Source organism: Plecotus auritus, assembly GCF_963455305.1.
Source record: "Plecotus auritus genome assembly, chromosome: 7".
NCBI lineage: Eukaryota > Metazoa > Chordata > Mammalia > Chiroptera > Vespertilionidae > Plecotus > Plecotus auritus.
In genome coordinates this window covers 43,198,292-43,259,239 of record NC_137774.1, presented here as the reverse complement: position 1 = coordinate 43,259,239, position 60,948 = coordinate 43,198,292, and the positions used below count along the sequence as shown (strand labels likewise).

At 45.0% G+C, this 60,948-nt stretch overlaps 2 protein-coding genes and 1 pseudogene across 3 annotated transcripts; all 3 read right to left on the bottom strand.

The window, feature by feature from the left end:
* Nucleotides 1–15,785: 15,785 nt before the first annotated feature.
* LOC308252585 (proline-, glutamic acid- and leucine-rich protein 1-like) lies at nt 15,786–29,588 on the bottom strand (the record flags this gene model as incomplete). The annotated part of the gene is given in 15 exon segments (XM_080677369.1): nt 15,786–15,878; nt 16,054–16,515; nt 16,519–17,244; nt 17,248–17,499; nt 24,860–25,066; nt 25,449–25,504; nt 26,168–26,327; nt 26,479–26,626; nt 26,734–26,850; nt 26,931–27,019; nt 27,461–27,548; nt 27,693–27,822; nt 28,004–28,154; nt 28,653–28,712; nt 29,478–29,588. Coding segments are annotated over 15 exon segments (2,850 nt in total).
* Nucleotides 29,589–35,542: 5,954 nt separating this feature from the next.
* On the bottom strand, nt 35,543–45,275 carry LOC308253516 (polyunsaturated fatty acid lipoxygenase ALOX15-like; the record flags this gene model as incomplete). Its single annotated transcript, XM_080679099.1, has 14 exons — nt 35,543–36,498; nt 36,606–36,773; nt 36,909–37,009; nt 37,574–37,695; nt 37,875–38,044; nt 38,142–38,228; nt 39,809–40,018; nt 41,385–41,528; nt 42,183–42,343; nt 42,526–42,629; nt 42,783–42,905; nt 42,996–43,077; nt 43,375–43,579; nt 45,141–45,275. 14 exons carry the CDS (start codon nt 45,273–45,275, stop codon nt 36,319–36,321), a joined length of 1,992 nt encoding a protein of 663 aa, XP_080535225.1. The 3' UTR covers nt 35,543–36,318.
* Nucleotides 45,276–46,939: 1,664 nt separating this feature from the next.
* LOC308253025 (large ribosomal subunit protein uL6-like) lies at nt 46,940–48,506 on the bottom strand (annotated as a pseudogene). The gene has a single exon. The product of its transcript is annotated as a large ribosomal subunit protein uL6-like (transcript).
* Nucleotides 48,507–60,948: the final 12,442 nt, after the last annotated feature.

Genomic DNA, 60,948 nt, shown 5'->3' with positions numbered 1-60,948 from the left:
ATCTGAACCTGTATTTTATTATAGAAGACAACCTAATTTAAAAATTATCAGACATTTTTTAAATGTATTTTTATTTATTTCAGAGAGAAAGGGAGAGGAAGAGAGAGATAGAAACATTAATGAGAGAGAATCATTGATCAGCTGCCTCCTGCACACCCTACACTGGAGATGGAGCTCACAACCCCGGCATGTGCCCTGACTGGGAATTGAACCGTGACCTCTTGGTTCATAGGTCAACCTCAACCACTGAGCCATGCCAGCCAGGCAATCATCATACATTTAAAGGAAAACAATCAAGTGCCAATCAAAGACGCATAGATATTATTTTAATTACTGGGAAAAATTCAACTTAATGACATTAAACTTTTAGGACTATGTGAATATTGCTGGGTCAACTTTGAGACAAAATCAAATTCTTCAGAATCCAAAAATGTAGGAAAATTCCAACTAGAGCAGAAACCTGGCTTCCATAGTCCGGTGTATGTAGAAACGTGTCTGGTGGGTTTAAAAAGTGCTCCTTGAAGCGGTTGGAGTGACAATTTGTCATTTGATTACCCCTTGACCCTCCTGCAGCTTTTCAGTGGGCTTCCAGGGCCAGCTGATTATGAAGAGCTTTCAAGGCTCATTAGGCTCTACGTCTTCCCAAGGCTCTTGATTCTTTGCCAGGCAATCTCACATCAGATTGTCAAGGAAGCATGGGAAAACCTGAGGCTCTGTGGCTGCAGACAACCATGACTCCAGCCTGGGTGTAACCAGGCAGTCCATCGGCTGGGTAGAGCTGAGGAACTCCAGAATTCTTTTCAAATCCCAAATATTTTATACGAGAGTAAAGTCTAGAAAATGATTGTAAAAGAAAATGCCCTGTAGAAAACTCTTGAGTGATTCTAAATTAAAAGCAATAATAGGTGTATTGAATAAATCAGTAAGCATTGATACCTTTGTGTTTACAGAAATAGACTGACTAAAATATTAAATACCTCAAAGAAAGAATGCAATAAGTGGGGAAGTTTTATTTTATTTTGGTTTTGTCTTCCTAATTTTGTCATTAAATGGAATGAATGTTTAAGTATAGAGAATTTAGTAAATTGAGTTTATTTTCTTTCTGGCTCTATCTAATGGATAAAATGTGTGTGTGTGTGTGTGTGTGTGTGTATGTGTGTGTGTGTGTGTGTGTGTCTATCTAATGGATAAAGTGTGTGTGTGTGTGTATGTGTGTGTGTGTGTGTGTGTGTGTGTAACATATATTTAGTTGTACTCAGGCATAATCCTGAAGCAAGAATTATTTGAAATGTTGGCTCAAACTGTATGTGCTCAGAATGAAGTTATTAGAATTTTGGTCATTTGGGAGTGATAATATAAGCTTAAACTTGGCTATTATGTATTATGAAAACAAAGTTTCTGAGAAACTTGGATTAGAGACTTGGAAAGGGACATACAGGTTTTTGGGAACTCCAAAACCCAAAAAAAGAATTGGCAGCTAGAAAATGTGCTAATGAAATTACAAGGAATATGGTATCACTTGAGAAATGATAATCATGCAAACAGCTCACAAGGAATTAGATGTTTTCAGTTCAGTTCATTCACTTTGGACTTAATACAGGGTGTGGATTTAAAAGTGAAGGATTAAGTAAAAACCTTGACCCATCTATGACATCATGAATCTGTGACTGGACTTTTAGAACTTCCTTGAGTCTTATATAAGGTAACATGAGCCAGAAAATTCTAAGCGAAAAGATTAAGAAAAGCAAATGTAAATGTTATAAATACTCTAACTGAAGACAGAAAAGGAGCCTGAAGAACAAGAATATGTCAGATCAAACATTCATCAGAATATCTGACAAATGCCATTACCTGACAGCCTGTGAGGAGAGAGATGGGTGAGGGCCTTTGTGCCAGAAACATCTCTAACACATTCACAACTTTAGGATTTTCTATGCAGGGACTGGACAGGGAAAGCTTAACTGACTGGAATATCTCTGCCACTGACTAACGATGGTGCCTTTCGGTTTAAGGCACAGAGGATTGCATCCCATCCCTTAAGGGCCTGGACTTCTACTACAGAGTGACTACCTCCCAAGGGAGCTGCTGAACAAACCCATCGTGACCTGGAGGGAGGGTTTCAGGGACCTGCACAGAGCTCTCTCTTTTAATCCTGCCCTCAGGATTGTAGACACCACACTCCAGCTGATCAGAAAGTTTTATCTTGGTGCCTCTAACAATCTTGTTTCCCGAGTCCCAGGTAGTTTCCACTTTAGTTCTCACAAGACTCAGACTGAGCTGAAGCTCACCCCGTGTGATCCCTCTAATCTGTGGTCCATGAGCATAGAAAGGAGGGATCTCAAGAATTTGAGCCTGGCTCGCGTTGCTCAGTGGTTGAGCATTGACCTATGAACCAAGAGATCACGGTTTGATTCCCAGTCAGGGGCACTTGTTTGGGTTTCCAACTCGATCCCCAGCGTGGGGCGTGCAGAAGGCAGCCAATCTATGATTCTCTCTCATCACTGATGTTTCTATCTCTCTCTCCCTCTCCCTTCCTCTCTGAAATCAATAAAAACATTTTTTTTTAAAGGAGAGAATGACTATTTTTTTAAAATATATTTTATTGATTTTTTACAGAGAGGAAGGGAGAGGGAGAGAGTTGGAAACATCGATGAGAGAGAAAGATCCATCAGCTGCCTCCTGCACACCCCCCACTGGGGATGTGACCACAACCAAGGTACATGCCCTTGACCGGAATCGAACCTGGGACCCTTCAGTCCACAGGATGACGCTCTATCCACTGAGCCAAACCGTTTAGGGCAATAAAAACATTTTTTTAAAAAAGAATTGGAGCATTCTTGACCAGTGAACCTGCCTCCCCATAGTGAAGAGGAGAGTACAGCTCAAGGATGGCGCAAGGAATAGGGTTGTGTAGAGGTCCCTACAGCTTGCCTCAAACACGGAGCATGCAATACACAAAATAAACACACAAAAGCTTATCATATGCCCTTTTTACTCCACAAGTGATACATCTGTCCACTCTATACTTTTCCTGAGAAAGCTGGCCTTTATAACCAGGATAAGGGCACTGCTTCTCAGTCCAAAGGGATATTGCAGACGCTTCAAAAACATGGATGATCAAACACACCTTTATCTCCATCCCCTCCTAATGACACTATAATGACAGCAGTGCAGACAGACTGGCGTGGCTCAGTGGTTGAGCATCAACCTATGAACCAGGAGGTCACAGTTCAATTCTGGGGAAGGGCACATGCCCAGGTTTCAAGCTCAATCCCCAGTGTGGGGTGTACAGGAGGCAGCCGATCAATGATTCTCTCTCATCATTGATGTTTCTGTCTCTTTCTCTCCCTTCATCTCTGAAATCAATAAAAATATATTATAATGACAGTAGTGCAATTTTTTTAAACATATAAACCGACAAGAATAAAGACAGCAGGAGAGGTGACAAGTGCAGATGAGCGATGTTAATAAATTTTGTCACCTGGAAGCAATAAGGTGATAACAGCCTTAATAGATTAAAGATGAAAAAGTAGCCCTGGCCAGTGTAATGCCTCAGTTGGTTGGAGCTTCCTCCCATGCACCAAACAATGGCAGATTGGATTCCCAGTCAGTCACAGCACATAACTAGGTTGCAGATTTGAATCCCAGGGAGAGGCAACCGATCTCTCTTTCTCTCTCTCTCCCTTCCTCTCTTTCTCCCTCTCTCTAAAATCAATTTTTTAAAGAAAAAGATCAAAAACTAAATACATGGAGCAGGACAGAGCTGGGGTTATAAAATTCCAACCAGCAATTGAAGGCTCCAGTAGTTACCTGTGAAGGCACGAGTGCAGAGGAGGACTGGACACTAAAGAATTCACTGACAATCCTTAAATGCTGCAGATCTTTCCCCCATCTGCCCAGCCCTGGAGGAAAAGTAGTTCACTTCCTAGGAATACCAGTCAAGACTGAGCACGAGAGTGCAATTTGATCCTGAAAACAGCATACTGGGCAGGGAATTCCCAGCCCCCTCACCCACCTAAGCCTCAAATGACAACATTTGCTGACATCTCATCTCCCACTATCTATTTTTGTGGGTTTTTTTATGCAGGGTGGGCAAAAGTAGTTTCACAGTTTTTCGTATGGAAAATAATGCAATCCTATCTAAAAAAAAAAAAGGAGTAATATGCAAATTGACCATCATTCCAACACACAAGATGGCTGCCCCCATGTGGACACAAGATGGCCACCACAAGATGGCTAGCAGGGGAAGGCAGTTGGGAGGGACCAGGCCTACAAGGGAGGGCAGTTGGGGATGATCAAGCCTGCAGGGGAGGGCAGTTAGGCGTGACCAGGCCTGCAGGGGAGGGCAGTTAGGAGTGACCAGGCCTGCAGAGGAGGGCAGTTATGGGCAATCAGGCTGGCAGGGGAGCAGTTATGCATCAATCAGGCTGGCAGGGGAGTGGTTAGGGGGTGATCAGTCTGGCAGGCAGAAGCGGTTAGGGACAATCAGGAAGGCAGGCAGGCAGGCGAGCAGTTGGGAGCCAACAGTCCTGGATTGTGAAAGAGATGTCCGACTGCACATTTAGGCCCGATCCTACTGGGATCGGGCCTAAACGGGCAGTCGGACATCCCTCAAGGGGTCCCAGAGTGAAGAGGGTGCAGGCTGGGCTGAGAGACACACCTCCAAGTGCACAAATTTCATACACCGGGCCTCTAGTAATTAATAAACAAGAATAAACTCTGTGTTTCGCATATTCACAACTGTAAACCTACTTTTGCCCCAACCTGTATGAAACAGCAGCATCCAGACTGAGATAAATGAGAGATAAGAGGACTCCTGTTTGGGGAAATGAGCACAACTGTGTGATCCACATCCTGAGTGGTTCAGGGTTCAGGATCTGGAGAAGGGCCATGCGCAATTACAGAGACGAGACAAGAAATAATAATTTGGAAATATTGGGGGCCAGGCGGGAAGTCCAACGCAAGGAGAAGAACTTCCACTCGTGCCCAGGCCTTGCCAACCTTTTATTCAATTTTGGATACACATCTAGCCCTTAGTCAGGCAGGTAATTGCAGTAACAGACAGACTATCTTAAAGTTCAGTAAATATTACAAAGATTTACTCTGAGACTATTTGGTCAGGAAATTGCTTGAGCCCCCATTGTCTGGACTAAACAATCAGTGCATAGCTCTGGCCATTGCAGGGGCTCAAGGTTCATCAGCTTTCCAGGCTCCTTGTTTACACTTCTCTGATAGTGAAGACAATGGGTGGCTTCCCACACATAACCAAATGAAATGATCTACAGATACTGGCTTAAAGGTCCTCCCACAGAACAGTCAGGTCCCACCTGATCACCCTCAGCAAAGCCCTCCAGTAGAAGAATCCCATTGGAAGGTGCACCCAAACTTTCCAATGAGCATCTCCTAAGGCCTTACTTTTAAAATGAAAGATAGTCAAGCATCACCGGGTATCTGAGGAAAGTTTCTGATGTGAAATACAGACACTGAAGAGAAAGGGAACTTGTAGAAGAGAGATAAGAGGGGACTGAAGAAAACATTTTTGAAATTATCGTTAACATTAAAAGAGAGATAAGAGGTGATATTGCAGCCAAGAAACAAAACCAGGAAACTGTTTTTTAAACATGACCATTCAGAGATTAAGGATGGGCCCTTGATAATAAAAATGTGATAGCAGAAATTAAAGTTTCAAAAGAAGGTTTTGAGGAGGAGTTAGTGAAATCTCCCAGAAAAAAGACAAAGAAAATAAGACTTCCTGAATGAGAGAAGAGGGTGGGGAAGGGCAAGGGAAACTTATAAAATAAGTAAGAATTTTTCTAGAACTAAGAGCATTAGTTCTGGATTTATACAACCCACCAAGTGCCAACAAAATGAACATAAAAAAACGTAGACCAAGACATCCCACTGTGACATTTCAGCATGCTGGGGACAAAGAAAAAGCTTCTTAAACACTTCAGAGAGAATTTTTTTTAAGTCACATAGAGAGTCCAAATGGTATCAAATGCCTCAGTAGCACATTGGAAACCAGAAGAAGTGGGACAATGCCTACAAGAAATTTGAGGGAAATTCTGACCCACATACCTGGCCAAATTGTCAATCAAATGTGAAGATAAAGTTCTTTTCAGACATACAAGAAGTAAACCATTTTACCTCCTCTAGACCCTTTCTCAAGAAGCTACTAGAGGGTGGTACCACTGTCCTAAGGAAATAAGCTGAGAAAGAAGAAGGCATGGGATCCAGGAAACAGAGGAGAGGCAAAGAGAATTCCCAAGGATGATGGTGAGAGAATAACAATTAAATAGCAGGTCTATAGAACAATCTAGAGTAAAGCAGGAAGTACGTCCCAGTAATGAATGAACAAATGAATGAATGAATGAATGAATGAATGAATGAATGAATGACAAAGTTTTACTTTGATTAAAATACAAATTAAACCTGGCCAGGTGGCCCAGTTGGTTGAAGCATCATACTGTACGCCAAAAGGTTTGGGGTTCAATTCCTGGTCAGGGTACTTACCTAGGTTGTGGGTTCCATCCCTAGTTGGGGCACATATGGGAGACAACTGATTGATGTTTCTCTCTCACATCGATGTTCCTCTCTCTCTAAAATCAATAAAAACATCCTCAGGTGAGGATTTAAAAATATATACAAATTAAAATTTTAAGATGTAGAAATACTTTTAAAGTTATTGTAGAGATGTCACAACAAAAGATAAGGAATAAGATGGATTTCTCCATTAAATCCTCTCTGCTCAATATTAGTTTATCTGTTTTCTCCTACTCCTGCTTGCAACGCCAGCTAATAATGACATAGCTGTAAGAAATGCCAACGTTTCCTTTCCTGCTGCCTGATGTCCAGTCAATGCCTGGCTTCCCCAAACATTCCTTTATATTTCATTCATTTCACGGAAAATGAGGGCAAACTGTGTTGTTCAAAGAGCAATTGTGCCCTGGCCAGTGTTCTCAGTGGTTAGAGCATCGGCCCACACACTGAAAGTTTTGGGTTTGATTCCCAGTCAAGGTCACATACCTGGATTGCCGGTTCAATCCCCAGCCCTTGTTGGGGTGAGTGTGGGAGGCAACCAATCTCTCTCTCTCTCTCTCTCCCTCTCTCTCTCTCTCTCTCTCTCTCTCCCCCTTCTCTCTCTCTTCCCTTCCCTCCCTTCTACTCTCTCTAAAAATCAATGGAAAAAATATCCTCAGGTGAGTATTAACAAACAAACCAAAAAAAAAGGGAGCAATTGCATCACCTATTAAAGTCTGACCAGTAAGTTCACAGGTCTTTTTGGGTGCCAGCCTCAGTGTTCTGCAGAAAGTGAAGTGACACAAGCAGTAAGACTAGGTTCAGTGTGTGTGTGTGGGGGGGGGGGGGGTCTTCCTTCCAGTGGTCAAGGGCTCCTCCCTTGATGACTCTGTGTGGCCTGATGAGAGGGGAGAGAAGCTTGGTGGGAGCCTGATAGTCTATCAATCCTGCCACAACGTGGACTTGATGGCATTCATGTTTAACAGGTATCTTTTTAGTTAAAAGTTATAAATATGTTAGTTGGGATTATTCGTGCTTTTGACTGAAGAGAAAGAAAAAGGTAAATACTAAATCCAGAATCTTACGCTTTAACAACCAAGCAGGAGTTAGCAGAGGTGGCCCATGCCATAGAGATCCTTATAAGGGCCATGAATGGACATAGGTGGGGGTCAGGAAAGGGATGAGGCTCAGGAATGGGACAATGGACAGAGTTCAGATCAGAGATGAGACAATGGTACCTGGAATTTAATGGCATTAAAAAGCTGAAACTCACAAATGGCTCTCATGGACGTTAGTGAGACTATTGAGGATATTCGAATATGAACAATATATTATGTCACAGTATTCTCTCAATTGTTAAATTCTTAGCTGACAAAACACATCATAATTCTGTAAGAGAATGTTATTAATCAAGCAATACTGTATAAATATTTGGGGGTGTGGAAGTATGTAAGGGTAAAGTATCATGATAATACAACTTACTTTGATTGCAGTCAAGAAACAAAACCAGGAAATACAACTTACCCTCAAATGGGTCAAGAAAAAAATACAGATATAGAGAAAGCCAATGAGGCAAAATATCAACATTTGATTAATCTAATTGAAAGGTATATGGGTGTCTATTGTACTGCTATTCTGTTAACTTTCCTACAGATTTGAACAAAATGTTTGTTAGGAAGCTTAAATTATTTTTTAAAAACTGAAATACTTTGTTTGCTACAGTGTGAATGTCAAAATGTCCTGCCTCTTGTTTCCAGCCACAGGATTGGTGGAGTTCCCCAACGTTCTTCCATCCAAAATGCCTGCCCCCCAGACTGCCCAGACAACAGGCACTGCTCTCTCAAAGCCCTCTGCTACCATGTCTCCCCACTATCCCCGACAGTCTCTTTTGGAGCTCCCACTGCATTCTATAACAATGTAATTTTACTGCATTGTATTCATCTATTTACCTTCCTCTTTTGTAACCTCCAGCAGCTAGCATAATGTGCAGCCTACAGGAAGGACTATTTCCAGGTTGTGGAAGCAGTGAGTGAAGGAATGGCCTATTGGATGGACAGATAGATAGATGGTAGGTAGAATATGACAAATGAAAGCAAGTAACCTCCAGGCTGGTTGACAGGGACTGAAATGATCAAAGTGTTAAAGGGTAGATTCTTGCTGTCTGAGACCCTAAAATGTGGCATAAGCACTATGCGACCACATGGAGTTGACTGAGTCCCCACTATGAACCAGGAATGTGGGGCAGGAGATTCAGCAGTGGGCAGCCCAGAAATAAAGTCTCCGCTCTCAAGGTGCTTGTATTCTTTTGGGAGGAGACAAACTCTAAACGAATGCATATCCAATAGCATATATTAGGTGGTGTTGCGTTAAAAGTCGAGGGGCGGGGTAAGGGCTTCATAATGGGAGATGGGGGCAGAAGGAATGATTTCCAACAGCATGGCCAAGTAAAGCCATCAGAAACCTCAAATCTCTGCCTCCCTGAGAGATGGCTCAGCCCAGGGCCTGGCATGGGTCTGGGGAGCACTGCCTCTCCCTAGCGGTTGAGACAGAAACCACATGCCAGGCTGAGGAGAGGCTGGAGAGCGACCCCTCCCTGGCAGACAGAAACCAGTCAGAGAACAGGCCAGGAACTGAGCGGGAAGGGCCTGTGGGTGACTGCTGAGCAGCGGGTGGCCACAGTCGCTGGGTGGAGATAGACTGGCGCAGAGCCTGGGCCGGTGCCCTCCTCTCTCTTCAGGGGCAGAATCTTTGGCTCGCCTCCCAGTCCTCCCACGGGCTCTACCCTGTCCCGTCCCCGACCTCCCGCCCCCGCCCTTCTGAGACTGCTCTCCCTGAGCGCACTGATTGCGGACACACCCTTGCCATTTCTCCGCAGCACTGATGCCCCCTCCTGCTGGAAGCTCTTCTCCTTTTCTGGGACACCACGCTCTCCACGTCCTCCTCACTCTCCTTTACAGGCACCTCTGGGTCCTAAAAGGTTGGTGTTGCTTGGGTTCCATATTCAGCTCACTTCTCTTTTCATTCCAGTCATATTCCCTGGGTGCCTTGCCCCCTCCCAAGTTTCTCTGCAGCCCTTAACCCCCTTCACGAGCTCCAAACCCCACATTAACCAGTTGCTTACATGTTCTAAATTACTGCCAGACTGTGAATTCCTTCCGAGAAAGATCTTAAAGCCACAATAAGTGAGTACACACAGGCAAATCAATGGAATAGAACACAAGGTCAAGATATAGATCCAGCCCAGCTGGGTGTAGCTCAGGAGTTGAGTGTCAACCCAGGAACCAGGAGGTCACCAGTTCGTTTCCCGGTCAAAGCACGTGCCCAGGTTGTGGTCTCGATCCCCAATGGGGGACGTTGAGGCAGCCAATCAATGATTCTCTCTCCCTCTCCCTTCCTCTCTGAAATCAATAAAAATATATATTTTAAAAGACATAGATCCAAACACATTTAGGAATTTAGGATATGACAGCGGTGGCATTTCAAAGCAAGAAATGATAGATTGCTTAATAAATGACAGTTAGACAAAACAGAAAAGTCAGATCTGTACCTCATGCTTTGTACTAGGGTGAGTTCCAAATGGATGGAAGATTTAAATGTAAAATCTAAAACCATAAAAGAATTACTATTATCAAAGTATGGCATCATAAAAATACCAGAAAAAAATGTTGGCTCCTTCTAAAAATCTCAAAATGAAGGCTTTTAAAAAATATTACTCAAAACCCAGGAGTTTTTAAAAGACTGATAAATTCAATTAATAAAAATAAATATTTCCAACATGGCAAAAACCACATAAGAGTCCAAAGACAAGCCCTCCCTGGCCAGTGTGTTCAATGGTTAGAGTGTCAGCCTGCACAAGAAGGTTTCAGCGGTTTGATTCCTACTCAAGCGCACATACATCGCCCTAACTGGTTAGGTTCAGTGGATAGAGCATCGACCTGCGGACTGAAGGGTCCCAGGTTTGATTCCGGTCAAGGGCATGTACCTTGGTTGTGGGCACATCCTCAGTAGGGGGTGTGCAGGAGGCAGCTGATTGATGTTTCTCTCTCTTTGATGTTTCTAACTCTCTATCCCTCTCCCTTCCTCTCTGTAAAAAAATCAATAAAATACCTTTTTTTTTTTTAAAAAAAAAAAAAAAAAAAAAAGGGCACATACATGGGTTGTAGGTTGGATACCTGGCCCAGGTCCAGGCACGCGTGGGAGGCATCCCATCGATGTGTCTCTCTCACACATCTCTCTCTCTTTCTCTCTCTCTCCCCCCCTTCCATCCCGCCACTCTCTCTAAAAATAAAATACCCTCTGGTGAGGATAAAAAAGTCAAAAGACAAAAGTTAAACTGTCAATAAATGTAACACATATATAGACAAAGGGCAAATTTTCCTACTATAGAAAAAGCTATGAAACAAGGAAATAAATCAACAACTGAGTAGGGAAAGCAAATGGACATTTCAGAAAGGAAAGTCAGAGATCTTAAACATATGAAAAAAGAGCTCAAACTCTCTCATGAGAGGAATATAAATTAAAATACATTGATGTGCCATTTTTAAAAATTATTTATTAAAGGTATTACAGGAGGAGGATCCAAGATGGCAGCGTAGGTAAACACCTAAACTGCTGCCTCGCACAACAATTTCAAAACTACAACTAAAAGACAAAACGTCTATCACCCAGAACAACGGGAAAGCTGGCTGAGTGGAAGTTCTACAACTAGAAGGAAAGAGAAAAGAGCATTAAGACGTGCACAAGCACTGAAAAGCTGAGGTACGGAGGCACGCAAATCGGACTGGCAGCAGGAGACTGGGAGCACTGCTGTTTTCAACCGGAAGGGAGACAAGCTCCCAATTACTCCAAACTCCAGTTTCTGGGGAGACACGGGGGACCCAAACTCCTACAGGGAGAAGCTGGACTATCTGCCATCGGGTCAGAAAGTGAGGGTGGCTTGCTTGCAGGGCTGCACGTAGGAATAATTGTTTACTGCGCTGGGGCACGGGATGCGGGGACGTGGTCAGAGACGCAGAGCCGGCTAATTGGCAGCCATCACTGTTTGCCACGCCCTAGCCTAGTGATGCCCTGAGACCCCGACCCGCACAATCTACAAACCCACCAAAGCTCCAAGCAGCGGCTTTAGCATATGAATGACCTGCCCTATCAGAGCTTAACCTAGCAAACTTGCAGCCCAGGTCAGACAGCTCCAAAACCTCCAAACCCCAAGCAAAGAGGAGAAAACTGTAGTTCTTGCTGTAGCTACTGCTGGGTGGCCTCAGACAGTAGCTGACCTGCACCCCAATAGAGATCCAAAAGCCAGTGTACCTAGTGGTCAGTGTGAGACACCAGATTTCAACTCCTCACATCCATAAGTGACACATTCAAGAGGTAGACTCAGTGAGCACCAAAGCCCCACTGAAACAAGTCCTGCACCACAAGCGTGTCTCCAGTGCAGCAGTTCTTCCATTATAGACACAGCGGGTCCTCACAGCCAATTGGCCTGGAGGTCAATTCCTCCCAGTGTACCAACAGCAATCAAGGCTTAACTACACCAAGACTTTGCACTCAGCCCACAAAGGGGTGTACCAAGAGCGTCCACCTCAGGTGATTGGGGAGGCTGAGCTACTTACCCCTATAGGTCACCTACCACACAAAGCCACTCCATCAACACAGGGAAGCAGCAAAATGTGGAGACAAAGAAACATGTCATGAATGAAAGAAATGGAGGAAAGCAAACTACTGGACGACATAGAGTTCAGAACCACATTTATAAGGTTACTCAAGAATCTTCTAAAAACCGCTGAGGAACTTAGTGAGACCTTTAAGGATCTTAATGAGTATGCCAAAAAAATGGAAAAGGACCAGTCAGAAATTAAGCATACACTGTCTGAAATAAAGAATATACAGAAACTCAAATGTAGATCAACATACCCCAAGAATCAAACCAAAGATCTGAAATATGAGGAAACAAAAAAACACCCAACCAGAAAAAAACAAAAAGAAAAAAGAATCCAAAAATATAAAGATAGTATAAGGAGCCTCTGGGACAACTTTAAGCGTACCAACATCCGATTTTTTGGGGTGCCAGAAGAAGAGAGAGAGTAAAATATTGAAAACCTATTAGAAGAAATAATGACAGAAAACTTTCCCTACCTGGTGAAAGAAATAGACTTACAAGTTCTGGAAGCGCATAGAACCCCATACAAGAGGAATCCAAAGAGGACCACACCAAGACACATCATAATTAAAATGCCAAGGGCAAAAGACAAAGAGAGAATCTTGAAAGCAGCAAGAGAAAAACGGTTAGTTACCTACAAGGGAGCACCCATACGACTGTCAGCTGATTTCTCAGCAGAAACTATACAGGCCAGAAGGGAGTGGCAAGAAATATTCAAAGTGATGAACAGCAAGAACCTACAACCAAGATTACTCAACCCAGCAAAGCTATCATTCAGAATTGAAGGTCAGATAAAGAGCTTCACAGACAAGAAAAAGCTAAAGGAGTTCCTCACCACCAAACCAGGATTATATGAAATGCTGAAGGGTATTCTTTAAGAAGAGGAAGAAGAAAAAAAAAGTAAAGATAAAAATTATGAACAACAAAATGACATCAAATACATACCTACCAACAATTGAATCTAAAAATCAAGTGAATAAAAAATCTGAAGAACAGAATGGACTGGTGAATATAATAGAATCAGGGACATAGAAAGGGAGTGGACTGACAATTCTCAGGAAGAAGGAGGTGTGAGGGGTGCGATAAGAGATTGGAGAAAAATCTTACACCTATGGATGAAGACAGTGGCAGGGGTTAAGGGCATGGGGTGGGGTGGGGAATCAGGTGGAGGGGAGCTATGGGGGGGAAAAAAAGAGGAACACCTGTAATAATCTGAACAATAAAGATTTATTTAAAAAAATAAAAATAAATAAGGGTATTACAGATGTCCCCTTTTTTCCCCCCATCAACTCCCTCCACTCTGCTCCCGCCCACTCCCCAGGCTTTCCCCCCACTATTGTTTGTCCATGGGTTATGCATATCCTATATAATAAAAGCCTAATATGCAAATCGACTGAACAGCGGAATGAACAGTGGAACAACCGGTTGCTATGACACACACTGATCACCTGGGGGCAGATGCCCAACACAGGAGCTGCCCCAGCCTGCAGGCCCCAGGCCAGCCAAGGCAGATGCCAACTGGGACCCCCCACCCTGATCACCCCGCCAGTCGCCCTGCAGATCGGCCCTGATCACCAGCCAGGCCTAGGGATCCTGCCTGTGCATAAATTTCATGCACCAAGCGTATAGTATCCATATAAGTTCTTTGGTTAGTCTCTTCCCACACCCCCCTCCTTCCCTCTGAAATGTCAGTTTGTTGCATGCTTCAATGTCTTCAATGTTGTCCACCACACACACAACACAGGGAATTTAAACCCCATTAGAGGCAGAACAAGGATTTTCATTCACTGCTCTACTTCATAGATATAGATATAGATATAGATATAGATATAGATATAGATATAGATATAGATATAGATAGATAGATAGATAATTTTATTGATTTTTTTACAGAGAGGAAGGGAGAGGGATAGTTAGAAACATCGATGAGAAACATCCATCAGCAGCCTCCTGCACACCCCCTACTGGGGATGTGCCCACAACCAAGGTACGTGCCCTTGACCAGAATCAAAGCTGGGACCCTTCCGTCCGCAGGCCAGTGCTCTATCCCCTGAGCCAAACTGGTTAGGGCTCACTGCTCTACTTCTTGTAAGACAAGTGCCAATCACTGTACCAACATCAAGTTCCTGGTTTTAATATTGTACTGCAGTCATGTAAGATGTAACCATTGGGGGAAACAGGGTACAGGTGCCTTCTCACTCCCTTCCTCATCCTACTATCATTGCAACCTCCTGTGAGCCAATCATTATTTTAAAATACATATATTAATGAGAAATCAGTGCCAAGTACCTAACTGATAATATTTATTGAATGAAACCCATGACTCAGTGAAATTGACTTATATTGTGATAACATACTGCCCCCTTGTGAAATGAAAGGATTTCTGTACATAACTGCCTATATATGCTACATTACCTCTGGAAGAACAGATAAAAACTGATCATACTGGCTGCTCTCGGTGACAGAGCAACATGGTGAAACTTTTCAATGAACATTTTATATCTCTTGGGTTCTGAACTGTGAATATCCTACTCACAATACAGTGTAAATTTTAAAACTTTCTGTTCTAGCCTCTTCCTCAGGGCCAATGTCAACTTTATCTACCCAGTCTCCAGAATTCAGGTTCTTTACATTTTTGAAAAATCACTATTGCAAGCGTTTTCACACCTCGCACCTGTCCTTGCAATGATTCTTAAGCCTTAAATGGCCCTCTCCACCTAAAATTACATCAAAGGTTGGGGGTGGGGAAGAGACAGCTATCAAAAACGTTTTGCAGATAAATAGGAAACTGGAATCTCACAATATAGTACATGTAATATTTTATTGCTGTGACTTTTCTTAGGTCTCATAGTGGTACTGTGATAATGTAGAAAAATGTCTTAACCGTGGGAGTTAATGGTGAAGAACTTAGAGGTGAAGGGTCATGATGTCTGCAAGTTTTTACGTGGCCCCACACAAAAAATGTGCACATATAACTGTGTGTTGATTACAGATTCAAGTGCATATATAACTACAAGCCTATATGTAGATACAGACATTATAAACACTGACATGAGAAAATGTTAACAACTGATTAACCTATGCAAAGGTATTATACTGTTCTATTCTTCTAACTTTTCTACAGGCTTGAAATTTTTGAAAAACCAAGTTGAGGGAAATTTTAAAACCCCTAAGTTTCCCAAAATTAGCTCAATCATCACTCCTCAGAATACACACAGTTGGAAAGTCACTCCCTTTTCTGCATTTCCAAGGTCCTTTCCTTATGTTCACCCTTCAATAGACTGAGTGAGTGAAAGAATCATGGGGCACCTGCCTCCAGTCCATAGATTTCAATACCCTCACATCTACAAATCTAGGTTCATGCTCACACATGCACCCCAGCAATATCTAGAATATCTAGAACTGCTTAAAGGGATCAGACACTGGCCAGGAATGTCCAAATCTCAAGAATGAGTAAGAAGGACTGGGGTGAACTTGTTAAATTCCTGCCAGGGAGGTGCTGACGCAGGCGGGGAGCAGGGGACACAGTTGTGGCAAAAGGCAGAAGCAGCAGTCAATGTCAAAATACATAACTTTATTGGAAATGAGTGGGGGATGTAGGAGATGGCTAGGAATCAGGCTCTGTGACAGGTGGTGGCTTCTCGTCATCAGGGGGACAATCAATGAAGTCAGCCAGCATGGCATCTGTGTCATCCTGCTCCTTTGAGGGACAAAGACGTAAGATTAAAACAGTCTCACACACATACAGGAGTGGGGCAGACGTGGACAAAGCCCTTCCCTAACACAAGCAGCTGCAACCCCCTTCCCCCGGCACGCCTCCCCCCTCCCCCCCACCTTCCCCACACAGAGATGCCCTCCCAGCCAGGCCCACTCACCTTTTCCTGGAGAGGGGCCGCCTCCATCTCCATTTCTTCACCTGCAGATGTCTCTGGTGGGGGGCGTACCTCATCATCCCCACCCTCAGTCCCCTCATCCAGCAGGGCTGGCGGAGGAGCACAGGGCTCCTCTTCCACTAGCTCCTCAGGAGGTGGCCCCCCTGGGGAGCTTCCCCCTTCCTTCTCCAGCTCCTCCTGGGAGGGGAGCACCTCAGGGGCCAGTGTGGGTGCAGTCTCAGCCCCACGCTCCTCCTCGGCCCCCGGCTCCTCCACTTCTAACAGTAGCCCAGGCTCTGGCTCTGTCTCAGGCTGCACCTTGGGGGACTCGGGGGGAGGCAGAGCTGGAGGCACGCTGGTGGGTGGAGGTCCTCCTTCTTCTACCTCCCCTCCTGCTGAGCCAAACTCCAACTCTTCCACCTCTTCCAACTCTTCCTCCTCCTCCTCCTCTTCTTCTTCCTCTAATTAACCCTCCTCTTCCTCAAATTCCTCCTCAAACTCTTCCTCCTCTTCCTCCTCTTCAAAATACTCTTCTTCATCCTCTTCTTCTTCCTCAAAATCATCTTCCTCCTCCTCTTCCTCCTCCTCTTCTTCCTCCTCTTCCTCCTCCTCCTCATCATCATCACTGCTGTTGATATTAATAACTGTCAAATCTTCTTCCAGGGCTGGGGGTCCTCCCCCACTAGGAGTTCCTTCAGGCACCAACTGTGGTGGTTGGAGTGTCACAGGGCCAGGAACCGGAGGGGGTGGAGGTGGAGGGAGAGGCCCCGGGACTGTAGGAAGCTCTTCAGGCTCCTCCTTGGCTGGTAGAGGAGGGGAGGCTGCTGGTGGCCCAGCTGGGGCAACAGGGGGTGGGGTGGTGCCTGAGGGCGGTGGGAGTGGCAGGGGCGGCAGCCCCTCAGGCACGATCACCACACTGTCATCAGAGTCGCTTTCCAAGGAGATCTCTACATCAGATGCCTCCTCCTTATCATAGTGGACAAAGGCTGGCCTGGGCACTCTCCCCCCAAAAGTTTCATCTGGGGGTATCACAGGTGGGGGAGTGCCACTAGAAGCAAGGATGGGGTCCTCATTTGACCCTGCCTGGTGGTTCTCAGGGCCAGGAAGGAGCCGCGGAGGTACAGACACCAGGCCTGGGACAGAGAGGCCTAAGTGGTTGGCTGTGGCTGGAGGTCCAGGACATGCTAGAGGCACTCAGCCTGGCGGGGGCATTGGGCCTGTGGAGGGGAGGGGACCCACCAAGGGCACAGGGCCAGCTGAGGGCATGGGGCCTGCTGAGGGCATGGGGCCCGGGGGATGAAAGGGTGGGGCCCTGAACGGAGACGGGGCCTCAGGAGGAGGAACTGGAGCAGGTGTGGGGCAGGTGGGGCCCATGGACTGCAGAGGAGGAACCCGGGGATGGGTCAAAGCAGCACAGGTCACCAGTGCTTCCGAGCAGAAAGAAGAGACCTGAGGTAGGAAGAGGAAGCAAGTGTGAGCATCAGGAATAGAGGGTTTTTTTGTTTGTTTGTTTGTTTTTATTTATTTATTTATTTTTTATTTTTTTTTATGTTTTTTTTCTCAAATTTTTTTATTAAGGTATTATATGTGTACATATCTTACCATTGCCCCCCCACCCCACTCCCATACATGCCTCACCCCCCAATGTTTTGCATCCGTTGGTTACTCTAATATACATGCATATAAGTCCTTCAGTTGATCTCTTATTTCCCCCACCTCTCCCTAACCTTACCACTGTAATTAGACAGTCTGTTTGATGTTTTACTGCCTCTGTATCTATCTTTTTGTTCATCAGTTTATAAATGTTTTTCATTATCCCCAAATGAGTGAGATCATGTGGTATTTTTCTTTCATTGACTGGCTTATTTCACTTAGCATAATGTTCTCTAATTCCATCCAGGTGCCTACAAAGGGTAGTAATTCCTTCTTTTTTATGGCAGCATAGTATTCCATTGTGTAGATATACCATAGTTTTCTGATCCAGTCATCTGCTGACGGGCACTTAGGCTGTTTCCAAATCTTAGCTATGGTAAATTGTGCTGCTATGAACATAGGGGTGCATATATCCTTTCTGATTGGTGTTTCTGCTTTCTTAGGATATATTCCCAGGAGTGGGATTACTGGGTCAAATGGGAGTTCCATTTTCAGTTTTTTGAGGAAACTCCATACTGTTCTCCACAGTGGCTGCACCAGTCTGCATTCCCACCAGCAGTGCACGAGGGTTCCTTTTTCTCCGCATCCTCGCCAACACTTGTCGTTTGTTGATTTGTTGATGATAGCCATTCTGACAGGTGTGAGATGGTATCGCATTGTCGTTTTGATTTGCATCTCTCGGATAATTAGTGACTTTGAGCATGTTTTCATGTGTCTCTTGGCCTTCCTTCTGTCTTCTTTCGAAAAGATTCTATTTAGGTCTGTTGCCCATTTTTTTATTGGATCATTTATCTTCCTTTTATTAAGTTGTATAAGCTGCCTGTAGATGTTGGAGATTAAACCTTTATCAGTGATAACATTTGCAAATATGTTCTCCCATACAGTGGGGTTTCTTGTTGTTTTGTTGATGGTTTCTTTTGCTGTGCAAAAGCTTTTTATTTTGATGTAGTCCCATTTGTTTATTTTCTCTTTGGCTTCCATTGCCCTAGGGGCAGTATCACTGAAAAAGTTCTTTTGGCATATGTCTGAGATTTTGCTGCCTGTGGATTCCTCCAGTATTTTTATGGTTTCCCGTCTTATATTTAAGTCCTGTACCCATTTTGAGTTTATTTTTGTGTATGGTGTAAGTTGGTGATCTAGTTTCATTTTTTTGCATGTATCTGTCCAATTTTCCCAACACCGTTTATTAAAGAGACTGTCTTGACTCCATTGTATGCTCATGCCTCCTTTGTCAAATATTAAATGCGCATATTGGTTTGGGTCGATATCTGGATTCTCTATTCTGTTCCATTGATCTATATGTCTGTTCTTGTGCCAGTACCAGGCTGTTTTGAGGACAGTGGCTTTGTAATACAGCTTGAAATCTGGTATTGAGATCCCTCCTACTTTATTCTTCTTTCTCAGGATTGCTGTGGCTATTCGGGGTCTTTTTTTATTCCAGATGAATTTTTGGAGAGTTCTTTCTAGGTCTGTGAAATACGCCGTTGGTATTTTAATGGGGAGTGCATTGAATCTATAGATTGCTTTGGGTAGTATGGACATTTTAATGATATTGATTCTACCAATCCATGAACATGGTATGTTCTTCCATCTGTTTACATCTTCCTCTATCTCTTTTTTCAGTGTCCTGTAGTTTTCTGCATATAGGTCTTTTACCTCCTTGGTTAGGTTTATTCCTAAGTATCTTAATTTTTTTGGTGCGATGGAAAATGGGATTGCTTTTTTAGTCTCTCTTTCTGTAAGTTCACTGTTGGTGTATAGAAATGCCATAGATTTCTTGGTGTTAATTTTGTATCCTACTACATTGCCGGATTCATTTATTAAGTCTGTTAGTTTTTTGATGGAGTCTTTCGGGTTTTTTATGTACAATATCATGTCATCTGCAAATAAGGACAGCTTTACTTCTTCTTTTCCAATTTGGATGCCTTTTATTTCTTCTTCTTGTCTAATTGCAGTGGCTAATACTTCCAGTACTATGTCAAACAGGAGTGGTGAGAGTGGGCATCCCTGTCTTGTTCCTGTTCTTAGGGGAAATGGTTTTAGTTTTTGCCCATTGAGTATGATGTTAGCTGTGGGTTTATCATATATAGCTTTTATTATGTTGAGGTATGATCCTTCTATTCCCACCTTGTTGAGAGTTTTTATCAAGAAAGGGTGTTGGATTTTGTCAAATGCTTTTTCTGCATCAATTGATATGACTATGTGATTTTTATCTCTCAATTTGTTTATGTGATGTATCACATTTATTGATTTGCGGATATTGAACCATCCTTGCATTCCTGGGATAAACCCTACTTGGTCATGGTGTATGATCTTTCTGATGTACTGCTGGATCCTATTTGCTAGAATTTTGTTGAGGATTTTGGCATCTACATTCATGAGGGATATTGGCCTGTAATTCTCCTTCATTGTGTTGTCTTTATCTGGTTTTGGTATTAGGGTGATGCTGGCTTCATAGAAGGAGCTTGGAAGTGTTCCTTCCTCTTGAGTTTTTTGGAATAGTCTGAGGAGGATAGGTTTTAGTTCTTCCTTGAATGTTTGGTAGAACTCTCCTGTGAAGCCGTCTGGCCCCGGGCTTTTGTTTGCCAGAAGCTCTTTGATGACTGCTTCAATTTCTTCCATAGTTACTGGCATGTTGAGCTGTTTAGATTCTTCCTGATTGAGTTTTGGAAGGTTATATTTTTCTAGGAATATGTCCATTTCCTCAAGGTTGTCCAGTTTGTTGGAATAGAGTTGTTCATAGTATTTTTTAACAATCCTTTGTATTTCGGCGGGATCTGTTGTTATTTCACCTCTTTCATTTCTGATCTTGTTTATTTGGGTCCTCTCTCTTTGCTTCTTGGTGAGCCTGGCTAGAGGTTCATCAATCTTGTTTATCCTTTCAAAGAACCAGCTCTTGCTTTTGTTGATCTTTTGTATTGTTTCTTTGGTCTCTATGTCGTTTATCTGTGCTCTGATCTTTATTATTTCCTTCCTTCTGCTTACCCTGGGCTTTTCTTGTTGCTCTTTTCCTAACTCTTTGAGTTGTTGGGTTAGGTAATTTATTACCCCTGTTTCTTGTTTTTTGCAGTAGGCTTGTACAGCTATGAACTTCCCTCTCAAGACTGCTTTCGCTGTGTCCCATAGATTTTGGATTGTAGTGTTTTCATTGTCATTTATTGCCATGATGTTTTTTATTTCTTCTTTGATCTCTCTGGTAACCCAGTCATGGTTTAATAGCATGCTGTTTAGTCTCCACGTGTTTGATTTCTTTGGGTTGTTTTTATTGTAGTTGATTTCCAGTTTTATGCCACTGTGGTCTGAGAAGATGCTTGATATGATTTCTATCTTCTTGAATTTGAAGAGACTTTTCCTATGTCCCAACATATGGTCTATCTTTGAAAATGACCCATGTGCACTTGAGAAGAATGTATATTCTGTGGCTTTGGGGTGAAATGTTCTGAAGATGTCAATTAATTCCATCTGGTCTAGTGAGTCATTTAGGATTGATGTTTCTTTGCTGATGTTTTGTTTAGAGGATTTGTCCAATGGTGATAGTGGGGTATTAAAGTCTCCTACTATGATTGTATTGCTGTCAATCTCTCCCTTGATATCCTCCAGGAGTTTTTTTATGTATTTGGGTGCTCCTGTATTGGGTGCATATATGTTTACCAGAGTTATTTCTTCTTGTTGGATTGCTCCCTTTAGTATTATGAAATGGCCTTCCTTATTTCTTGTTATGTCCTTCAGTTTGAGATCTAATTTGTCAGAAATAAGTATTGCTACCCCAGCTTTTTTTTCAGTTCCATTTGCCTGGAAAACCTTTTTCCATCCCTTCACCCTCAGTCTGTGTGCGTCTTTTTTTCTGAGGTGGGTTTCTTGTAGACAGCAGATATATGGGTCGTGTTTTCTTATCCAATCCGTTACCCTATGTCTTTTGATTGGGGCATTTAATCCGTTTACATTTAAAGTTATTATTGATAGGTACTTATTTGTCGCCATTCCTATTCTTTACACCTGTGTTCCTTCTTCGCTTCCTATTTCTTTTTTTTTTTTTACAGTAGACCCTTTAGCATTTCTTGCATTGCTGGTTTGGTGGTAATAAATTCCCTTAGTCCTTTTTTGTCTGTGAAGCTCCTGATTTCACCTTCAATTTTGATTGATAGCCTTGCTGGGTACAGTATTCTTGGATTCAGACCCTTCCTTTGCATGACTTTGTATATTTCATTCCATTCCCTTCTGGCCTGATGAGTTTCTGTTGAGAAATCAGTTGCTAGTCTGATGGGAGTTCCTTTGTATGTAACTTTCTGTCTCTCTCTTGCCGCTTTTAAGATTCTTACTTTGTCGTTGGTGTTTGCCAATTTAATTATAATGTGCCTTGGCGTCGGTCTTTTGGGGTTCATTTTGCTTGGGACTCTGTGAGCTTCTTGGATTTGTGTGGGTTTTTTCTTCTCTATATCAGGGAAATTTTCTGTCATTATTTCTTCAAAGAGGTTTTCTATTCCTTGCTCAGCTTCCTTTCCTTCTGGAACCCCTATTATGCGGATGTTGTTTTGTTTCGTGTTGTCCCAAAGTTCCCTTAGGCTCTCCTCCTGCCTTTTAATTTTTTTTTCTAGAAGTTGCTCTACTTGGGTATTTTTTTCCATCTTGTCTTCTAGCTCACTGATGCGCTCCTCTGCTTCTTCTAGTCTACTCTTGATGCTTTCTATTGAGTTCTTTACAGCAGCAATGTCATTTTTCATTTCTTCTTGGTTCTTCTTCATTTCCTCTTGGTTCTTGCTCATATTGTCGAATTTGTCTTCCATTCTTTTCAGCCACCTTATGACCATTTCTCTGAATTCTTTTTCTGGAAGGTTGCTTGCCTCCATTTCGTTTACTTCCTTTTCTGGTGATGCCTGCTTTTCTTTCATATGCGGGCTGTGTCTTTGTCTCCCCATGGTCTCTCTTCTCTGGGTGTCTGGTTATGTAGTTCTCTCTCTCCTGCGTTGATTTAAAGGCACAAAATACAGCACTACCAGGTACAACACAGAAGGCACTTGAACAGAAATGTATTCACTCTATTAATAACCTCCAATAAAGGCGACCACCAGAGAAAGGAAAATTAGGGGATAGGAGAGAAAGAAGAAGAGGAAAAAGAAAGAAAGAAGAAGGAAAAAAAAAGGAGTGTCAAAATGAAATTGCGAAAAGGGAAAAAAAGAAGATAAAAAAAAATAAGAGAGACAAGAAAGAGACTAAGAGAGAAAGGGAAACAGACTATATATATTGTGGATAAAACTCCAATAGAGCAATCACTTATCCCAGCAAATGCCCGCAACAAGTACCTGGGGATTAATACAAACTACAACACCAACTAATATTGAGTGAGGCAAGGGAAGACAGAAGCACTAAACAAACAAAAAAAAATAAACAAAAGAAGAATAAGCAAAACAATCAACCAAAAAAGCATAAAAATTTGATATAATCTACATTCAAGCGAACAACAACAAAAGGACAGAGAGAAAAACAATTTTTTGGATAGTTAAGACAGCGAAGAGAGAGGTGTGTATGGACTTGGAGCAGGGGATTGGAGATTAGATATATAAGTAGGGTGAAATTTTAACGGGGGTAAACAGAAAGAATAGGGAAAATCTAAAGCAGGAAAGGGGTAAGATAAACAGGACACCGAAAAGGGAAAAGTGAGGAAGAGAGTGATGGCATAAAGGTAGAGTTGAGATAGAGTAAAATGATGCTAAAGGAAAGATAAAAATAGAATGTAGAACATTAATCCCAAAACAAAATGAAGAGAAAATAAAATGACACTTAAAAAAAAAAAAAAAGATAAAATAGCAGTAGTAATAATACGGATTGAAAATAAAAAAGTAATAATTAAAAAGGTAAAATCAAGTGAGGAAAAAAGAAAAAAAAATTAGTTTCTTGAGTAAAAGATGCAAAAAATGAAAATAAAAAAATAAAAAATAAAAATAAAATGTGGAGTAGTGAAGGTCATTCACTTCCTCTGTTGTTCTGTTTGGCACGCCTGTTTCTCAATCCGGACAGTATTGCAGTTCCCTGCGTTCCACTGCTCTTCAATGATGTAAGCCAGTCCTGATTTTAAGCAGGTGGTGTGTCTTAATTCGTATTCCTTTATTTTTGATTACACAAGAGTCAATTTGTGATTCAGCCCCTGGGTGGCAGTGTTTCTGGATTGACTTCCGGGTTTATCTATGGCCTCTCTAGGGAGTGTTAGAGCCCTCCTTCCCTGTGGCACTCACCACCGGTCTGTGGGAGTGGGCTGCCTCAGAGCTGGCTCTCCGATGGTCACTCCCCACTCCGATCCCCAGGTTCCAGAAAAACAACTTTCCCCTGCAGTCTCCCAGGGTGTCCCCAACTGGGTGAACCTATGAATTGGGCTTAGTAATCAGAAGCAAGAATTTCAAGAGGAAAAAGCCCAAGTGTGCGCACTCCGTGGCTGCGCGTAAGTCTAGCACACCCCTGAAATTCTTAGGGTGTCCCTGCACGTCAGATCAAAATGGGTTGCTTTTTAGAGAGCCCTCCTGCCAGCAGCTCTGAGGACCCCCTTCCACATTCACAGACCACGCCAGCCCCAACAGCCACGGATTTTTCTAGGCACAGACTTCCCTGGTCCTCCAGCTCCCGCAAAACGCGCGTTCCTCTCTCGCGCCGCCGGGACCAGAGACCTCACCTTATCCCAGGCGAAATCTGACCTTTCCGTGGTGGAGTGTAGAGCTCCTCTGAACCCGTGTGTTTGCGCCAATTGGGGAGCGTTGTTCCGGGGCTCGCAGCTGTTCCGTGGGTGCCGCAGCTGTGGATTATCAGGCTTCCAATAAGCTCCACTTTCCGGTTCCAGATGGCGGCGACTCCGCGTCCAAGCCCGCAGCTCCGGGAGGGGACCCAGCCGCAGTGGGAGCCGCCAGGTCAGGGGAACCCCGTCCAGCAGTCTCCCACCTTCCTCTGGAGTTCAGCCGTCCCCCAACTCGCCAACAAACACTCCCAGTGCGACCCTCAGCTGCTCCCCCTCTCTGCTCCAGGACAAGGCTCGGAACACGTCCGTCTATTCCGCCGCCATCTTTTTTCCCAGGAATAGAGGGTTTTATGGTACCAGAGAGGAGAGCCTGCCAGCATCAGAAACAAGAGAACCCTCAAACCAAAGAGATGGACTCGGCCCGTCTGCAGTTACCTCAAGGTTGTCTTCCCTCTGGCCCAGGGAGAAGGCTTGCAGGGCACAGGCGAGAGGAGGTGGGCAGCGAGGAGAAGGCGCCAGCAGCAGAGCCAGCAGCAGACGGTACAGTTCCCGGCGGCAGCGGGCACTGGTATATGGGGAGCTGCCTAGGACCTCACCCTGTTGGACACCCATGACCAGGGGCAGGACCAGATCATGCAGCCTCTGAAAAGGACACGGGGCACAACTAGGGAGACCACGTAGACCAGTGGTCGGCAAACTCATTAGTCAACAGACCAAATATCAACAGTACAACGATTGAAATTTCTTTTGAGAGCCAAATTTTTTAAACTTAAAGTTCTTCTAATGCCACTTCTTCAAAATAGACTTGCCCAGTCCGTGGTATTTTGTGGAAGAGCCACACTCAAGGGGCCAAAGAGCCGCATGTGCCTCGCGAGCCACAGTTTGCTGACCACGGACCTAGACGATCCAACCCTTCTCCAGGGCCCCCACCCAAGTTGCAATAGACGCTCTCCAGGGGCACAGCCCCTCACATGGACAGGCAGTGGCCCCGCCCCAATCTCCATGGGGACCAGGCTCCACTAACCCTGTGAGTCTCCTCCTTGATAAGTGGCCCGCACATGAGGATGGTCCGGCTGAGGCCTGGGAAGAAGAACAGGGTGTAAGAGACCTGCTACTAACAGGACTGAGAGAAGGGCTTCTGCAGCCCGTGTTCACACAAGTCACTTAACTGCTCTGAGCTTGTTTCTCCACCAGGAAATGAGGATCGCGCTACACAGGGCTGGGATAACGTAGGTGCACTGTCAATGTGCACTTACCTATTTGAGAAGCACTGGCTCTCCTCTTCACATGGGGTGGGGTGACAGGCAGTGAAATACAGGGAACCCCAAGGAAAGTCACCCACTTAACTGCACAGTGATTGACTACACTTCTGCTTCCAGATTAGCCTTGTGTTGGGAGGAAACCCCGCTGAGCAGCCTGCCTGAAGGGAATGTAAGCTCCACAGGCAGGGATTCACCCTTTGCTACAGCTGTCCTGGCATGTGCAGAGGATATGCAACAAGATAAATGAGACCCTGGGGGCAATATAAGTGACCCAACACTCACATGCTCCCCTCCCCCCAGCAGATCCAAGATTTTGCCGCAGCCCTGGGAGCTGCATGGCTGCTTCTGCTCCTTTTGGCCTCTCTTGAAGCTTTTTAGCTGGTTCTGCATTTATCCACACCCTCTACTCCAACACCTGGTTTGGGGCTATGGCCCCAGCCATCCCAGCACTCTGAAGGTGCAGGGCACAGGCCTCACCCACCTCTCAGCGCAGCTGCACACACATCGCTGTTGGCATTGCTATCCCCTTTTCGGTGGCTGGGAGGGGCCGCAGCCTCCCCCATGTCCAGCTTTAGCTTCTTGGGGGCACTGGGCTTCCCCGTCTGCAAACCGCCGTCAGGGCTCCCCCGGGGACTGCGCAGCTGGTGGTGGAGGGGAACATAAATCACACTCACAGGCACACAGGAAGGCAGGACAGAGTGAGGAGACGGTGTTGAATGAGGAGGCTCACATGGACCAGGTGTGCAGGATGAAAGCCCTGGCACAGGAGAGTGTGGGCAGAGCCTCACTCACCTTCAGGGCATCAGCTGGCGGGGAGATGTCACTGAGCAGGTGGGTGAGCAGGGCCTCTCCTGAGGCTCCTGCCTGAAGCACTCCTGCCGAGGCACCACACACCTGCACCCACAGCTCTAACACAGCGTACACCTTGGTCCGCATGGCACTGTGGAGTGAGCAGGGCAGCTTATGAATGCCTCTCCTCCACCAGCTCCCAGCCCACCTGCATGGCCTCACCACCCTCTCCTCTTGATCCCCATCCTTGATGGTCACCTGTAAGGCTTCTCCTGGCCCAGAGAGACAGTATCCCTACCAATGCTCCAGGCATTGAGGACCTGGGGAAGCAGGCGGCTGATCAGGGCTCCAAAGCGCAAGAGTCGACCTCCACACCTGGGGGCGAAGACACAACAGTGACCTCCATTCCCAGTATGTCCCAGTCCCTTCCTCACACTCTGCCTAGTCCCACTCACGCAAGGATGAGCGCAGAGAGCAGGTCCAAGGCTTCCAGGTGGATAGAAGGCAGCAGCAACAACCGCAGGGGACCATCTCCAAGCAAGCTCTGCAGAATGAAATTGGCAAAAGAAGCAGGAAAGTGAGACAGGGAAAGGGAGACGGAGATGTGTGTGACTAAATACATATGGACACACATGTAAGGAACCCACCCCGGCCCGCCTCTCCCAACAAGATCAAACCCCCATCCTATAAAACAGAGCCTGGAAGGATGAGGGGAGGAGGTCTGCCCTCTCAGCAATGTCTGGCTGGCCCCCTTGCTTGCCCTCCCCTCGAAGCATGTGCTACAGGTGTCATCGCACGAGGGCAGAGAAACAATTCTGTGCATGTGTTGGGAAAAGCACAGGGAATAATGGCATTCGGACAGAATTAAGGCGCTGGCCAGACCACCTCAGGGATGATATATCATTTGGGGAGCTTCAGACCCCACACTACTTTCCTGGTTGCCCTGGGTCCTTAGGACTGTGAACGGAGGACAAGCATCACTTACAATATTCTTGGCACTGATGCTGAGGGTTCGGCAGATGAAATCCAGGATTTCCTGCACAGGGATGGACACGGGGGCCCCGAACTCAGAGCTGGAGAGAATCAGAGCAGGGAGATCCTCAGCACAGGTTCCCCAGCATGACTGGCCCACCTCAAGCTCCTTCCTCATGATGCAGAAGACACCCCAGATCAATCCCTCCCCCTCCAGGCCCATGTTCCCTCCAGCACTCACTCACCTGAGCATGAGCCCCAGGCAGCAGGCCAGACCGGAAAACCTTTGCCGAAGCCGGAAAAGGTTATGCGCATCAGCATCTTCTGGGGGGGAAAACAGCATCTCCACCCCAGGGCCTTCATACTGCACAGGAGCTGGACGTAAACACAGCAGCTTCACACTCCAGGGCTTTCCACCCCCTCCCTTTTCGTTTCTGGTGGATGACCCACCATTCTGCCTAGAAATCAACGGTCCCACTCTCTGGGCCACCCTCCTGGTTCCCTGCTGCCACGCTCCCCAACCACTCTGCCCCTGACTACTAGCCATGGTCCCTACCTGGTTCTGCTCCCTCGTAGAGAGCCCCTAGCAGACTGTGCAATGAGGCCAGCAGACTGTGTAGCTCCTGCTCCCAGCTCTCAGTGTGCTTCAAGCCCTGGGAAAAGCCAGCCCCTAGAGAGGGCAGCCGGGAATAACACTCACACGCCAACTGCAGAAGAAAGGTCAGAAGCTTGGTCAGATGGGGATCCAGCCCAGCCAGACACCCCCAGCGCCACCAATGCCAAGAAAAGGAGATCACAGACAGCTCTTAGGGAACATAGAAAAGGGACGATGGGGCAGAAGGACACAGATGTTGTGCCTCTCGAGTATGCCGAGAGGGAGGGAATTGGGAACATGGTCCAAGCAGTACCAAGAGAGAAATGCTGCCCGGCTGGCATGGCTGAGTGGTTGAGCATCAACCTATGAACCATGAGGTCATAGTTCGATTCCTGGTCAGGGCACATACCCGGGACCCGGCTCAGTACCCAGTAGTGGGGTGCAGAAGGCAGCCAATCAATGATTCTCTCTCATCACTGATGTTTCTCTCTCTCCCTTCCTCTCTGAAATGAATTAAAAAAAATGTTTTTAAAGAGAGAGAGAAATGTAAGAATGAGAAGAGAAGCTCCAACTCATGCCCACGCTTTTCATCTGCCTCCTTTTCCTTTACCTGCTGCAGCTGAGGGCTCAAGGCATCCACCCGAGACAGGAAAAATGAGGCCAGCTTGCCCTGGGTTGTGGAAAAGAGGAAAAGGCTGGTGAGTCAGCTCCAAGGGCCAGAGACATCCACCCTGTCCATTCCCAGCAGCAGAATCTAAGCCCTCGCCTTCTCTCTTTCCTGCAGACACAGGAAGCAAAGCATTCTACAGGGTATCATGCCTGGAAGCAGACATGCTCTTATGGTAGAAAGTCATCCTGAAGGTCAGCTCTCAACCTCGGCCTCCCTGTCTCGTAGGGAAAGGTCTCCCATCCTCCAGGAGCAGGTTTTCTCCTCTCGGCCTCAACGGCCCCCTTCATAGCGTGAGCGCCCTGTCCGGCAGGTTGGCACGCTGAGCTTGCGGGGCCGTCAGGAGGTTTTATCCAGTGGCACCCCAAAGTCCTGGGTCGCCTCACACACAGATTTGTCATGAGTTCTCTTGGAAAAAAAATCACACTCGGGTGTTTGGGCAACATCGGCTGGAGATTTACGAACATTAGCTACTTCTCCTTCCTCATCACAAGGTGGCAGACACCAAAAATCAGGCAACTGTCACTTTCAGTTCTCTCTCGACCCAGGCACAGAAAGAGTGCTGTGCTCAGTGCCAAACCTTCAAGTTCTCATTCAGCTGCCTCAGGCGTGTGGCTTTGGGGGAAGTAGCTCAGCTCCCTGGCCTCTGTTAGCCATCTTTAAAGTGGGAATAATGCCACCACCACTACCATCATTCCCATCTGTGGGAGCCATGCCAGAGTCACAGGATACTCAAGGTCAATTAGAGAGTGAAGGCCTTATTGTTACCATGCCAATGGCCAAGGCCACTCTGAATATGGGAATCTTAATCAGTATGTTCAAGGCTAAGATGCCATACACAGGTGCAAGGACAGCAATCTCACGGTACACTGTGCACATGTGCCTTTCTGTAGCCAAAATATGATGTTACTATTGGCAAGAGGCCTTTTTGTCTAAGTGCTATAATCCATGTGACTGACCAGCTAGGGTGGTGCGGGAAAGGGGGAAAGGCTGGAGAGGCTAGAGAGGCTACTGAGGCTGCTGAGGTTAGGAGCTCAGGGGCCGCGACTATGTGAGGCGGCAGGTCTAGAGGCAGCGTGCGGCTGCTCAGATAGTGACTGTGGGTACAGAGGCTACTGCTACTTTGTGGGAAAGATGTATTTGTTCATCAACTGGTGTGCAGCTGCCTATTGAGACTTTGTTGTGAAGAACTGTTTTGTCTGGTGGCCATATGGCCACTGGCTCCTACAATGAAGACTCACTCTTATAGACCCACAACCTCTCATGGCTTCTCTGTCCAAGAAGGTCCAGCCCCTGGCCGAGGGGCTCAGCCCTGATAGTTAGCATAGTAGGGCAGGATCGGGACCTGTGCTCCTACACTTGGACCAGCAGGCAGGATGGAGCAGGGAGTGCTCTCACACCTGGTGCTGTGAGAAGGATTTACTAGGTGTACCAGTTAATAATGCGGATTTTTTTCAATAGATGGAGTTACACATATGTTGAGATATATGCGATTTGATATGTATGCTATTTTGTTGTATTGACAGCAAGCTTCAAAACTTCATATGTCAAATTTGCTGAAGGTGTTAACATCATAGATATTTTTACCCTTAAAAGTGTCGAATTTTGTGCCCAAAAAAGAACATTTGCAGGAATTTTTAATTCATTACTTTATTTTGAAGAAAAAGTTATTGTATACTTTGGGAAGCTTATGGTGAACATGCTCCAACTCAAAATATTCGTGAGCTCTGGTTTAAACGCTTTAAAAGTGATGATTTCGATGTGAAAGACAAAGAACGTCCAGGTAAACTGAAAAAGTTTGAAGACCAGCAATTACAAGCATTATTGAATGCAGATGCGTGTCAAACTCAAAAATAACTTGCAGAAAGATTAAACATTGCTCAGCAAACAATTTCTGATTGTTTACAAGCAATGGGAAAGATTTTAAAGGAAGGAAAATGGGTGCCACATCAACTGAACGAAAGAAAAATGGAAAACCGAAAAGTCATCAGTAAAATGTTGCTTCAAAGGCACGAAAGAAAGCCTTTTTTGCATTGAATTGTGATTGGCGATGAAAAGTGGATTTATTTTGAGAATCCCAAATGAACAAAATCATGGGTTGATCCAGGTCAACCATCAACATCGACTGCAAGGCCAAATTACTTTGGAAAGAAGACGATGCTCTGCATTTGGTGGGATCAGGAAGGTGTAGTGTATTATGAGCTTCTAAAACCAGTTGAAACCATTAAAACTGATCGTTACCAATAACAAATAATCAATCTGAACCACGCTTTGATCCTGAAATGACCAGAATGTGCCAGAAGACACGGCAAAGTAATTTTGCTTCATGATAACGCACCATCACACACTTCAAAACCAGTTAAAACATGTTAAAAGATCTTGCCTGGGAAGTATTAACCCACCCGCCATATTCACCAGACCTTGCTCCTTCAGATTACCACTTGTTCCTATTGATGGCACACGCACTTTCTGAGCAGCACTTCAAAACTTACAAAGAACCCTGACTGGTTTGGCTCAGTGGATGGAGCTTCGGCCTGTGGACTCAAGAGTCCCAGGTTCGATTCCGGTCAAGGGCGTGTACCTTGGTTGTGGGCACATCCCCAGTAGGGGGTGTGCAGGAGGCAGCTGAACAATGTTTCTAAGTCTCTATCCCTCTTCCTTCCTCTCTGTAAAAAATCAATAAAATATAGTTTAAAAAAAAAATTACGAAGAAGTGGAAAATTGGGTCTCTGAATGGTTTGCCTCAAAACAGGAAAATTTCTATTGGGACAGTATCCACAAATTACCTGAAAGATGGGGAAAATGTATAGCTAGCAATGGACATTACTTTGAATAAAGCACTTTTGATGTTTCCCTTGAAATTATCCTGTGTGTTTTTTAATTACAAAATCCGCCATTATTAACCAGTACACCTAGTAGGTGTAAGTACTCCAAGAATTAGGTCTTGCTTTGACACTTGGCATAGACATTAGCAGAATTCAGAATAATATACGGACTCAGAGCAGCTATGTTCTGACACCATCACAACATGCCCCGAGCTCCCTGCTTCACACCTGGGGGTGTTAGATCCTCAGCTTCCCCTCTCAGCTCCTCCCGGAAAAGAGAGGGACCACTCGGTTCCTCTTCCTGGCCTTCCTGATCCCCAAACCTCCAGCTCCCGGTCCCAGCTCAAACGCAGTTTACCCAGAGCCAAAACAAGGAACTCCCTTCAACAGCATATGGTGTCTGAGAGTTAAAATAATGCATTGTTTCATAAATGGGAACATAATTATTTCCTCAGCTTTGCACAGCCTTTCAGTGTGCCAAGCGCTTCGCCTCGAGCATCTCACAGAAATCACTTGAGGGAGGAGAGGATCCAAGATGGCGGCATAGGTAAACACCTAAACTGCTGCCTCGCACAACAATTTCAAAACTACAACTAAAAGACAAAACGTCTATCACCCAGAACCACGGGAAAGCTGGCTGAGTGGAAGTTCTACAACTAGAAGGAAAGAGCAAACAGCATTGAGAGGTGCCCAAGCGCTGAAAAGCTGAGGTACAGAGGCGCGCGAATTGGGCTGGGGAAGGGCGACTGGGAGCGCTGCTTTTTTCAACCCAAAGGGAGACAAGCTCCTAATTACTCCAAACTCCAGTTTCTGGGGAGACGCGGGGGACCCAAACTCCTACAGGGAGAAGCTGGACTGTCTGCCGTGGGGTCAGAAAGTGAGGGTGGCTTGCTTGCAGGGCTGCGTGCAGGAATAATTGTTTACTGCGCTGGGGCGCGGGATGCGGGGACGTGGTTGGAGACCCAGAGCCAGCTAATTGGCAGCCATCACTGTTTGCCATGCCCTAGCCTAGTGATGCCCTGAGACCCTGCCCCGCACAATCTACAAACCCACCCAAACTCCAAGCAGCAGCTTTAGCATATGAATGACCTGCCCTATCAGAGCTTAACCTAGCAAACTTGCAGCCCGGGTCACACAGCTCCAAAACCTCCAAACCCCAAGCAAAGAGGAGAAAACTGTAGTTCTTGCTAAGCTACTGCTGGGTGGCCTCAGACAGTAGCTGACCTGCACCCCAATAGAGATCCAAAAGCCAGTGTACCTAGTGGTCAGTGTGAGACACCAGATTTCAACTCCTCACATCCATAAGTGACACATTCAAGTGGCAGACTCAGTGAGCACCAAAGCCCCACTGAAACAAGTCCTACACCATAAGCGTGTCTCCAGCGCAGCAGTTCTTCTATTATAGACACAGCGGGTCCTCACAGCCAATTGGCCTGGAGGTCAATTCCTCCCAGTGTACCAACAGCAATCAAGGCTTAACTACACCAAGACTTTGCACTCAGCCCACAAAGGGGTGTACCAAGAGCGTCCACCTCAGGTGATTGGGGAGGCTGAGCTACTGGCCCCTATAGGTCACCTACCACACAAAGCCACTCCATCAACACAAGGAAGCAGCAAAATGTGGAGACAAAAAAAAACATGTTATGAATGAAAGAAATGGAGGAAAGCAAACTACTGGACAACATAGAGCTCAGAACCACATTTATAAGGTTACCCAAGAATCTTATAAAAACCGCTGAGGAACTTAGTGAGACCTTTAAGGATCTTAATGAGAATGCCAAAAAAATGGAAAAGGACCAGTCAGAAATTAAGCATACACTGTCTAAAATAAAGAATATACAGAAACTCAAATGTAGATCAACATACCCCAAGAATCAAACCAAAGATCTGAAATATGAGGAAACAAAAAAACACCCAACCAGAAAAAAACAAAAAGAAAAAAGAATCCAAAAATATGAAGATAGTATAAGGAGCCTCTGGACCAACTCTAAGCGTACCAACATCCGATTTTTTGGGGTGCCAGAAGAAGAGAGAGAGCAAAATATTGAAAACCTATTAGAAGAAATAATGACAGAAAACTTTCCCTACCTGGTGAAAGAAATAGACTTACAAGTTCAGGAAGAGCACAGAAACCCATACAAGAGGAATCCAAAGAGGACCACACCAAGACACATCATAATTAAAATGCCAAGGGCAAAAGACAAAGAGAGAATCTTGAAAGCAGCAAGAGAAAAACAGTTAGTTACCTACAAGGGAGTACCCATATGACTGTCAGTTGATTTCTCAGCAGAAACTATGCAGGCCAGAAGGGAGTGGCAAGAAATATTCAAAGTGATGAACAGCAAGAACCTACAACCAAGATTACTCTACCCAGCAAAGCTATCATTCAGAGTTGAAGGTCAGATAAAGAACTTCACAGACAAGAAAAAGCTAAAGGAGTTCCTCACCACCAAACCAGGATTACATGAAATGCTGAAGGGTATTCTTTAAGAGGAAGAAGAAGAAAAAGGTAAAGATAAAAATTATGAACAACCAAATGACATCAAATACATACCTACCAACAAGTGAATCTAAAAATCAAGTGAATAAAAAATCTGAAGAACAGAATGGACTGGTGAATATAATAGAATCAGGGACATAGAAAGGGAGTGGACTGACAATTCTCAGGGGGAAGGGGGTGTGAGGGATGTGGGAAGAGATTGGACAAAAATCTTACACCTATAGATGAAGACAGTGGCGGGGGTAAGGGCATGGGGTGGGGTGGGGAATCAGGTTGAGGGGAGCTATGGGGGGAAAAAAAGAGAAACACCTGTAATAATCTGAACAATAAAGATTTATTTTTTAAAAAAAAAAAAGAAAGAAAGAAAGAAATCACATGAGGGAGCAGGAGGGGATGGTCTTTCCGAAGTCCTGCCACGGGTAGCACGAGAGGGGCTGAAGCCAATGGCTCGGGACTCATGGGTGACTGCTCTTTCCAACAATCATCTATCATTGAGGGAACATTCATTCTGAAATAGCAGGCATGAAAAGAGGAAGAGACGTCAACAGAAACTTGTACGTTTGGTGAAAAAAGGGCAGATATAGCCCAACAGAAAGCCTCGCCTACAGGTTCTGCTGAGCTGAACCCAGAGTGAGCAGAAGCGTGTGGGGGGGAGAGTAGATAATAAAAACAATCAAAGCAGTCACTTTTTTAAAGCTTTACTCTATTTCAGACAGTATACAGAGCGTTTACATTGGAAAATCCCATGTAATCTTTAAACAACCTTATCAGATAGGTGCCTCTATCAGTTTGGAGGTTTAAGGTTGCAAGTGATAATATTCTAAAGAAACTGAAAATGGTTTAAGCAGTACAGGACCCTCCAGCCAAGATGGCACTTGAAGTTCATGCTTTGGGCTCTCCCTCTGACCTATGACCTCCTGGTTCATAGGTCAGCACTTATCAACTGAGCCACACCAGCTGGTCTGGAATATAAATTTTTTCAGGCACATAAAACACATTATAAAAATTGACTTTGAAAAAAATAAATAAAATAATAAAATAAAAAAATAATTGACTTTGCAGCAGGTCGCAAAGGTAGTATTGACAAATTGGAAATAGTCCATTTCACAGACAATAGGGTGATTAAGGCCTAGGGTGAGGCGGAAACCAGGTAGAGGGGGGAAATGGAGACAAAAAAAGAGGGACATCTGTAATACTCTCAACAATAAAGGTTTAAAAATATATATCCACAGATGATCAAATTAAGAAACAAACTTCCACCCTAGCTGGTTTTGCTCAGTGGAGCATCCGCCTACAGACTGAAGGGTCCTGGGTTCAATTCCGGCCAAGGGCACATGCCCCAGTTGTGGGCTCAATCCCCAGTAGTGGGTGTGCAGGAGGCAGCTGATCAATGATTCTCTCTCATCATTGATGTTTCTATCTCTCTCTCCCTATCCCTTCTGCTCTGAAATCAATAAAAATATATTGGGGGAGAGGGAGAAAGAAAGAAACTTCCAAGTTTATTTTTTCAAAATTTAATAAGATACAGAAGTTGAAATTTATTGGTTCCTTTGTTGTCACTGATTAAAACAACCATGAGATTTTTACTACCTTTCCAGTTCATTATTTTTATTTGGAGCCTCCCGGCTGGTGAACTACAAATGGGTTATAAGTATGGACCCCTCAGCCTGAAGCCCCAAGGCCAAATCCCTCCAGCTGGGAGCAGCTTCTTCGCTTTAACCACTTTACTTCCATGTATCCTTTTCTAAGTGAGCCACAAAGTGAAAATCTTGAGAATTGCCCTGTCAATGGTCTGCCCTGTGTTGTGTCTGGCTTCAGGACGAGTTAAATCCCACCGAGTTAAAAAGACGTATTATATACTATTTTGCCAGTGTTTCATTTAGGATATTTTATCTAACTTCTTTTCTTTCATTAGTCTAAAATATCTTTATTTTTTATTGTTAAACTCAAAATTGTAAACATGTGGAGTAATATGTATTATTGCCCTAGTCCAAAGAAACAGTTTATATAAGTGTGACTACTAATGCCCTTTGGGAGAACCCAATGATGAGGGAGGAGGGGAGGACAATAGGAAAAGTGGGAGGAATAAGGGGAAAATGAGGCCCCTAGGTGGTGAGTCTAGAGCAAAATGTGTTCACTGTGGACAGACACAGAGAAAAGGTGACTCTCTAGGGAGGGTGGAGATAGAAGGGGGCGTGGCTGGGGAGAGGAAGACTGAAAGCTCTAAGGGATGGGGCTAGGAGTTGGGTGGAAGAGATGCTGAAACAACCACAGGCCAGGATGCTCATATGGCCACACTGTTTTCCACTCTGCTGGGTCGCAGGTACTCGTAGGGCATCTCCAGCTTTGCATTCCGGATCTCAATTTCCTTATCCAGGGCAGCCAGCTCCTCCCTGAACTTCTTCAGTGCAGCTTTGGGCTCAGGGCCTGAAAAGTACTCCTCCTCATGCTGGCCCAGAAGCACCTGAGATGGAGAGAGAAGCAGCTGAGAGCCTTATGAACCCCAGTTTGGAGCACCACACCTCCCCACAGCTCTCCCCTTCCTCAGGGAACAGGCCACCTGGCTCTCACACTAATGGGCTGACGTCTGCCCAGTTGCCAAGTCATGGACATCTGGAGAGAAGCCTGATGAAAGTTGGGCAGTGTAGCCATCACCGTCTCCAATGTCACATCCTTGGTGGTCGGTGGGGGCAGCCGCATTGTGCAGGGTGCGTTAGGGACCCAAGCATACCAATCCAACTAAGAAGGGGCAGATATCTAGAATCAAAGTCTGCTAAGCATAAAAACCCCTTAGCCACCTACACACAGCCGCCGCCCCCCAAAACCCCCCCACCACTCCAGGTGCAAATGCCCACTGCCCCCCATAACAAGTACCTGGCCCAGGTGGACGGAGGCGTGCTGGCCAGTGCAGGTGAAGATGCACATGGTGACAAAGCGGCAAAGCTGGTCCCGGGACTCTAGGGACGTGGGAAATCCTGCAAGAGGTAAGGACAGTTAGAAGCTGGGAGACCAGGAACAGAAACAGAGCTCAGAGAGGCTGAGCAGGGAGAACAGGAGAGGAAAGAAAGGGTGTCAAGGACTCTGAGGAACTATTGTGGACACTGACATAAGCATAAGTTGTGGTGGGAGAAACAGGGAGATCTCCTGGGAGGGCCCTACTCAATGGGGTGCTGGTATGGCTCACACTGGCTCACAAGAGTCAGTTATGTTAAATGTTCAGGTATGTAGCAAGCTACATACATCACAACGGGAGCTACGGTGAAAATATTTACACCATGGAAATGGGCAAATGCTACAAATCAGGGCTTTTTTTTTTTTTTTTTTTTTCCAGAGAGCCAGTTGTTAAGCATTTATGAGCAACCACTGGTCCCACTGCATCTGGGACCTAGAGGGATTCTTCTTGCATAAGAATCTGAAAAGGCCATTGGGCGTTTTAACAGGGGTTGGACATGCTTCTGGGAAGTTTCATAGAAGCAGGGAGGGTTCTGGGGATGTTCCCAGGAGGAATTTTCCACACTCAGGGCAGGGACTCAACTTACCTTGTTCCTGGGCCCCTAGCAAGCCAATTTCAGTGATCTCTCGACACCAGGTCTGCAGTTCAAGGTCCTCTTTCACCGCCTTGTCCGTCTTACAGTGAAGACTCACAATTCCCTCCACATAGCTGTCAGCCAAGGGGTTGGGCCAAGAGAGCTGAAGCTGACAGGGAGCCTCCAGGCCCTCTGCTCCTTGCTCACATGGCCAGGTCAGGACACCCAGCCCTCCAACACAGATCACCTGTTCTCTCAAGCCACTCCCTGACCACCCACCCTCCCCCCAAGCCCTGCCTTCCCCTTGCCTCACCGATAGATGATTTCCCAGAGCCGCAGAGCATCCTGAGCATAGTAAGAAGACTTGACTCCCAGAAGCCCCCGGTCAGTCAGGTCATCAGGGGGACAGAATGATCTATACGTTAAAGAGGCTCTAGCGCGCCTAAGCAGCTCCACGTGGCCTCCCCCACCGGTGCTCACCACCTGAGAAGCAAGGATGGGCAGAGTCAGGCAACTCCACCTGCCGGAGGCCAGAGCCAGAGGGAGCATGAGCTCCAGAAGCCCCTTTCTCTCTTCATACCTGGTCAAAAACGCCCTTGTCAGAGACCAGCCCAGTCCTGGCCCGCACATTAATTTCCAGGGTGTATTGCAGGTGGGGCATTATCAGCTGGAGGAAGAGAGCAGGGAAGAACAAGTCAGGAGAGACCTATGGCAAGTCCCTGCAGGAAATTGGAACTGAAGAACAGGAAAGGTGCCAGGTCTTCAGGAAATGCAGACATGAAGTTCAGTGGTCCCTCAACACCAAGAGTGTTCAGTCAAATTGTGATTCATTCCACAAACCATTGACCTATCCCATATAATAAAAGGGTAATATGCAAATAGACTGAATGGCAGAACAACTAAACAACCAATCAAAACGCAATATGCTAATGATATGCTAAGGCTGCTCAACCGCTAGCTATGATGTGCACTGACCACCAGGGGACAGATGCTCTGACCAGTAGGTTACCTTGCTGCTGGGGTCCAGCTGATCAGGACTGAGCGAGATGGGCCAGACACATACTGGAGCCCTCCCACACCCTATCATGCACCAGTGGGGTCCCTCAGCCTGGCCTGTGCCCTCTCACAATCCAGGACCCCTAGGGGAATGTCAGAGAGCTGGTATCACCTGATCCGCAGGCCACTTCCCTTGGGAGGGCACCAGAGGCAGGGCTCATGGCTGGCAAGCACTGCTGTGGGGGCACGAGCCTCTCCCAATCAGAACTGATTGAGCCCAAGCCCTAGGCAGGCACAGTGAGGCTGGAATGAGTGGGAGTGGCAGGTAGGAGCTGCAGGCAGCATTGGACTACTGGTTTCAGCCCAATCCCTGCAGGCCAATCAGGGGGACCCCACCCATGCACAAATTTGTGTACCGGGCCTCCAGTTGCTGTATGATAATGGAAGAAATAATTCTCCTTTTCTTTTCATATACTAGTAAGACTGTTCAAGTTCTAGTTCAATGTTTCTCAACCTTTTTCATTATCACTCCTCTACAGAGCCTTTTCAGATAGTGTTTCCTCTCCCCGCCCCCATAAAATTTTAATGCTACACTATACTATATCTGTTATGTACTATATATGTGTGTGTGCTTTATTTTTTTATTGACTTCAGAGAGAAAGGGAGAGGGATAGATAGAAACATCAACGATGAGAAAGAATCATTGATCGGCTGCTTCCTGCCCACCCCCTATGGGGATTTAGCCTGCAACCCGGGCATGTGCCCTTGACCAGAACTGAACCTGTTCAAATTGTCTGTTTAAAAAAAAAAAAAAAAAACAGGCCACTGTTGTGGACCTGAGCCTGTCTAACTGGCCTGTGTGTTACTATTTTAGGACAGGTCAAAACTGGATGGAAAAGAATTCTATGTTATTTGCTGAGTCTTCCCTTTTGAGATGGAATACTCAGTCATTTGTGTGCACTGTCTATATACTGTATGTTCATCTATCTGTGCTTTATACATAAAAAGAGTAAGACTTGTCACCTCCCAACCCTTCATCCCCAACCTTGTCAATGAATCATTTCCACCTCCTTGGGAGGTGATGTCACCCTGTTGAAAATGCAGAGCAAGCCACCTCACTCTCTTGCTCCCTTGTCTCTCATTGGTTGGCTTTTCCCAACTCCCTGAGATTCCACAGAGAGGGTGACTCCAGACGTGGGACTGTGCCATGGGGCAGAGAGGCAGGCAGGAGAGAAGGGGATAAGGTATTACCTTGAAGATAGGGTGTATCGATGGAAGGCATCTCATGGTGGCCAGAGCGATAACCTCAGCCATCAAATGTGCCCTCAGAAGATGAGAGAGAAGCTCGTGAAGCTGGAAGTCAGAGCTACGGACCCAGCATTTGGCCAGGAGCCAGGCCATCGGGGGATCCGTGGGCAGGAAAAGTGGTGGTGGTGGGGATCCTGTGTGTGGCAATTGGAGCTGGAGCGAGGATAGAGTGTGGGGAAAAGAGGATGAGTGGCCAAGTGCCCAGCAGATTTCCCCTCCTTTGCATTTTAACCCCACCCTTCTTCCCCAAATTTGCTTAACTTTCTCCATCTCACTGCTGCTACTCCCAGCAGCCACTATTCCTTCTCCTGACTTTCCTACCCACTCAGTGCATTAATATTGTACAAGCTGCTCTGCCCGGCCTTCTGCAGAAGCTCCTCTTCTACCAACTTCCTGTCCTCCACTTCCCCTTTCACTCCCCTCCGTGAGGACAAGATTCAAACCCTCGGCTTCCTTTATCCCACACTTTTTCAGAAAGTTCAGCTTCTCTCTAATCTTTCAACACCACCCATATTCAGCAGATTAAGGCTCCAGTTCTCAGCTAGTCACTAGCTAGATGTAACAATTTGAGTGTCTCCCCATCTATAATAATAAAAGTGTAATATGCTAATTAGACTGGATGTCCTTCCGGACGACCTTCCAGACAAAGCAGGGGCTGCAAGAGAAGCCCGGGTCCCAGGTTCCAGAGGGAAGCCAGTGCCGGCAGCCAGAGGAAGAAAGGCCTACTCTTGCATGAATTTCATGCATTGGGCCTCTAGCTCCCTCATAATTGGCCATACAAAAGCCCACCTGAGCATCTTTTCCTCTTTATTTGTCCTGTTTCTGCAGGTGTCTTGCCTAACTCTTACTTTTCCCTTTCCTTGAATCAAGGCCAGTTTAATTTTCCTCTGTATGCCCATCTAGCTTTCCTCTGCACCCCCACAGCTATTCCCCACAACTTGAGTCCATTACCCCCATCTTGGGCAATTGCTGTAGCATGTCACCCTAATCTCCGGAATAGCATCTCCCTTCTCCAATCCATCCTAAACAAAATGACCCATAGAATGTGCCTACAACATCGTTCACAACAGCCTACACCAGCTTCCTGTGTTCATACTCCTTGATTTGGCATCCACCACCCACTACAGTCTGGGCCCTCTCACCTCACATTACCCCCCAGCACGCCAGCCCAATGGTCCACTGACAATCTAACTTCTCACACTCTGCACACCTCAGCCTCGCTGCCCAACCCATCTTCCCCTGGGAAGAGGTACTGCTCCTTTGCCACGGCTCATGCCCACCCCACCTCCCATGACCCCTCCCACACTATCTCCATCCTCAGGTGCTTCCTCAGTACTGGAGCATATTTAGATTTTCCCAGTCTCTCTCTCCAGCTAGACCGCACCTTTCTGCCTTTGCCCAATGCCTCCTTTACTACCACCTACAGTGCTTTAGCACAAGTGAATCCTCAATGAATTTGGGTGAAGGGCTGAGCTGAGAGGGCCAACCACGGGGGAGCAGAAATCCTGGGTCCTCTCACCTGGATGACCATGGGCAAGAGTTTCCCATCAGGCTGCAGTTTCAGCATGACCAGAGGGGCAGCCAGGTATTGCTGGCTACATAGGATGACATTAGCCTTGATCCCATCCAGCAGGGAGAAGTCAGCTTCAAACAGCGTGCCTCCCTGGATGGGGGCAGAGGGAGAGGGCTATCAGTATAAAGCATCTACTTCCCACCCTGACTCCTCAAAGGAAGAAGAACAAAAAGGAAACTAACTTATCTCCATCACCTACTTTGTAACAGGTAATGAATCACATGCTATTGCTTCACATAAGTCTTACAAGCACTTGAATTAACTCCAGGTTTAAAAAAAAAAAAAGGAAACATGATAAAATAAGATAGATAACTTGCCTGAAGTCACACAGTTTATAAACAGCTCAGCCAGGGTTCAAACCCAAGTCTGTCTCACCCTATAATCCAGGAAGTTTCTCTGGCCAACCCATTAATTGATCCATGTTGACTCCTGATTAATAAGCCCACCTCTGATCTAATTCTCTTACTACACACTCCCCCAAATCCTTAGCACCAAGGTCCAGTTATTTCTTCATTTTGATTGCATCTATCACCCATCACACACTCTTCCTCCACAATATGCTTTTCTCAGTTGAGAAGGAAGGCCATGTGGTTGCACACCTCCAGGATCACTCAAGATTTCCCCTGTAGAATCCCCTCTTGCATCTGGGGGCAAATTGGGCTCATAGTGAGGCCCGGAGCAGCATAAACACAGACCACACTCCCATTACACTGCGTGGCCTCCTTTGGGCCACTATGTCCATACCTGCAGCTCCTGCTCCAGCTGGGCCTGCACCTCCTCCATCCCAGAAGGGAACACTAGGCGGGCAGGAAGGCGACTGGAGCGCCTTAGCAGCATGGGGTTGGCGCCATTGAGAAACTGGTACCCAAAGAAGGCATCCTCCTTCCAGGAGTCCCGCACCTTCTCTGAGGGTGGCAGTTGTGGAGCAGGTTGTGAGATCTGATATCCTGGTTCTTCTAACCCCCACCAAACCATTCCCTCTTGCCCCCAGCCCACCAGAGGGACCCTGAACTCAGGTCTCCCAGCCCTGGTTCCCTAGATTGGGTGGTAAGGGTCCTGGGAGAAGTACTGGGATTGGGATACTGACCAGCCAGCTTGCTGTGGTCACACCAAAAGATCCTGTTGAAGTCATCCAGATCATTCCAGCGAACAAGAACATTTAGAGAGTCTTTGACAGCTATTTTGGCCAGCCTTCAGGTAAGGATAGGTGAAGCATTTGAAAGTTAGTCTCAAAATCACACATTATAACTATAAGCACCCCCCTTGGGCTAATCCTGCCCTGTTCAGTGCATAGGAGCCCCTGGATCAAGATACCTCCCTCTCCTCCACCGGAACTGTTCTCACCCCTTGGCCAGTGAAGTCTCAAAGTCAATTCTCTTGTCCTCCAGAAACCTCTCATCTAGCGGGAGGTCACCTAAATTGGCCGCAGCCACATTCAGGATTAACCCATCCTTCCAGTTACCCCATCTGTGGTGCAGAAATGAAATCAGGCATTGATGCCAGGAAGGGCCAGGACTCTGCCAGGTCAGGAGGGGTCAGGGGCAGGGTTAGGCTAACCTGTACAGCTTCCTTCTCTCTTCCAGCTCCTCCTCCCTGTGTTTCTTGAACAGGCCTTGAGGGTCCTCTACCAACATGCGGCCTAGAGGAGGAAGGAAGGAAAGGACAAGGGCATGGACAATGAGGCTTCTCCCGAGAGCCTCCTCCCTGTCCCTGTCAGGGGTACCTTCTCAGCCCACCCTTGCGCAGGAGGGGTGACCCTTCAGCATCACGCCCCTCCCCAGCCTGCGTGCCAACTCCAGCAATCCACCTCTTCCAAAAGGAAAAAAGACCCAGCCCTCCAGTTCCCGCCCTCACACCCTGTTCCCTCTTCTCCTCTCCCCCACCCCCAGCTTCTCTTGGTCCCCAGAGACCTCCTCACACCCCACCCTGCGCTCACCTGTGCCCTCGGGGAGGCTCAGGATGCCACTGCCCTCCACCCAGCGGTAGCATGGGAACCTGAACTCGTCCCCCCCGGCCCCAGGGCCCTGCACGGAGATCCAGTTGCAGAACCAGGCGTCATCCTGTAGTAATTGCTTTTTGCGCATTTTCACAAAAAGCAGCGGCCCTAGGGACCCCGTCACGTCCTCCCGGAACTCCGTCTCCTACAGGCGACACAAGAGGCTCAAGCATCCAAGGTGATCGCAGGAAGGGGGGACTGAGACTGAGCCCAGATCCCCACCCAGGCCCTTCCGCTGGGCCTCTGCGAAAGCCCCGCAAAAGGAGCCAAACAGAGAAGGGGGGGCGCCCCGACCAGGTGTTCCCACGTCCCCATTATGGGTCGTGGAGTTCTTCAGGCGGGGGTGAGGCGGAGGAGGGAAGATGAACTCCTTCCTGCCCTATTTCCTCCTCTTTCCTCCTCGTAGTCATTGATCCAACCAAGCGCTGAGCTGGGCGCTGGGCACCGCCGCGGGCGAGCGCACCGTTGAGCGGGGAGATACACTGTTGACTGGGCACTTACAGCCCAGAGACCCCGGCGCCCCCTCTGCTGGGTGTGAGCAGAGACCTCTAGGTGTGAAGGGGTTAACCAGGGAAAGTGAGAGAGAGGGAAAGGTTGGAGAAATGCGTGCCAAGGAGAGGAAGCGAGAGCGCGGAGGCTGAGCCCAGCACAGAGCGCGTGGGAGATGAGCATGACTAGATCGTGAAAAGTCTCCAAGGGTAAGCCAAGAATTTGGTCCTGAGAACCAGCAGAAGCCATTCAAATGTTTGTGGGGAGGGGCGTATGCGGCTGGGCATGTATTTGGAAGAAATATATCTGGCTGCAGAAGGGCTTGGAAGGGCAGGAGAGGAAGCGGCCCGGGCGGGGGAAGAGGCTGAAGGTGGCCTAGGTTCCCGGGGACCCTGGTGGTCGGGGGTGGGTCGGCATCCGGACCCGGAAGCCGGAGATGTCCAGGAGGCAGAATTAACAGCGCTTGGTTCTTGGTTGGACGCGAACAGAGCGGGACGCTCGCGTGACACCTCTGGGAAGGCAATCGGAGAGGTGTGGGGGGTGGGAAAGGGGAGGACCTCGCTTGGGCATGTTCCTTTGAGGCATCCGCGAGACAGACATCCGGATCTGGAGATCCTGGAAAGAGCTGGGTGGGCGACGGAAATGTGGAGATGGGAACTGGGAAAGAAAAAGGAACAGGAGCCCGGGGCGAACCAGGTAGATGTGATGAGAGCGGGGAAGGGATCAGGAAATTCAGCTCTTAGTTTCTCTGCTCCTCCTCCCCCCCCCCCCCCCGCCCCCAACCCAACCCCAGGCCCCGCCTCGGTGGAAGAGGTTTGAAACAGTTTCCAAATGGAGGAAATTTCCCTGGCCAGGTAGCTCAGTAGGTTAGAGCGTGACCTGACACCCCAAAGTTCCAGCAGGTTCACCCCCGGTCAGGACACATACAAGACTCAACCACACATAAGTAAGTGGAACAAAATCTCTCTCTCTCTCTCTCTCTCTCTCTCTCTCTCTCTCTCTCTCTCTCTCTCTCTCTCTCTCGAAATAAAATAGAGTGAACCAGAGACACGCAGCCAATCTGCAAAAAGAGAGAGCTCAAGATGGGCATGAAGGAGCATACTCTCTATCCCAAAAAAGCCAGACGCCGCTCTCTGTGTGCCACGCTCCGCCCAGCGCGCGTCTCTTCCCAGGTGTGTGACGTCCTCCGGACTGGGGGCCAGCTCCCGCCAGCTCACCTTGCCCAGCACAGGCCGAAAGCGCTCCCGGAGCGCGGCTTCCCCGTGCTGGCCCACCAGCCACAGCTGCACCTGGTTGGTAGTGCCCGCGAAGAGCGAGGACCCAGTGGACACACGGATGCTGTAGACACCCATCTTCCACAGAGATGTTTCGTGCCTTCTGAGGGGGAAGAAGAGTGGAGGTGCCTAATAAAAGGGCTCAAGACCCCGCCCCCCTAAAGCCTTGTTTTGAAATTGCAGAATTGCAGGGTGTGGATGGATGGCAGGCCTCCAATCAACCAGGCCTGGCCACACGCTCTGGGCAGCCCAGAACTTGGCCCCAGCTCAGGAAGGCGGGGCTTAGGCAGTTTTGGGTGCAGACCCTTATCTTTGTGGGAGGAGGACAGAATGAGGAAGCAGAGACAATTTGGGCCGAAAATATGCACGAAGAAGAATTTGACACCTAGCCCAGCAGGCAGGTGGAGTGTGGCTGGGAAGTCCCCTCCATCTAAACACATAGACACACACACACACACACACACACACACACACACACACACACTTGCTGGCCTCCCAGGTTGGTTCACCCCTGCCAGTGGTCATGCTTAAGGTTGTAGGGGTGGATGAAGAAGCAAGGAGGCCTGGTCTGCATTTGAGGAAGGTACATTCAGGCCACCAAATTAATTTCACCAAGTGGGAACGCTTGTGTCTGTTCCCTGTGCAAGGCTCTAGGGCTCATTCCTTTCTAGCTTACAAGTCCCAGCCTCTCTGTTCCCTACAGGATGAAAATTCAAACTGTTTGTTTTTTTTTTTTTCATTTACCTTTATTATTGAAAGTATTACAGATGTTCCTTTTTCCCCCATTGATCCCCTCCACCCCACTCCTAGCCCCTCCCCAGGCCTTCACCGCACTATTGCCTGTCCATGGGTTATGCACACATGCCTGTAAGTTCTTTGCTCTCAAGGAAGTCACAAACAGTTCTGATAGGGCAAGATGTCCAATTTGAGGCGCCCCCACTGGCTATGTTGTGACTTTTTGAGAAGCAAAGACTAAATAATAAATAGGGTTACTTGAAATAGATAAATGTATCTGTTAATAACCCAAAAATCAATTGGTTAATTAGTTGCAGTTAACCAAAAAAAAATCATTTCATAATGGTTCAAACAATAAGGAAAAGTTATTATTGCAGAAAAGAAGCAGCCCATAGGATAGATTGCCTCTAGGGTTGTTTGCTCCGTGGCTCAACAGCATCATCAAGAAGCCAAGGTTTGCCTGGTTGGTATAGCTCAGTGGTTGAGTGTCAACCCATGAACCAAGAGGTCCCCTGTTCGATTCCCGGTCTGGCACATGCCCAGGTTGCCAGCTCAATTCCCAGTAGTGACCATGCAGGATGCAGCTAATCTCTCTATCCTTCTCCCTTCCCCTCTTTCTAAAAATAAATTAATAAATAAATATAAAAATTAAGTTTAAAAACAAGGAAGCCAGGATTTGTTTGTTTTTCTGTCTTTCCATCCTTCATGAGTTAGCTCCTCAATAAATTACCTCCTCAGCAAAATGCCTGCTACCACCTCAATAATCCCATAAGTACATAGCAACATCCATTTGGAAAAGAAGAGCCATTTCCTCCTGTGCCTCTCTTTTTAAGAGCAGGGGAAGCTTTCCCAGAAACCATCCAGCAGCTGCCCCTTACCTATCTTTGGCCAAAACTGAACACCAAACCCAGACCCTTCAAAGAGGCAAAGGAAATTAAATCACCATGAGCATCCTAACCTTGCCAGGATTTATCCCTGAATTACATGAGGAAAGATGAAGACACAAACATATTTGGGACCCCACCAATAAGCAAGAAAGGATAAGAGACTGGGAGCTAGGCACCAAGAGTGTCTGTTACAATTAGTTTGTAAAAGGCCTAACTTCATGATAATATTACAAAGTAAAGTTACTGTAAACTGTTACCCAAAAAGTATAAGAATGATTATATTAGGATTTTTTACGTGTGTTTTTATTTAAATTTAATGTGAGGCTTTCATTGCATCTTTAAATATCGCAAATAAGTGTGACAAATCATTCAGCATCTTGGTGTTTGTATAGTTAGACAACTTAGATCTTAAACATTCATCAGCCTGCTGAACTGTTCCTTTTTCAGAAACATAGATGCCATCTAAAAACTTTCTGATACCCTTGTTTTAACTGTTGTGCCTTGCTGAATCAAAGCAGCTGAGTTTGATACAAATTCAATGTCATTTCCTTCAAGAATCAGCTCATCTTTCTGGGCTTGAGATACTGAACAAGCAACGCCTGACTTTTTCTGAACACTGCAGGTGTATTTTTTGCCCAAGAAATTTCTAATTTCAACAAGAGAACCATTCTCCTGAATAACCACGTTGATGGGGAAGTGAGTGTACACAGACCTCATCTTGTAAGGGAAGCCCAGTGTAATACCCTTGATCATGTACTGTACATGAATACAGATCATGTGGCCAGTTCCTTTCTATTTCTCCACAAAGTGTGTCCCTTCAGAGTGATGTCCACATTTTCTGGGATGTCCACAGAATGATAGCTGAGAATGGTCTTCATCCTCACAGTAGATATGGCAAAGAGAGGATTTTTTTAAGTTTTTCAAGTTTTATAGAAAAGTGAATATTACTAATTATGAGTATGTGTTTCTGCTAAGTACATATATGAACAGATATGTGCTCATTTTCACTGGTCAATGGAAAAAAATGAAAACAGAAAACTGTGTGTGAGATAAATAGTCCCAGAAAAAAAAATAGGAAGTGTTCCAAGATCAGTACATGTGGCTACATACACATGATAACCAGGTAGAAAGGAAGTTCAACTAGTTAACCAGCATTGCTCATACTCCATGATCAAGGAGAAAGAGGGTTCTGAGATGCTGGGTGCGCCAAATGTCCTAAAGATGGGCACAAATGTGCAAACACAATCCTCTCTCCCAGGAGACAAATCTATTAGATGGCCCCTTAACCGTATGACATTACTAGCACATGCATAATTTTAAAGTAATGCTAACTATATCATAATGACAGAACAAGGGGCTCCATAACTCTGCCCAAGTGAAGCCAAAGGCATACATCATTATAGATGCAGAAACTACAAATTTAGTGGAAGATACAAACATTAAAAGACTTATTAGGGTAACAGGATAAGTTTAACTGGAACAAAGATAGCTCCTTGGGAGATACAACAAGCTTGAGAGCTCAAAGCATAGATCAACCTGCTAAGAAGCCCAATTCTGTAGCCAGGTGTACATGAGGTTCTGAGGCAATATTTTTTGGGGGTGCAGGGAGTCTAACAACTTTTCAGTAACATCAAGAAAACATCAAAAGACGTATTTGAACAACCTTAAAAAAGTATCTTCTTCCCAGAGAAACACAATAGCAAGTAGAAAACAATGAAGGAATTAATTAAGTCTATGGTGTTGGTGTCTTAAAATAAATTTAAGTGTAATGACAATACATATATGTTTATAATGTTTGTAACTATTGTGTTTGTTTTTGTTTTGTGTAGTGTTTAAAGAGTATTCAAATAATTATCATATTAAATTTGTAATTGCAGTTGATATTGTTTAAGGAAATTGATAACGTTTGCAATCAGTTTAAATATTAAAATTTATTTATTAAAGTTCTATTCATAGATATATGTTTAATAAATTGAACATTTAAAAAATACAAATAGACCTCCCTTGCTCTCCAGCAAAGCCTAGCTGAGTCCTCCTACTCGGTGAAGATCAAGGTGAAGATCAAACCATCATGGGTCGCACTAGCCTGGGCCCTCCATGCCCACCCATCCTGGGCATGCTCAGCAGGCCCAGTCTACTCTCTGCCTGTCACCACATGGAGGTGTCTGAGGACTTGACGACCTCTGCCACCCCAGGGCCTGTGCTTGGTCCTCCAGAGGTACAGGCAGCCCAGATCCTGTCTTGGGCAACCTCAGCTCCCTCCCCACAGTCGCTGGGAACCTGGAGCCAGGCTGGCGCTGCACCACCCAGGACCAGAGAGCATGGAAGAGAAATCCCCAACTGGGCATCTAGAGCACCTATCCTGTTCGTTCTCAGTCATGAATTGAAAGTTAGCAACTCTTTAAGGCCCAAAAGGGAAATAAAAGATATTTCATGCTGCAGGGAGGATTCCCTGTGACTTCTGCCTACCATCCATAAAATACTCATCCTTTCAAGTGAGGAGATTGAGACCCAGAACTTAAGTGTCTTACTGAAGGACATTTAGTTGGCCAGGTAGGGGCAAAATCTAAACCCAGCAGGTTCCTCTCCAGGCTCCACCCTGTGCAGTCCTCTGATTAAAGGCAGCATAAGACCAAGTGTTTTGTTTTTTTTTTTTTAGGAAGGGAGAGAGAGAGAGAAACATCAATGATAACAGAGGATCAGTGATCAGCTGCCTCCTGCACGCCCCCCCGCACCACCACCACCACCACCACCAGGCATCGAGCCCACAACCCCAGCACGTACCCTGACCAGGAATCAAACTATGACCTCCTGGTTTATAGGTCAAAGCGCAATCACTGAGCCATGTCAGCTGGGCGAGACTGGGTCTTAATAGACACCTGACCTCTGGAGGAGCCAAGTGCTCCGGGGTTACCTGTTCTTAACCTATTGGAAAGTTTGTTCTTGTTTTAATTGGTAGTTCAACTGCTATAAACTCTGGGGAAAGGCACCTTTCTCAGAATCTGTGACTCACCTTGACTAACACTATATAACAAAATATTCCATTGTTCACTTGCTTGTGGCCTTAAGCACGAAAAAAAAGTCAATAGTAGGTAAATCAAGTAGGGCATCTAAGTGAGGTAGTTTTATTATTGTTGTTATTAGCTAATTAATATTAATAAAGGAAAGAAAGAAAAGGGAAGTCAGACATGTAAGCCTGCCCAATTTTGGATAATGTATGTCAGGGTATTGATGCTAATCCCACAAAAGCTTCTATGGTCCTAGGAAATCCACTGCAAAGACAACAGGAAGCTGTGTGACTACACTGAAACCAGTTGTACAGCCTGCGGGAATGGATACACAATCTCCAGTTGGATGTTGCATTGGTAACCTATATCAACATCATTACATAAACTTAGAGGTACTCCACCCAAGAAATTCTCTGGTGAAATAACTGGTGGCAGGAGACCTCAATATCTGGTGTTTACCAGCCTCTAGACACCCCATTCCTTAAGAGAGTAGAGCTTTTCAGGAAGCATATTTGATATGCTTGAACTTGATTAGTCTACACTCTGTTCCTTCTGCTAGAACAGGATTCCATTATCAAGTTGAAAGACATTAGGGTGCTTATATTTTTCTGGTGATTACAAATAAAGCTACTATGAAGATTTGCACACAGGTTGCTGTGTGAACATAAATATTCATTTCTCTTGGGTAAATATCTAGGAGTAGGATCGCTGAATCATATGCAAAGTGTATGTTTAACTTTATAAGAAACTGCCAAACAGTATTCTATAGTGGTTGTGCCATTTTGAATTCCCACCATTCATATGTGAAAATAAACAAAGATCACCCAAATGATGACAAACAGAGGCTGTTTACTCAGAGTTTGCTACATAGCAAGGGAGTCAGCCACCATCACTTGCAAGCTAACCAGAAGCAGGGTGTCCTATGTGATTGGTTGGGGAAGCCCTTTTGACTTTCTCTGGTTGGTCCTAAATTGGAAACAGGGGCAAAAATTAGGGAACTTGGCAGTTACTGACTAAGTGCGAACTGTTGGGGGTCAATTGCTGCAGAGGTTGAGGTGTGGCTTCCTGGAATGGTTGCTGCAGAGGTGTGGTTTGGCTTCTCTGCTACTTGCTCCAGAGGCTGTAGGTCAGAATTCTGTATTTTCATATGATTCTGGCCATTGTCCTTTTGTAGATTCTGTCTCTCACTAGCAATGTCTGAGCATACCAGTTGCTCTGCATCCTCGTCAGTTCTTGATATTGTCACTTGGGAGAGATTTGTGGGGTCTTTTTGGCCATTCTAATAGGTGTATGTCATTGTGGCTTTAATTCACATTTTGCTAATGACTAATTATACTGAGCATTTTCTCATGTCTTCATTTGATTTTTGTTCATTTTCTTCCATTTCTGCACTAGCTAGGACTTCTAATATGATCCTGAATAGGAGCACTAAGAATGGACAACGTTCCCTTGTGCTTGCTAGGGGAAAGCATATGGTATTTCATAACTAAGTATGGTGTTAGTTGTAGGTTTTCAATTTCATCAGTTTGAGGAAGTTCCCTCCTACTCATAGTAGGACTTTTAGGGAGAGTTGAAGAGAGAGGGAAAGACAGAGAGACACATCGATGTGAGAGACACTGATTGGTTGCCTCCTGCATGAGTCCGACCAGGGCCGAGGCCTGGGGAGAAGACCGCAACCAAGGTTTGTGCCTTTCACAGAATTGAACCCGGACACTTGTCCACAGGCCAACACTCTATCCACTGAGCCAAATGATAAAGGGATGTCACATGTTTTTTTCTTCACATAGTAAGATGATCATATGATTTTTTTCCTTAGCTGCTAAGATGGTAAATTGTATTGATTGACTTTCAAGTGTATAACCATCCTTGCATTCCCAAGATGAACTCCACTTGAATGTGCAGGCCCCTAGCCCAATTCACAATTATATCCATCTGCTGCTTATTACTGGTACTAGTAAGTTTCACAGCACTTTCCACAGAGCCACCAACAGATAACTGGCAGAACTCAAACAGGCCATCAAGCACTGGACCATCCTCACCAACACTGAATCTCTACAGCTGCCTGCTGTACTCAGACATGTTATCTGGGAGGATGGAGTGCAAGAATTTTATGTAGTCATCACTGTGTACTTGGTCATCTCCTCAGCCGTGGCTTTGTGAGGGTGATAGATTTCCATTTTGCCTTAGAGACCATAGTTAAGTAGCAAATTGTGAGTCATGCAGATTCAATGAGACTTCGTTGGGTAGCCTTGTCCATAATAGTAATTTCCAGCATCCTATCTTAGTAGTAGTAACAGACTTTCCTCCTGGTACCCTGAGTCTGTACCATCTTGCTCATCTCCCTTCCCTCCGATTCATCCATCTGATATTGTGATTTTTTTTAAATATATTTTTATTTATTTCAGAGAGGAAGGGAGAGGCAGAGAGACATAGAAACATAAACATCAATGGTGAGAGAGAATCATTGATCGGCTGCCTCCTCCACACCCCTATTGGGGATCGAGCGCACAACCCTCACATGTGCCTTGACCAGAATCAAACCAGGACCCTTCAGTCCACAGGCTGATGCTCTATCCACTGAGCCAAATGAGCTAGGGTTGATATTGTGGTTTTTAATAAGAAATATACATTTGGTCTTCCTCCCCATTTCAGGCAGAGTTCAGAAAACCCTAGGAATTTCTCAAATGATAAGAGCAAGAAAAGTGTATTTTATTATGTTAATGAGGTGGGTTTTGGAAAGCCCCTAGTTCACCTAAGAATGGAAGCTGGTTGCTAAAGGAGCCCAACTGATGAGAAGGTTGGAATTTACAGCCCCACTCCCAGACCTCTGGGGAGGGCAGAGGGGCCCCAAGTTGGCTCAGTCACCAATGGCTAATGATTTAATCAATCCCACCTATGTATAATCAAGGGCTGGGTTTAGAGAGCCTCCAGGTTTGTGAACACAGGGAAATGAAGAAGAGTGGTGCCTGGAGAGGGCATCGAAAATTACACCCTTTTCCCCTACCTTGTCCTATGCATCTCTTCCATCTGGCTGTTCCTGAGTTATATCCTTTATAACAAACCAACTATCTAGTAAGCCAAATATTTCTCTGAGTTCTGTGAGATTCTCTGCAGAATATGTTTTTTGCATCCAAAGTATTCTCCCCTCTCTTCTGGGACTTCAATGGCATGAATGTTAGAACTTTTGTTATTATCCCACAGAACACTGAGGCTCTATTTATTGTTTATTTTTTCTCTATGTTTACCAGATTGGAAAATGTCCAATTATTTGTTGCCTCTTTCCTGTCACCTCCATTCCACTGTTGAGCTATTCCAGTGAATTTTTCAGATATTATATTTTTCAGTTCTAAAATTTTCATAATTCTTGTTTATAGTCTCTATTCAGCCAAGAACATCTATTTCTCCATTCAAGGCCTTTACCAAAGAACAGTCATAACATCTGTTTAAAGTCTTTGTCTGATAATGTCAATAGCTTAGTCATCGGCAGAGCTGACTTTCAAGTTCTGGCTTCCCTCTCAATCTGCATGCCATTATTAATTTTACAGACTCCTCAGGTAGTTAGTTGCAGTTTGTATTTGTCCAGAATTTTCCATTATAATCAGTGGGAAAGATAGGCTGTATTGGGCTTACCAGAAGTCATTGTTGAATTTCAAAAATATGCGTTTACAATGGATGAATGTTGAAAACATCATGTTAAGTGAAAGAAGCCAGACACAAAAGGCCACATATTGTGTGATTCCACTTATATGAAATGTCCAGAATAGATAAATCCATAAAAAAAAGAAAAATAGACTCATGTTTCCAAGGTTTGAGGGGAAGGGAGAATGAAGAGTGAATGAGGAGAAACCCCATGGACAGGCATAGCTCATCTTACTGCACTTCACTTTATTGTGCTTCACAAATGTTTCATTTTCCACAAATTGAAGGCAAGATCCTTCACCTTGGTCTGCAACCAAACCCACAATATCCCTGAGGTGTGTCTGCAGGGGGTTTCTTTTGTGGATGGCAAAATGTCCTGAAAATAAATAGTGGTGAAGGTTGCATGACTCTGCAAACATACTTTAAAAAACAATTTTTTTTTTAAGGGTGAATTTCATAGTATGTGACCTACATCTCAAGTTGTTATTTTGAAAAATATATATATGTGTAAACCTAGGATTTTTATTATTTCTTTTCAACAAACATTGTATTCTACTTGAAAGTTAATTTTGACAATTTCCTGTTGTGCAGTTAGCCCCTGACATCACTAAGCATGTTCACTGCAAGAGCAAGTTCACTGACAGCTCACAGTAATTCCAGTCACTTTGGATACAGCTTTGGGTCCAGCCCAAGGTGGATGGAGTCCTCATTTTTAAGCCATTCAAACATCAAAGACAATTTTTTTAAATTTAATCTCAATTTCTGAAGTATACTTTGATTTTTGTTTAAATGCAAACACAAGAGAAACATCTCAGGTCCTGCTCTCTGTGTATGCAGTTTTTCTGTTCTTAGTTATCTTTTTGATTTCTGCTGTGAAGTTTTAAGTGCAATTCATCAGACATAAAATACTTGCAAACAGCTGTAATCAGCCTTAAACAATACACAGCAAAGCACCAAGCTTTAAATTGTTGCTTGAAGATTGAGCACAGAAAATGTGGAGAAGGTCATTAACTGTGCAACAACACAATGTAAGAAAATAAGCATTTACATTGAAAAAAGAATCAAATTTCAAGAAAGAAATGAATAAATTTTTAAGAGAATTCAAAGTATGAATCCATAGCTTTTCTTATTATAATTTTTTAACTTTTAATTTTTGAAATTTACTGGCATGATTATGTAGACAAAGCTTAAATAAAAGAAAATGTTCCCTGTCTCATTGTTTTCTAGCCATGATTATTATAATTACTATTTTTTATTTGTGATTACTAACATTGATTTAAGGGTGTTAAAAACGATCTGCTTTGAGTGTCACATAAGCAAGGTACACAGCTGCCCTTTGGTGTTGACTTAGCAAGGATGGCATCTGTGATTCAAAGTTTCCCTTGGACATTGTGACACAGTGCAGACCCTGCCCCATGACCCATCTAAGACCATAGACCTACTTACCCACATAAATTTCCACTACTCACCCAACCCAACTCTAAGTCTGTTCTAAATATGGCCACACCCTATCTGAGGAACAGAACATGTTGTACGTCTGGACCCCACTGATGCCAGCTCCACCCCAGAGTCCCCACCCTAACCATTTTTGGGTTTATTTTTATTGATTTCAGAGAGGAAGGGGGAGGGAGAGAAAGACAGAAACATCAATGATGAGAGGGAACCATTGATTGGCTGCCTCCTCCACGCCCCTTATTGGGGGATCGAACCCGAAACCCAGGTAGTGCCCTTGATTGGAATTAAACCTGGGACCCTTCAGTCCACAGGCCCACGCTCTATCCACTGAGCCAAACCGGCAAGGGCCCCACCTTAACCTTTAAACCTCAGTCCCTCACAGAGATAGGGCCGTTAGCTCTCTATAGCTCTCGGCCCCTGTCCTCCCTTACAAAGTGAATAAACCTTTTTGGTTCAGTGACTCTTCTATGTGAATTCTTTCACAACCCATGGCTTAAATTGAGAAAGCCATCAGAGCCCACCTAGCACACTGTAGTTTCAAAGCATAGCTGCCTCGTTGACTTTCCTCCCCTTGAGTGACCCACTCTATGTTCAATCTCCTCCCTCTTAAGTGGACCCTTGTGTCTGCCTCAACCAAGAGAGTACAACAGAAATGATATCTGTGACCTCCAAGGCTAGGTCATAAAAATATCATACACTCCCTTCCACCTATTCTCTTGTAACCCAGCCACCATGCTGTGAGGAAGCCCAAGCTACATGGTGAGGCCACATGTAGGTGTTTCAGCTGATAACCAGCATCAACCACTGGATGTGTGAGTAATGAAGCCTGCAAGAATGACTCCAGTTCCAGTCACAACCTGACTATAATGAGAGATCCCAAATGAGAACCACTTCACCCAGGTAACCCCCAGAACCATTAGAGATAATAATAAAATACTGTCAACATTTTAGACCTCCTACTGCTAGTGATTTACTAGGTACCCAGAATAGATTTCAACACCAAGAGTGGGGTGCTGCTGAAAGCAAAATCATGTGGCATTGGTGTTAGGACCAGGGGTTGGTCAGAAGCCTAAAGGGCCTTAAGCAGGAAGTTCGTGAAGGCCTCAAGTGCTTCAAGAAAGTTGTTGGGGCCCTAACCAGTTAGGTTCCGTGGATAGAGCGCTGGCCTGCAGACTGAAGGTTCCCAGGTTTGATTCCAGTCAAGGGCATGTACCTTGGTTGTGGGCACATCCCCAGTAGGGGATGTGCAGGAGGCAGCTGATCAATGTTTCTCTCTCATCGATGTTTCTAACTCTCTATCCCTCTTCCTTCTCTCTGTAAAAAATCAATAAAATACATATTTTTTTAAAAGATGCAATGGGATTGCAAATCCCTTTTTTTAAAAAAAGTTCCTGGTGAGGGCTTAAAGGAAAATAGAAAAGTGTTCTTGGAAACTGAAGAAAAAGAATTACACATGCAGGTGTTATGTCTCTAGTACTGTTATGTGATAGTGGAAACTTTGTCCCCTGCAGTAACAAGAAAAGCGGGAAATGTATCTAATAAACTCAGTGATCTAGGAGATTTCTAGGCAAAATATTGAAAGTATCACCTGACTTCTTGCTGCCTATGATAAAATGCAAAAGAAAAGAGATAAAGATGAAATGTTACATATGCACGATCCAGGACTTGCTGAGATCAATAAAGTTGTTTCTTATCTTAGTCACTCCAAATGACTAACAATGCCAAAATTTAGAAATGGTTTCTGGGCAGAGTCAAATGCAGGGCATTTTAAGGAAAGCATAGTCTGAAAATTAAGTGAAAGGTATAACTATAAAATTATTTTTTAAAACCTCAGAAAGATTTAAGGTGGTACTTCAAACAAAGGCTTTGTAAGAATCTCAGAGGTATATCCAGAAAAATTTCTCTATTAGAACAACAGGGCATTTCAGAATTTCAGGACAAGGAGTCCAAGCTAGAGAAGGGGTTATTGCAAAGAAATTTATATACAGATTTTTGTCTAACGGGTTGTATTATAATTGATGCCTACAATACCCACAAGGTGTGTGTGTGTGTGTGTGTGTGTGTGTGTGTGTGTGTGTGTGTGTGTATATATATATATATATATATATATATATATATATATATATATATATATATATTGGCCCTGGCCAGATAGCTCATCTGGAAGCAGATCCAGCCTGGTCTTTACACTAATGATGACTATGTGGCTACATACAAAGGACCTCCCTTTGAGGTGAAAGGGAAGGGAAGTGTAGGGCTCAAGCTATGGCCAACAGGGGAATAAAATAAAATAAATTTTTTAAAAGAATAAGGCTAAGGAACTAGTTACCTATAAACATGGGCTACAGTTTATTGAAAGGAAAGGATGGTTTAGAAGAGAAAGAGCCTAGAGCAGCGGTTCCCAGCCCATGGTCCGCGGACCACTGGTGGTCTGTGAGGTCCGAAAGGTTGGCGACTGCTGGCCTAGAGGATAAATCCAAGAGCCACAGTGAATTCACGGGCAGTAGAACTAAACCAAATCTCATTAGCTATGCCTGAGAAACCACACCCAAGAAACCTCATCCACATCTGGATGAGATCCTGGATTTTTTACTGATGCCATATGGAATGTACCTTGGGAAAAGGGTTGAGTGTACTTTGCATGTGGGAGGGATGTGACTTCTGATCAAAACATGGACTGGGACAGATTGTGTTTTCCAAATATTTCCACAATAATATTTAACATCCCACATGCTCTTTTGTAATACTGACACTACTCTCATCAAATGGTGGAATCTAGATTCTCCCGTCTTGTATCTTGTCTGGACTTCTGTGACCACCTGAACCAATAGACTACAATGGCAGTGATGCAATGTGACTTCCAAGGCTAGGTTAAATGTCATGCTCTTCCTTGCACCATGTTATCTTGGGCTACTTGCTCTTAGAACCTAGCCACCATGCAGTGAGGAAACCCAAGCCACATGAAGAGGCCACACATAGATGTTCCGGCCAACAGCCCACACTTGAGATGCCAGTCAACAGGCAATATCGACCACCAGACATGGTGAATGTAGAAGCCTTTGAGATGTCTCCTGCCTCAGCCACTGTCTGACTACAACCACGAGAGATTCCCTAAGGGAGAATAATAGGTGAGCCACCAGAACTGTAAGATAACAATAAATGATAGTTAATGTTTTAAGTCACTAAGTTCATGTTTAAGTTAATGTTTTAAGTCACTAAAATGATTGTTAATGTTTAAGTCACTAAGTTTTGGGATGATTCATTATCCCAATTGATAATTGGAACAAACCTTCAGAAGCCAAGGAGAGGAAGGCCTGGAGATACGTACTAACCCAGTCCTTGTATCAAAAAGGGTTGACAGAGAGGATAGGCCCCTTGCCTTATAAGACACATAACTATATAGGCACAGGCATATGGGGGTCAAACCACATCTGTCCAACTAATGGCATTCTACTTTGTGGATGTCAACATATAGGTGGGCCTCTAGCAAACCCAATATGGTGGTGGGGAGTGGATTTCTTAGTCCTCTGTTCTCCAAGTCACCCTCAACTGATATTTTTTCCCAGCCTCCATCCAACATGAACAAATATTTCACCATCAGAGATATATACTGACAGGAGTAATGTAGATTTTGCAGAGGAGACATCATGGAGAAGAATTGAAAAAATTTAACCCATTTCTAAACAACCATGGAGATCCAGGAAATAATACCCAAAAATGAGCCTTGGAGAAGAGTTCTGTACAGCTCTTTAGGGGAAAAGAAGAGGAGTATTGGGCTGAGTCCAATAAGGTCCAGGGGTCATAGGTAAATACTGTGTTCTGTCTTCTCACCTACCTCTCCGGTGAAAAATTTGTGTAGTAATCTTGTTGTGAGAAAAACTATTTTTTCAGGAGAGGATGTAACAGGACAAAGAGGTGAAGATTTTCTTCTTTTGGCAGCTGTGTGAATTCCTCATAGGGAATTACTTAAGAGGGTACATTCAGACTCTTAAGTACACAGGTTTTTAAAGAAATCTTGAGAAGAACTTTGAGCATATCCAAACCTTGGAATCTGGGGGATGGTCATGGAATTACAACATAAAATACAAGTGGCCAGAAGGTTTCAGCAGACTCCCAAGGTACATATACAGTAGACACAAAATAAATAAATGAATAAACAGATGAATTAATAAATAATTACAGCACAGTTATTGACACCTTCCCCCTCTTTTTGAAAAAAGAAAATTTGACTTAGGTGGTGTTGAATGGCTTGAAAATGAAGTAGTACTAGTCTTTATTTGAGCAGAGACTGTCAAAGCCGACAGTGCTAGTGCATTTCAATAACCAAAATAATGTTTTGCCTCTATCGGTTAAAGGGCAGGATAATTTATTTATTCAGTGAAACATTTAAAATGCAGGGGAAATTAAATATTTTTCTGTATGATTATACAGAGGCAGAAAACTGAGGTTTCAGGAAATCTTAAGGTTTGGAGAGTCACAGACAATCAGATTTTACAATCTGATTAATACTTATTGGGCCACACACACCCAAAGTCACAAACACACATACATATACACACACAAACTGACGCTTAAAATATTGCATACAATTTCAGCCTTGAATTCTAGGTTAGGCACCCCTGCAGGACACAATAGTTACAGGCTTCTTCAAGCCAAGTTGCTATCTTGTGGAGCAATTTGTGTGTTATATAATACTGTGGTTAAATCATCTGCCAAGCCAACCTTTGTTAGTAGATTCCTTTAATATATTCCAAAATAGAAACATTTATGAACAAGAATATGAAGGTATTCTTCCTGATTGTACTACTGTTCATATATGGTGTCACCCTGGGCTTTATTTCAATTTCCTAAGACACTATATCACAGAAATGTAAAACTTAATGAAAGAAGCAAAAATAACATGAAAATACAAAATAAGGAGAAAGAAGAAAGAGAAATGCTTAAGCTGAAAATCAACGTTAACCAACTTAAATGTAAATTTTTAAATATCAATTTTTAAAATAAAAATGTAAAATAATTAAAATAAAATAATTTTAATATGTTTTTATTGATTTTAGAGAGAGAGAAGACATGAGAGAGAGAACCTTCAATGAGAGAGAAGCATGAATTGGCTTTCTCCTACACACCCACTAATGGGGATTTGAGCCCATAACCCAGGCATGTGCCCTGACCAGGAATGGAGCCAGCAACCTCTCAGTCAACTGAGCCACACCAGCCAGGGCAACACCTTCCTGCTCTTAATTTTTATGGTTAGAAAATACATTTTTTGTTTGAAATTCAGGCTATTTTTAGTTCAAAATCTTTCTAAATCAAAAGAAAGTTAACTATTTAACTATAGAATGTTAAGCTGAGACTTAAAGCTGATACCTAATAATTGGGTCTCTTGATTTAAAAAAAGAGGTACAGAGATTGTGAAAAGAAAATGATCTGAACCTGTATTTTATTACAGAAGACAACCTAATTTAAAAATCATTGAGAGAAACCAAGATGGTGGCATAGGTAAACACCTGAAATTGCTGCCTTGCACAACCACTTCAAAACTACAACTAAAAGACAAAACGGACATCATCCAGAACCACAGGAAGGCTGGCTAAGTGGAAATTTTACAACTAGAAGGAAAGAGAAAAGCACACTGAGACTCAGAGGAGGTGCGGAAGTAAAGTGCAGAGGTACGGAGGCGTGCACGCAGAAAGGGCTGGCAACTGAGTACACGGTTGTCTTTCTCAAACAGGAGGGAGACACAACCTCCCGACTGCTCTGAACTCCAGTTCCGGGAGAGACTCTGGGGACCCAGACTCATACAGGGAGAAACTGGACTGTATGGCATCGGGCGGAACTCGAAGACAGCTTTCTCTCAGAGGTGCTTGCAGTGATTGCCCCAGGACACTGAGACCCGGGTGCCTCTAAGGGCAGGGCTGAGGATCAGCCATTGCTGTTTGCTCCACCCTGTTGATCCCCTGAGACCCCGCCCCACCCAAGCTGTGCACAGAGGCTTTTGCATATGAATGGCTTGGCCCTTTGCAATCT